We start from the raw sequence: 69943 nt of genomic DNA on the forward strand, positions 1-69943 counted from the left end.
AATAGAGTAAATAAATAGTGCTATAGATATATCAGAAAACCTTTCTCTTACGTAGTGGGGGATCGGGCATTTCTGGAGAGCAACAAATGGGTTATATTATTTTTGTCTATAAAATCACTTAAAACCACTTTAAAGTGATTATATGGAGAAGCACATGGAAGGTGTTTTTCCCCCCAAACGAGCCCTTAATCAAGGTTGCAATTGCATAAGCACTCACATTTTCCTTCCCCAAATATAACATGAAAACATAAGACCCAAAATCAAAAAATAAAACATTGAAGTCAGCATTAAAAAAAACTAAAGAATGACGACTATCATTGGCTTATATCAATAAATCAATACAACAATGGAAAAGACGTGCTGAAGTTTCGAGCTTGTCTTCTACCTTTCATGATCTAAAAGGGAGAGACTCGACTAACCCTAAAGCAGCTAAAAATCTTTCCCTTTAATTTGTTCTTTTAAACAACTATAAACACAGATGCTAGCTAAACAAAGATATAAACTGAAGCCTCGCTTACTTTACACAAAAATTGCGAGGAATTGCGAGGAATTCGCTTACTTTAATTTGTGTCAGAATAATCAGACACAATTCTTGCCCAAGCCTATACAGCAGCATCACGAATCTGTGTGCACATCAGTGTCAATGACTGGAGACAACAAGTATGTTCAAAGCAGCCTATCACACTGCTTGCTAATCAGTAGTCTATCCGTAACCGTCGCATTTCAGCACGGAAAGTGGGGCTTGAATTCAAAGTTCGATGAGCAAGACTCCTTATGTCCTCTCGTGAACAGTCCCGAGAAATACGAACTAGTTCCCACAGGGCACCTCCACTAATCATGTCTTTTGCATTCACTTCTGCGATTTGAATACCAACAAATAAGCAGCAAGTCTCAGATGATTACGATTTTAACTAGGATGAAAAAATGCACCTACCATGCTGAGCTAGGTGACAGAGTGCAAGCTCGATGTGGCGCCGGATTGGTGCAGCCTCGTCATTAGCATTTTGTACAATCCATGGAAGTGCACCATCTTGTATCAAGAGAGATCTTCCACTCTTTATCCCTATAGTAGGCCAGCATATAAATATTACACCACAAAACATAAAATCTTAAATCTGACATCAAAATGGAAGTTCATATCACCAAAATAATCTAAATCTAGCTGCTGAAACCAAGAATCAGCTCCAAACCTAACTACGAGAATATTATATTGCATCGCAATGAAGCCCAGCAAAATAGCCATCATGATTAATTAAGTCACTAAGGAGAACTCAGAAAAACATACCAGAGCATTTATAAATTTGAAATTCAATTATTCACTTTGACAACAGATTAATTTTATGCAATTTCATGGTTACTGCTGAAGAGGAGTGGGGACCCTTAAAGCGGTCAGTTTGTTGATTTGGCTAGAAAAAGAATGAAATCCAATAAATGAAAACTTTTGAACACTGAGGGAACTGTTGATGGCATATATCTGACACAGATTATTACCTTGAGTACATGCTCGGGACTCGCATTTTGCAAAGTTTGCAATTCCACGTGCAACTTGGGAAAGAACATCTGGATGGCCACACCTCACAATTCCTAACAAAGCCTTAATACCACCTTCGGATCTTAGCTTCGTTTGTAGCTTATCTGAGGGATATCAAAAAACATGTCAACAAAGCAGGATTTTTTTATTTTTCTTTTGGAGGGGTAGAAAAAGTATCATAATATGAAGTGCAAACTGCAAAGCAGCGAAGACAATTGTAAGACCTAAGAAAAGAAACAAACTCTTCATCTGAAGCATAGAATTGGAAAATGGGCATGATCAGAGACAATAAAGTAAAAAAGCTTAAATAATTTATAGACCTTGATAACTAAAAGGAACAGTCTTCTTGGCAGATTATGAAGGAATTTCATTATGCACTAATAAGCTAATAATGTCATAATGCGCCCTAACAAAACAAATAAACAAAAGAGAATGCATTATACCATTTCCGCATAAATTAGCAATAGCTCCAGCAACCATGCGAAGGGTTTGAGCATCATCAGCATCAGCTGCTGTCGTTGCTAACAAACTAATTCCACCTTGAGCCATTATAAGTTCTTGATTGGCTTCTGCTACACCAGAAAGGAAGCAACATAGAAAACCAATGAAAGTCCAAATAAGCGTATCTCAACCCAAAAGTAATAACATCCAAACTAAAGAGGAATCCCTTTTAATTCTCAGAGAGAAGAAAAAATCACTGAGCAATCACCATTCATTGCAAGATTCGCAATGGCACCGGCTGCCACTCTTCTAACGGTTTCATCCTCAAAGCTTCTAAGAAGCATCAGCAAGGAAGTAAGACCACCAGCTTCAACAATCCTTTTCTGATTTGCTTCTGCTTTTCACGTGCAAGTACACATCAGTTCTCATAAAACAAAAATAACAAAGTATATATAACTGTAACTTGTATTCCTAAGTGTCGTATAATAGTACTGCATAAATCAAATCATGCTCTTTGTCAGATTTTAATCACATTGTCTATCTAATGTTTCAGAAAAAAATTGGATTTAAGATCTAAGATATCCAAATTACTTTTGTATAAAAATTAAACCAAGGCCCAAAGGTATCTTTAGCATCATTATCTACAAAACAAACACAGAGCTCCAGATAAGAACTGTAACTTAAGTAGCCAATAGTGTTTTTAAAATGGTTAGCGCAAGGATTAGAAACTGACAGAACCTCTACACACAGATGACCCTTATCTTCAACAGGTTGTGGTTATAAAGATTCCTGAAAAAAGAATGATAAATTGATCTACTCTGGTGTTCTGCCTTTGCCTAATAGTACAACTACTTCCACAATAACTAACTGGAGTACAATTCACTTCTCTTAAATCAAGTTACTTTTCTGCAATTGCTATTTCATGACTAAAAAACCAACACCACAAAAGCAACTTTTCATTACAGCTAAATTACTAGGTTCATGATTCGATGCACCCTATATAGAGTTAAACAAGATGATGTAAAGATCACGGGATAGAAAAAGTACAATAGAACCAGAAGATTAAGCACTTATATGGTAAATTTCTAACTTCTCTTGATAAAACATGATATTGGAAGTATGTGAGAGAATTGGCCAAAAAAGAAATGTGCATCAGGGATAAATCTACCCACCTTCAGCTGCTAGGTTGGCCACCACTTTTACAGCATGAATACGAACATTAGCATCTTCTGACTCAAGTAATGACAAAATCTTTTGCAATCCAACTGTTGTATTGATTCACAAAAAAAAACAATGTTTGAGATGCCTGTGGATTAAAAAGGTTTGAAGGATATTGCATTATGAAAAAATTTATTATTACCTTGTTCAAAGAGCGTGGAAACTGGTGCCTTCGGTCCATTCCCGATGTCTTTGGGGTACGAATTCCTAACTGGAGGCATAGAAGAATCTAGACCAGTAAACCCATTTCCAGACCCATCTCTATCAAGACACCTTCTCATCTATGAATACAATTTAAAGTGAAGATGATTAAATTCTTATAAATTTAAATTTCAATAGTCTAAAGGCTAAGGTGGGACAAAAATTCTTAAACTAGTAATAATTATATGATTTGCAACCTGAATCGTACGTTCATCTTCAGCATATGATTTTTTCACATAGGCACTCAAAGAAAGCAAATTATCTTTTAAGAAAATACCAAGCTCTTTCACTATTTTCCAACCCTTTAATCTTGGTTGTCATAGAAAAGCACTGACAACTACCCAGTAGGAATCACTAAACAATCAACATCTATATTTGTGAAGGTAAAAAGGCTCAAATACTTTTGTCATTAAGTAGAAAGTAAAAGAAGAGATTATATAATCTATTTATGGATTCACACACCAAATATAAGTTAACCATGAAGGAAAAGCTTTTATTTAACTTCTTTGAATACCTGTTCAGCTTCAAAATTTGATTGCAACAACTGGCTACGTAGTATTATTATTTCTTCTTCAAGTTTTTTCTTCTGTTGAGCCTCCTCCTCCAGAAGTTTATAAAGCTTAAAAATCTCCGCATCTCCCCCTGCCTAGTACACCAAAAATAATCCCGAATATGACATCAATCCCATGCATAAGAATTGTCACCAGATTCTGCCAGCACTACATAATTTAGGAAAGAAAGTCATACTTCTGATTGTGCATATAGCCCTAGTTGGCCTTTAAGATTTTTCAGCTCCTCTTCAGCCATCTTTCTCAGGTCAATTTCATTTTGGAGCAACTCTTGTAACTCAGTTGCTTCCTTAGAGACAGAAAGCCCAGGCCCCTAAATCAAAGAAGAAAAAAAATATTCAAATATAGTAGGCATTTGGTGGCCAGAAAGTAAGGGTGTGCTTGGTTTGAAATTTTCAAATTTTCCAATTTCATTTTATAAAATGATTTTCATATTTATCGTTAGAAGTCTTGAGCTTTATAATCATCCTACTGACAAGTTACAAAGATTTTGTTGCAAGTGTGGTGTATCATGTTATATGTTTATAGATATATTGTCTCAATAGTTCTTTTGAGTTGGATGATAGACAAAAGCTGGTGAATTTGACTTCAATGAAGCATTGACACTAGGGCAAAAACATTCTAGAAAATTCACTCGATTGAAAGATAATTTGAGATTACTGGGGAAATTATGAAGCTGATGTGCAAAAGAAGACAAAAAGATACATAAGCCTGAATTAATATTGATGTCAAATGATAAAGGGTCTCTTATAAACCAACAATGAACGTGAGATTTTTCTTTCAAAAAACAAATTATAACATGCGATGATTCTTCAAGGGACTACCTCTCCATTCCATTTACCATCAACCAGGCAATGGTTTGGCTTCTGATTTGACACCAGCTTCTCCTCAAGCTCCTTAACAGCTTCCATATAATCCATCTGGCATTTTAGCCTCTCCTTCTACAGAGAAGGTTAAAACACTTAAATTGTTGCACCAAAACCAGATTACTAAATCTCTGTTGGAAGCACGGAAGTTAAGAGGAAATACATATAAAATGCTCAAATATTGCTTCCTTTCTCTAGTTATTTCTTAAATATGCACAAAGGCTACATCTATTGTGGCTTGTTTAAAGAGAATTGATTAGAGAAAAAATGCAATGAAATAGTTTCATAATCCACCAAGAGCAAGTTTGACGCATAAATTTAGTAAAAATAATTCTTTAGTTGTTAAAAAGATTTTAAAAAAACAAACCAACCTCTAATGCATCAGCAAAGTTTCTTTCAACCTCAGATATACGTTTTTGTGCTTCTAGATTTATTCTTTCAACTTCATCCTCAAAAGCTTTATGCTGCCTTTCATTTTCTGCAATAAGCTTGTCCACTTGTATTTCAAGCTTTCTCGACAAACTTTTGTAATCAAATTCTTCCTTGATTTTCAACATATTTTCCACCTTCATAGCCTGTCAATAATAAAATGGCGCATCCATTCATATCTCAAGTATTCAAGAATATTAACTGGTACCAAAATTCATCAGTGAAAAAAAGAGCCTGTTTATACAGATAAAATAAATATTCAATGGAATAGACAGAACGGATGTTTACAGTCTGTGAGATCAAAGCATATGAAAAGAGATGCTGCCTATCTAATTTAACTTCTTTTGAGGACACTATCCAATCAGTACACTTCAACAAAACACATGATAGATGCTTTCTAATCCAAATTTAAGGACTTCCCAAATATGATAACTCACCCTTTGTCCAAATAGTATGGTACTTGCAGTCTCTCCTCGATGGCGTGGAGAGGGTCCAATAGTAACAATTAGTGAAGTCCTCGCTGATCCTGTAAAAAGATAATAAATGTGAAGCCAAGAAACAAATAAAACTGTAATTTCCTTTATCACAATACATTTAAGAAAGAGGGGAAACTAAGATCAGTTTATGAGTCTTCACAAAAAATGATAGGAGGAACTTAAGAAAAACAAAGTGAACCAAGCAACAAAATTTATGAGTTTTCACATTTTGATGACAGTCATGGCTTGAATTTCATCTAAGTATTCCACTCAGGTGAAGTTTGCATAGACATAAAAGACATCTTACCTCCAAATGAATCTTTAAGCAATCTTGTAAGTTTTGAATCACGAAATGGAACATGAGCACTATTCTCTGCTAGAGAATTTATGCACTTCCCTAATGCACTAAGCGACAGATTGATACACTTGGCTTCCTCTAACATATGTCCCTCACTTCCTGCCAAAAAGGAAAGAAAAGTTTTACCACATAACTACTGGGACTAGCTTACAAACACCAATGATCAGATTCATAATAATAATCTATAATCTATAAATATAAAGCAAAAGGCAGAGAATGGTGAAACATTCAAAATTATTAAGAATTCAAATTATTAATGCAAACATTAAGAATTCAAATTATTAATTAAATGAGGATAATACGGTAACTTCACACTTTTTCATATTTAAAAAAATAAAAATAAAAATAAAAAGCAGATAATGGATCCTATTTTTAGGGAACACAACTACCCATTATCTTTTTTAATTCTAAAATAAATTTAAATTTTTTTAAAAAAAAGCCTCTCGCAGGCGCGGAAGCGTGTGTGGAGAGGCTAGTAATAATAATAAATACAATCAGGCAATCCACACCAGAACCATATGCGATTGCAGGGCATAGCAGAAAATCTATACAACTTGATATGGGTATTTCAGTCATGTAACATATTAACTCAGAGTTGAGGTGACTGAAAGCAACCAAGCAGCTTACATTTGCACCCTTCACCCCATTCAGCAGGTGGCAAGCAAAAGAACACAAACCAAACTTCACATGGAGAAGGAGCTCATACACACAGACATAGAGAAACATTTATACACATATGCATAAAGACAGACACAACAGACCAACAGGCACACACACAATGTAGTATAACAGTTACCAAACCGACTAAAGGTCACAAGTTGGCATATACACCTGATTTTTGGATACGTTCTGAACCTGCTAAATCTACCACAACGAGTTTGCTTTTCCGGACAAGTGGTTTAAAAGGCTTGGTCAAGTGAGAAGGGTCACCATTTTCGCTGGAAACATCATCTTCTCTTCCCAAGACAGACCTCTTAACTTGTACCTGCACTAAGGAACTAACAAACATCAAGACCCCAGTTATGCTATACCAAAAAGGCAATCGGTTACCAACAAGAATTCTGACATTTTTTTCATGCATCATGATTTAGATGAATAAATATATTAACAGATAATGGACAGTAAATTATTTTACCATCAGAATCGCATGACTACGAGAAGATTCAGTGTTCAACTTGGTGTTAGCAGCTATACGATGAGCTTCCCCACATCTTAACAGCTCCAGAAAACTATGCTGGTCTTTGATCTCCACAATAGTTGCCCCAGGTACTGAAACATCTCCAGTTCTTGGATCTTCCACAATGGGAATATTATCATTTGTCGGATCAAGTAGGTCCTGGAGGGTCTCCATATAAAGCTACACATTTTTTGGGGTAGAAAATAAGAATGTTAAATTTCTGAACAATTAAGATTCGGTAGAAACAGAGAGCATTTAGAAGATCAAATGAAAAAGGAATCTGAATGTTAAAAATCATAAGTGAAATTTATATATCCAATGATAACCAATAAATAATTAGAATTTTGAACATAACATGACAATTCTGCAGCAATGCCATAAGGGCCTAACAACCTGCAGATACGAGACAGAGATAGAATCAGTCTCAGGAGATATATCTGCCAGAATGTCCTCCATCGAACGAACCATGATTCCTCGATCAGATGTATCTTCTTCTCCTAGACGTCCAAGAGTAAATGTTTTCCCGGTACCTGTCTGACCATAAGCCATAACCGTCCCATTGTAACCATCTAAAACACTCTACAAGAGCAAAAGGGGAAGTTATTCAGTCACTATGCAAAGCCACATCAAATAGTCCACATCAAATAGTGTAGGAAAATACGAAGTGGTCTATAGTAGATAACAAACCTCCACAACAGGCTTAGCAACAACTTCATAGACACGCTTCTGTGATGCATACTCAGTAAGCACGTCATCAAATTCATACGTGTCCAAATCCCAATTGTTTTTTCGAAGTTTCAGCCTTTTAAGCTGTGGTAGAACAAATGTCAACCATTATTAGATACACACAAACACCAAAAAAAAACCTAAAAGAACAGCTGTGAAAGAAAAAAGTTAAGAAGATATTAACCACCGGCATTACCAAACTAAGTTCAAATTAGCAATGGAAACAAAATGAACAAGTACCTCTGGCTGCAACTCCACACAGTCAGCAAAATCCGCATCTGCCACCATCTCTTCCGCATTTCTGGGACGCAATCGTACAGCTACTCGAACTCTTCCAGGCACTATCCAAATAAAAAACGCATAAGCAACAGACATACAAGCACATGTTCATCACTTGCTCATCTGGGTTTGCGTATCTTATTTTATCACTTTTTTCACTAATTTTTGCAATTTTCAAACATTTTAATTTAAAACAAACCGGTAGAGTATAGGGGAGCTACAGAACCAGAATGCATTGTCCCAAATCAGCTTAACATTTACTTAAATTATTAGGAACAGTCAATTTGCAGGCTTGAATTGGAAGTTTCCATTTCTTCACATTTTCAATTGAATCGCATTTGCTCAAACAAAAACTGACCTGCATGATCGTCTTTGGAACCTGCAGAGCCAAACAAAGCCGGACTGCTCCTGCGAACAGCGGATCCGTTGCCGGGAGATTGAGAAGGAGGGAGCCGGGACTTGAACGACGACGTTCTGAAACTCACGGGGCGATCCAACTTCACAGCCCCCCTCTGAGCGACGCCGTTTCGGGAAGCCATCGTTCAATTCAAGTGCGGAGAGATTTCACAAACGCATTGGCTGAGAAATTTGAAAAGCCTCAGTGACTCCACTGTGTGTCTGACGTTGAGGGTCAGGGGTTTCTTTTGTGTTGCTTGGTTTGATGGTTTCAAAGTGAAGAAAGTGCTTGAAGACATGGAGAGAGAGAGAGAGAGAGAGAGAGAGAGAGTGGGGGATGGGAGGTGGGGCCCAAAGGGGCCATAGTGTGCGGGAAGAGACAGAGTGAGTCGCAGATTGGGCGTGGGTCCCACATTAAAGTTTATTTGGGTTTGAAGAGGAGGCGCAAAATTACGAAAATGTCTGTTGTCCTTGTCGCTGGTATCACATCTTGCTTGTTTTGGTATCTGGATGTGGGGGATTTTTATTTTTTATTTTCCAATGGAAGGGAAAAACCAACACACAAAGATATTATGGGTTTGAATCCAGAGTCATTTGGTAGCACACCAAACGTCTGTCTTAATCCAACTAACACTTCATTAGTATCTGGATATGGAGAAGTGAATATCTAAATCATGATCTTTGGATGAATATTTGAATCATGATCTTTGGATGAATATTTGAATCATGATCTTTCAATTTTTTTAGGCAATCATTTTTTCTTCTTGTTTATTCAAATTTGCTTGTTATTCATCATTCACAAACACGCTATTTGTCTTCTTCAAAAATTATCTCTTTATCTTCTTCAACCACTCTCTCAAATTCGTCAACCTTTCTCCCCTCCACAAATCAAGAAACAATTCTCTTATCACTTGTATCCATCAAATATTTCCAATTCGTCGTATCTTTAATCCTCTGCAAATCAAAAGTTCTTTTCTTTGACACCATGTCCAAGATAATCCGAAAGAAAATGCGTTTTCTCAACTGTATCCCAATGGAGAAAGAGGGACAAGAACAACATACAGTCTAAGAAGAAAAGAGCAATGGCTTTTCACTAAATGGTGTATGTCTATCCCGAGAATCCCAAGTGTGTGCCTTTCATTTTGAAGGTAAAAGAGATGGGAGCCATTTGGAGGACAACAAAGCCTCTCCCAACTACCCTGATGACCCCTTCAATATCATAGATCAGTCAAGAGGATTGATGTGTTTTGAAAACACATCAAGAAATGAGCTTTATATTTGGAATGTTACCCAAGAGAAACTTGAACAAATGATAGAAAACTCTAGTCTTCTTGAAGGTTTTGGCTCATATGTGTTTGGCCATTCAAAGGATGGAAACCAACTGAGGATCCTCAAACTCTTACCACCCTTGATTGTAGTAAGGGTAGAAGGCAGGGGAATCGAAGTGCAACAAAATATTGAAGTTGTCTCTTATGAAGGTGGATCTTAAACAAGATCTAACCATTGTAATACTTCGTTTTTTCCTACTGGTCTTAACATCTTTTATTAAGGATGGCTGGATGTATTGGAAGATTCATTTGTTACCAAAGACAAGATAATTGCTCAAGACATGGAAGCATCCAGCTTTTATTGGCTACCACCTCTACATAGTTAACTGAATCTTGGAAGCATAAAAGTTAGCCTTGGTATCCGAAAGCACCTAGTCATTCGTGGCTTTCTTAAAATAGTGACAGACGATTTAAATGTGCTACTTCTTGTGCAAAGAGAACACATGAGGTGAGATTAAACCCTTTATACAGTCTTGAAGGTTGTTGTTATTATTCCCAAAGAACATGAGTGAAATACACTCAACTTTTGCAACCTTAAGATTGTATATGGGGTCTATTCCCACCTCAGGTGTTCTTTTTTCACAAAAAGCAACACATCCAAATTGTATGTAGCAGTTTTCCAATAGCCACAAATGGCTAACTGCTTCAGGAAACCAAGTTCAACTCTTATGTTTTCAAGATTCAGTTTACTAGGTAGAGGTGGTAGCCAATTAAATTAGATGCTTCCATGTTTTAGGCAATTATCTTGCCTTTGGTAAGAGAGAATGTCTTTCAATACATCCGGCCATCGTTAATAAAGATGCTAAGACCGGAGGGAATGAATCAAATATCACAATGCTTTGATCTTGTCCAAAGAGACAACTTCAATTTTATATTGCTCTTCGATTTCCATGCCCTTGGCCCTTGCTAGAATCAATGGTGATAAGAGCTTGAGGATCCTCAACTGCTTCCCATCCCTTGAATGGCCAAAGCCAGAGGAGCCTAAACCTATAAGAAGACCAAAGATGTTTATCCTTTGTCCAAGCCTTTCTTAGGAAACATTCCAAATATAAAGCTCATTTCTTGATGTGTTTTGCATATCAATCCTCTTGACTGCCCTATGATATTGAGACAGTCATATGGTAGTTGGGAGCGGTTGTGATGTCCTCTGGATGGATCTCATCCTCTTTCATCTTCAAAATGAAAGAGGCACACTTTGGATTCTCAGGATAGATATATAACATATGGTGAAAAGTCATTGCCCTTTTCTTCTGAGAATAAACGATGGGTTGTTGTGGTTCCTTTTCCTTTTCAAAAATACAGTCAAGAGAACGCATTTTTCTTGGGATTATCTTGGACATGGTGTCAAAGAAAAGAACTTTTGATTTTCATTGGATTAAAGATATGACGAATCGGAAAGATTTGATGCATACAAGTGAGAAGAGAACTGCTTCTTGATCTAGGGAGGGGAGAAAGATTGACGAATTGGAAAGATTCAGATTGAGACAAAGAGAGAGTGGTTGAAGAAGACAAAAAGATAATTTTTGAAAAAGGCAAATAGAGAATAGAGCGTGTTGGTGAATGATGAGTAACAAGCAAGTTTGAATAAACAAGAAAAAAAAAGATAGTTGTTATTGAATTTGTGAAATAGACTAGAGAGAAGATTTGAAGAAAACAAAGGAGAACATAGCGTGTTCTTGAATTTGTGAAAAATAAAATAAAATGGTCATTAATGTATAAGAACACCACACATGCTCAAAACTCTCGCACATGCAAGTTTATTTCGTCCTTTGTTACGCACCGCTTTCAATCAAAATCAAAATAAAGAGTTGAATTCCTATTACAGATACTCATGTGTTTACTTCACATGGTGAAATGAAAATGAGAAGGGGACATACACAAAATCAAGAATTCAACTCCTCCTTTTGGAGGAATTAGACTCTTAAGTGGGAGGTGGTACTATAATTCTTGGAGACTAACCTATTAGGAATCCATTTTTTTTACGCATTATATCCTCACATAATTTTTAAAAGGGAGTTTATTTTTCCACTCCTATTTTGTTCACTTACACTCCCTTTGTTGAAAATTGTATGTTCATCCTCCTCTTTTTGTCCACTTACACTCCCTTCTTTTTTATTTTATTATAAAAGGCGATTGAATTTTATTAGATCAATAGAATAAAGAGTACAAAAGACACAGTAAAGGGAGATATCCCAATAACAATATGGCAAACATGGGTAAAACTTCCCCAGTGACCTGAGCCAGCCGAAAAAATGAAACAATCTGGAGAGAATCAAACTTGAAAATAACTTTTCTAAACCCCTTTCAACAGCCATAATTTCCCCGAATATAGTCCAATGACTTCAAAAACAAAAATTAGCCACTAACCGGCATGACTCTCTTAAAGAGAATAAGATTACCCAATAAACTCAACTAAGTTTCTAGAATCATGAGAGAAAAAACATAGAAAACTCATTGAGTTTATGGACTTTTTTGAACAAACTAAACCAAAATAAAAAAAACTAAAATAATGTCGGCAAAAGGAAAACCAACTGCCGCTAATCTTCCTTCGAGATATGACATAAAGAGCGTCAACTAGTTACTCCAAGGCCTTAACGCACCAATAAGCAATGGATCTACCATGAAAGCCGCAACATCTCAAAGTAGCCTCGCAAGATGAGGCGCAACCAAAGCCAGTCCAGAACTGAGACAATAGATCAACCAAAAGAAGAGAAGATCGACATAGCTAGGTCCACCAGAAGTTGAAAAGCAGTGAAGATCTGATGAGATCCGAGGGAAAATTCCCGGATCTAAAGTGTTCTCTATCTTTTTTTAATTAAGAGTTTAAATCTTATTGACTCTTAATAATTATGTGGGATTGCTTATTCTATACTTACACTCCCTTTTTTGTTATAGTAAAAAGTGTTTAAAAAAAATAAAATAGAGCGTAAGTGGACAAAAGGAGAGTGGAGAAATCAACACTCTGTTTAAAATTCGAAATTTGTCATATACTTTAACTCAGCAATGAGGGCATTTTAGTAATCAATTTGGTTTCAATTCCAATTCATGGGAATTTAGTAAACTCCTACCCCAAATTTCATATGGTTTAATAAATAACTTCAATAAGAATCTGGATTTTAACTCTCCTCAATCCAACTCCTCCCCAATTCAATTCCTCATAATTCGATTATAGATTAGTAAACATGTCATTAAGTCATTGGCTCCACTTGTGGTCTCCGCAATCAGTTGACTTTGGTTGTCGGTTGTTTAGTGGCAAATCAGTATTTTCATTTTTTTAATCCTAAATAAATAAATTTAGTGGGTGTTTGGTATCCTATTAGAGTATGGAACTCAAAATTTTGGATTTTTCTTAAAAATAAGGTGTTCTAAAATTCATTTCTTAAGATTCAAAAACTTGTTAGGTATCTAACTTGAAAACTATTTCTAAATCTTAAAAGTTTGAAGACTCGTTTGGTTGAATTCTTGAAAACGATTTTTTTTTTCAATTCATGAAACTGTTCCTACTCTTCTTATATAGATTTTGCTTTCTTGATCATTAAGCACACAAAACAAATAAAAAAAATTGAATCATTGTGTTGGGGTTGCATGAAATTGGTCATATATCAAAGTAGCATTTTTTAAACATAAATCATTATAATTTCGTTCACATTTTATTTTTTGCTAATCTCATATTATATTTACATCCAAGAAATACTATGGTTATTGATAAACACCAACTAAATTAACTTTATTTCTATAAACAACAAGCGAAGTCGAGATATTACATGAAGAAATCAACAAAATGCAAAATTGAAACTAGTTGAGTCAAGGCAACTAGTGTACAATTTGGCTTATGTGAAGAGAACGAAGCGCAAAGCAAAGAAGGGGAGAAGGAGATGAAAATTATTGCGATGATTAATACTATTACTTGCATGTCGTTTTATTTATTTATTGATCGATCAGGACATATCTTATTGACTTTTAAGAAGTAGAGTAGTCAATTACGTGACTTAATGTACAAGGAAAAAAGATAAGAAATGAAAGATGTGATCATATTAACCTCTCACCTCACCCCATTTCATAAGGTGGGCTGACTTATTAACTAATCTGTAATGCTTAAAAGATGAGAAAGTCATAAGAAAAATCTAAAATACTTAGGGAGAGAGGGTCGAAGAGAGAGAACGAAGAGAGAGAGAGAGGGACAAAGTGAGAGATGGAGAGAGAGGGATGGAGCAAATTGTTTTTGTAAAAACAGACTTTTTTTTAATCAAATTTTGTGGTGTTTTTTTGTAGTGATTTTTGGATTTTGGTACTTAAAATGCCTCCCAATCAAAATATTTGGCAGAAATATTTTCTTTTCATTTCCTGATAAGAAATTATGGCAACTAGGCCGCGGTGAAAGGGGGCGCGCGCTTTCATTGCTTTTAATGCAAAAAAGCTTGCATGCGAATGAACGATAGTGGCTCGAGTTCAAGGAATTCCCACACAAAAATACAAATGCTTGAAAGGTGAGTGGGTGCCTTTAAACCAAAAAAATGGCTCATCTTTGGGGGATGCTCCAGAAAAAATACAAATAACTATAAAAAAAAATCTAAAGTAAACTACCTAAAAAGAGCCTAATCATATGATTAGCAGCAAGTGCCAAAGTGACCCACATGCCACGCCACGTTTGATTTTGCAATTGCAATGCCCATGTAAGCAAAGTAGGAGACAAAAGGGCCAGCAAATCACATGGAATGACTTGACATTGCAGGGTCATCCTTTGACCAATAATTTCACTCTTATTAAATGTGTTCAAGTTTTTCTTTTATCACTGCCTTTTCCCATAACATGTTTCTATTATGCATGATATGACCGGATTCTCTGGCCCAAAACAACAAAATAAAAAGAAAAGGAAAAATAATTGAATAAAAGTTTGGCTTCCTATCATGCTTTTTTAGGGTACTTCATTCTGGTATAATTATGTAAATAGTTGTTTTTCTAAAGTGGAATATGTAGATGGCTATTTTGTGAAGAAACAAAACTCAAATAATTTATTTTATCAAAACATTTAAGTTTTTTAAAACCTTTTTTTTTTTTAATTAAGAAGGGCGATAGTATATTAAACTCACACACATTATACAAATGTATACTCAAAACATTAATGGTGTGTTTACTAATCAGGAATTGAATACAAAATTAGGAATTGAATTCCTGATTTTGGAGGAATTCAATTCTTGAGTGGGAGGTGATATTCTAATTATTGAAGAACTAACCCATTAGGAATTCATCTTTTTTTATCCATTATATCTTCACACAATTTTTAAAATTTCAAATTTGCAATATACTTTAACCCAATAATGAAAACATTTTAGTAATTAGAACCACTCACACCCTAATTCCATATAGTTTACTAAACAACTTCAATATGAATTTGGAATCTAACTGTCCTCAATCAATATGGTTTAGTAAACACCTTCAATAAAAATCCGGAATCTAATTAGCATGTTTACTAATCCGTAATTGGATTAGGATGAATTGAATTGAAGATGAATTGAATTGAGGAGTTAGATTGAGGAGAATTAGATTCCAGATTTCTAATAAAGTTGTTTACTAAACCATATGGATTGAGAAGAGTTAGATTCCAAATTCATATTGAAGTTGTTTACTAAACGATATGGAATTTGAGTATGAGTGGTTTTAATTACTAAAATGTCCTCGTTATTTGGTTAAAATATATGACAAATTGAAATTTTAAAAATTGTTTGAGGATATAATGGGTAAAAAAGATGAATTCCTTATGGGTTAATTCTTCAGGAATTAGAATTTTACCTCTCACTCAAGAATTGAATTTCTCCAAAATCAGGAATTCAATAGGAATTTTGTATGGGCCCCACTTATTTTTCAATTCTTTAATTTGAAATAAATACAGAAATCCTCCATAGGTGGAATTCAATTCATGATTAGTAAACACACAATTCCTCCTAATTCAATTGCAAATTAGTAAACATATCATTATGGCACAAATATCTGAACTAAATTTAGATCCCAACCACTGAACTTTTATCCAATGGTAGTTAGCCATCAACATCTTTGGTCCATAGTAGCCAAGACATCTATCACACATACTTTATTTCATAATTGACCAAAAAAAACTTTATTTCATTTAAAAAAAAGTTATTTTCTTAACCAAAAACAATATTTCCAACCTGTAAATTGACTAATAATAGTACAAAGAGACATCAAAGTGGACCAAATCTAGCTTACTCCAAAAGAAAAACTAAAATGTCATAAAAAGAATCTCCAAAATAATAAAAACTCAGGAAAAACAAATCCACACGTGTCAGCATCCGAGTCAGCCATAGACACTCGCCGCCACTGTACAAAACCCTAATAAACAACGCACACACAGAACAGATATACACTCTCGCTCGCAGCCTCCGTCGTCCGCTTATTGACCCGTACCCGGATTACATGGCCCGCCAATCCAATCGGAGCTCCGACAATCTCTGCATTTCTCTTCCCCGAACTCCTTCCACCATGATTCTCATGACTATTTCCATTTCCACTAACGCCACCAGCATTCACTGAAATTTCAACTCTGCCACTGCTTCCATTTCTCCTTCAAGCTTCAGGCTTTCGAATTCACTCTCTATTTCGGGTCGGGTCCCTGTAAGAATCGCAATCGGGTTCGCGCTGTGTCTTGGTAATGGCTACGCTCCAGAGCTGTAGTGTGTGCTTGAGAGAGTCTGCTCTCCAGCTTCCGCGTCACCATCTTACCGATAACTACAGGAGGTTTATCTCATTCTCTTATATTATATTATATTATTTTGTATTTAATTAATTAAAATTTAAATTCACTCATATTTGTCTTTTAATTTTGTTCTCCATTAGAGATTTGTATTTTAATTATTAAATTAGACTACACTTTAATTAATTAAATCTGTATGCTAAAGAAAAACAGAATACAAAATTCATCAACTGATTAATTAGTTTATCAATTTCATTGTTTTGTTGTTTTATTTATTTATTTAATTTTTGTATTGATTCGAAGCAGTAGGACTGCAAAATGGAAGTGTCCGCGAGCAGCTGTAATCCCCAATTTTCATCTTCCAATGCGTAGTTTTGAAGTGAAAAACAGGTAATTTGTATGTATAATTATGTGGGGTGATGAATTTCATATTGAATTTGGTTCTAAGATGTTTGGTGGCTTCATTTTTTCTTAGCTTGTTTAGGATTAGAAGATCAAAATGCGTGCACAGTTGAACATATATAGATTACGTGAGAATAGATCATTGCTTCTCTGTATTTTTGGTTTTCCAGTAAAATCTCATGTTTCGGTTCTTTAGTAGTGGGATATGCCTTTAGACTCCGGAACAACATGAACATCATTCATATTGCTAGGTCCCTGCAATCCAGATGACTACCTGAATCTAGGCGAAATATCTTGAACAACTATTTTAATGTTGTGTCAAGCTATATATGTTTATCCACTATTAGAGATGGTTATTTAGTGTTGTTATGTTGCTTCTGTACTGTGGCTGATAAGAAAGCATGTGCTTTGGAAAACTACTGTGTATGCATGAAGTGCTACATGTGTATGTGAAAGCTTGTTAGAAGTGTAAATGCTCCATTTGAGCAAATTGTTCTTTATGCTAAGCATGCTCTATGTTTTCAGGACATCAGTGGACGATATAAAGTCACTTAGATTGATAACAGCAATCAAAACCCCATATCTACCAGACGGCAGATTTGACCTTGAAGCATATGATGCTTTGGTTAATATGCAGATTGAAAATGGAGCCGAAGGTGTGATTGTTGGTGGCACAACTGGTGAAGGCCAATTGATGAGCTGGGATGAACACATAATGCTCATTGGCCACACAATCAACTGTTATGGAGGATCAATTAAGGTAATAGGGAACACTGGAAGCAATTCTACTAGAGAAGCAATTCATGCTACTGAACAGGGTTTTGCTGTTGGAATGCATGCTGCCCTTCACATCAATCCTTATTATGGAAAAACCTCCTTGGAGGGATTGGTTTCGCACCTTGATAGTGTCATGTCAATGGGACCCACTATTGTATACAATGTGCCATCACGAACTGGCCAAGATATCCCCCCACGTGTGATTCACAGATTGGCTCAGAGCTCTAACTTCGCAGGTATCAAGGAGTGTGTTGGAAATGATCGTGTTGATCAGTATACCGACAAGGGAATTGTGGTTTGGAGTGGGAATGATGATGAGTGCCATGATTCTAGGTGGAACCATGGAGCTACTGGAGTTATATCTGTTACTAGTAATCTGGTTCCAGGTTTAATGCGAGAATTGATGTTTGGGGGGAAGAACCCTTCTCATAATGCAAAGATAATGCCTCTGGTTGAGTGGCTTTTCCAAGAGCCAAACCCCATTGGCTTAAACACAGCACTTGCCCAACTTGGTGTTGTGAGGCCGGTCTTCAGGCTGCCATATGTACCTCTTCCTCTTGCAAAGAGGGTAGAATTTGTGAATTTGGTTAAGCAAATTGGGCGGGAGAATTTTGTCGGAGAAAAGGATGTGAAAGTTCTCGATGACGATGATTTCGTCTTAGTGAGTCGGTATTAGATAGTTTTCATGTTTAGGACTTCTGTCTTTTGGTTGTCTGAGTTACTTCCTTTAGAATTCATAAATGCTGTTTTAATTTACATATATTGATGTTTTCGGGATGCTATTTTCTGTAGTGGTTGTGTGTCTCAATAACTTCAGCATGTTTGAATGTGATTATCAAAAAGTGTTGTTTCTTGTTTATCACATCTACCCTTGGCTGGAGCAGTTGCATTGCTTGCTGAACCTGTGATTATATGAAGTTAAAGCTGTTACTTTGTCCTTCACATGCCAGTAACCCTATTTTGAGGCTCTCAGATTCACATGATTGTTGTTTTTAACTTTTGTTGACCTGAAAGTGTGAAGCTTCGAGAAATCTCTCATCTTTCAATCCTCTAATAATGCTTGTAGATGAAATTTGAAATGTCTATCTTACCCTCTGCTTCATGAAAGGAAGTCTCAGTGAAGATAATCAAAGGTGAGGACCAACAACAGCAGCAGCTATTTAATAAACTATATCATTTAGCAAAATAGGTAAACCATAAGCAAACAAAGCCCATCAGACCTTGGGCTTCGTTGGGCTCCTACTATCATCATAGACTCAGGTGACGTGGCAGCCCAGCCCACTTGAGCCGAAATGGCGGGAACGAAAGGTTAGCCATCTCATATGAGAGTTCAGTTCGTTAACAGATTTCATGATCATCCAAATTTGACGAAGTGAAAACCTGAATTTAGAAAATTAAACTAGTGAATATCTGCAAACCCTTTTTCTTTGTTAAATTGTCCGTTTTTAACTTGTTATTTTGTATTTTTAATCAGTTCAATGCCTCAGCCCCTCACATGGCTTTAGATTCATTGTTCATCAAAACATCTTCCTTCCTTGGCTTAACCGACTTACCCGTTTATGATCAGATTCGCAAGGTTTCATCCTGATCTGAGTTCTGACGAATATGAACTAGTTTTCTGTTTTCTGCTCCCTTCGATTTATTTCAGGAGAAGAGGCCTCCCCTGCCTACACATAATTCTGACTTAGCTTTGAATACAAATAATGGGTTTCCTCAATTTTCTTCCAGTGGTTGGTTGTAGCATTTTGCATCACTAAGAAGTAAGATTAGAAGCATGATCATGTGAGGGGTGTTAAGAACATTCCAAAGTCTGCGCATAGCTTGATAGAGGTACATGATAAATCACACACCCTTCAAATATCAGAAGAGATTTATATAAAGTATTAAATGAAATATACTTGTCCCCAAAATTGGACGGCTATCTGCCAAGCATTGTTTAAGATATATGTACATTTATGCACATGAGGATGATTTTCTTTATCTATTTATTTATTAAAATTTTTTGTTTTTTGGGGGACCTGAGACTCTTAACAAATTTGGGGGGGTCACCTGGGTTTTGAGGAGACAGACAGAGACATGCATCACAGAATCTCAATCTGAAAGACTTCTTAACCTTTACATTACATGTACACACCCTCACAGTAAACACTGTCCCTGAGAGGACACATTTGGGTAATATCTTCTTTTGCCACACACACACATGACTAAAACTTGAGTAAAACTTGCATGTAACATGTTTTACACATTTTTTTCTATATTTATCTCGTCACGTGACGAGAGTGACAAAGAGAAAGATGTATGAAACTTGGGATATGCAAGTTTTTTGCTCTCTCACACAGGCAACAAAAAAAAAAAAAAAAAGAAAAAAAAAAAGGAAAGTGAAGTTACAGAAGAATATGTAAAAGGATTGCACCTACTAATCTACATGACACACATAAAAGGTAAATCATCCATAATTAACCAAAATTAGCCCACAAACTAAGTGAGGTGGGGGGGGGAAGATGAGACATTAGAATTTAGAACTTCCCCAACAAGGAGATGAAAAAACAAATCAAGGCTAAGAGGGGCCCCTAGTAGAACTACTCCTTGTTAACTTTTTTTTTCTAATAATAATTTTATGAAAATTGCAAAGCATTAAATTAAATATATGTTTACATTAGGGTAACGAGGTTTCGGTTTCATGGTGCTGCTGCATGCATATATTGGTACTGTTTCATTTGTTGGGAGAGAGCTGCTTCTGTTGGAGCTGTGAAAACAAGGCTTGGTTCTCTTGGACAAGAAGAAGTGCTTTTCTCCTCAGCTTCTTGTTCTCTTCTATAATGCTCTGATTCTCCATGTATAGCTTCAGGTTCTTGATTTCCATCTCTACCTTTGCCCCTCCTATCTCTGCCCCTTTTGGTTCTTTTGCTGTTTTCCTCTTCCTGTTAGCTTACATATAACAAATCTCTTAGATAAAAAGTAAAAAACCGAAGAAGACAAACAGAGAGATAGATAGATAGATAGATAGATTGATTGATTGATTGATAGATATATAGATAAATGGAGGGAGAGAGATATATAGACTGTGAAGGAACAAGACCTGTTGATTAAGCGGTGAACTCGAAAGTTATGTTGGTTTGATGGCCTTCGAAGGCGAAAAGCAGAGTATTGAGGACTGCATGGAGTCATTTCTGAGGAGTTCATACACATTGTTTTCCTCTACAATTCAGTTGCTGCTTTTCTCTGAGAGAGAGAGAGAGAGACAGAGAGAGAGAGAGAGAGAGACTTAAATGTGTGTAAATCTGGAGAAGAGAAAGCTAACAAAAATGTGGGTTGTGAAAAATGTTCTTGGACTTTAAATAGCAGAGGTCACTTGGCAGAACCCAGGAGAAAAAGGTGAGCCACATAACAATTGTTTTGTGTTTGTATCTGTCTCCCTTGGTGAGAGAGAGAGAGAGAGAGAGAGAGAGAGAGAGAGAGAGAGGGCTTTTCATAGCAATGATGGCGCAAAGGGTCATCATTACAAAGGCCAGTAGGGGATGAAATTAATTGCAGAGGAGAAGACGCTAGAAAAATAAATAAATATTAGAGGGTTCCCTTATTCCTTTTGGCATCTTTTCCACATATAACTTAACGAACGCGTCAAAAACACAGAAGGAAAATTGTTCCCATAAATGTCAAACTGTTATTTGTACACACAAGGAAAATTGTTCCCATATGTCTCAAACTGTTATTTGTCGGTAACAAGAAAATGCTATGATTAATTTCCTATAACATACAGTACCCCCTAACTCCTAAGGAGGATTGAGTGTTGAGAGGGGGCAGTCGCACTTGGGTTTTGCTGCGGCACATGGAAAGTGACTGAATATCCCAACCTGGTAGAGCCACTTTGTTGAATTTTAGAACTTCCCCCCTTTGAGTTTCATTTCAATTAATAGGGTTGGGTTTCTTTTCTGCAGAGCCCTCAATGTGGAAAATGACTTATTTCCATGATCATGTGCTGCAATCAATCAACCAAATCATTACTGTAGAAATCAAGTTTGAATACTCAGAAAACATTTGGATGCATATTTCCTAAAGCTAAACAGATTTTGTTTTAAATATATTAATTAATTAGTTAATAAACAATTACTTTAATTAAGTCAATGACTAATGGGGTGTGAGGATTATATGAATGGGGTTGATTCTGAAATTCCACGTGAAATTATGGCAGATAATTAGCTGGAGAAGATATATGGAGGCAAAATGGGGCATATTGTCAAAAAGTGGGTGTTTGTTTTTGAACTTTTAGTTAGTTCTTATCTTAAGCAATCTGTTTTTATAAGGCTCGTGTTTGAAAAGTAGACGCAAACCCTTTGGAACCCTCTTTTGCTTTTACATGAGAAAACGTTACGTGTAAACTCAGAACTTATAGATGTAATCATTTCCTCTAAGCACAATTTAAAAATGCTTACCAACCAAGAACATTCTTTATACTTGTTAGCGTTGGCTGAGGTACCATATTAATTTACTAGATGTACGGTTCTTTTTCTTGAAGGATAAGTACGAATAGTTGAAATTAACAATTCAATAGTGTAAATATTTCGTTAGATAGTTGTAACAAGACTCCCAATATGAATAGATATATGTTATGATTATTCAAGTTGGTTAGAGCGGATGTGCTCTCCACTTCTCATTTTGCACTTGAGTTCGAATCCTCCTCCTTATAATTTAGATTAATTATTATTTGTATAAAAAAATCATATGTGTTATGATTTATTTTGATTAGGTTAGTTTGTCTAAACTTGTGAAGGAAAAAGGTTCACGTGTAATGTCACGTGCAATTCACGTGGGCATTTTGGGGTAGGGCCTTGCGAGAAGCCAAGGGAAATGAGTAGTTTATTGGAAGGGATGCTAAGTATGGAGGATGAAGAGGGAGTAGTCAATGTTGTTAGGTCCTCTCCTTTTGTCTCTTTTCTTGGTGTAATTGAGTGCCAAAGCCATACTCATTTATTTGGAAAATGAACCCCATTTTGGCTTCATCTTCTTCTTCACCATCATCATCGCCACCATCTCTTTCTCTCTCTCACCCATTGCCATTGGATGGTAATATCATCATTATGATGGTAGTGGCAATCGTATTTTGTCCAAATTCAGCTCAGCCACTTCACATGGTCCCTTAACTCTAGCTGGTTGGACACTTAACTTGCCAGCCCCATAATACAATTGGGGACCAAATTTTCACATTTTTGTCACAAGCCTTATGATTTGCTACCTACAAGGAGCTAAATAGGTTCGGTGGATAAAATGAAATGCTTTTCTTTTCTTTTCGCAAAAATATTAAGGATAGATGATGTCATTACATATTCTTCATGTTACGCTAACTCACAACATAAGATATTGTTGACTTTTGCTTTTGTCAAAATGTGTGGTTCATATTCATAATATGTGTCAATATAAACATTTATTTGACAATATAAGTCTAGCAATAGAACATTATCGTAAAACACCTAAAATAAACCGCCGACCAGAAAAAAGATGGTGTACTATATGATGACATACTTAGTGTAGTAGGTGGTATACACTGTGATTATAGGCATGTATTAGAGTCCCTCATCATGCCCTTTTGGACATGGGATGGATGTTTGGCTGTTTGATAATTAGGGCTACGACCAGAGCAGGCTTCACTCATTTCTTGTGATACTATCTCCTCAGTACTTATATACTACCCATGAGGGAGATGAAGGAAGTCAACAAACAAATGAAGCTCCTACCATTTTCAAAAATGATCTCATTGCTTTCACTTTGGTTTTTTGCTTACAACTTTCGAATCTTTTCTTGTTTTCTATACAACTGTTTTTGGGAGAAGAACATGATATATACATGTAAAGTGTGTGTGATAAGCCGATGGCCTCATGACTTAATAATAAGAGTATTTGCCTATATATAATCTCAGATTCGAACCCTAATAGCACATCTCCCCTTTCATTTTCAAACTTTAACACACACAAAAATTGTGTGTGTGATAACAAATATAAATGCTCCCCTACAATTTTCGTATTTCAATTCATCACCTTCAATAAATATATACTTTTGCTACACATGGCTCCACTACTGAGAATAGTTTAGGGCACTTAGTAATTAACGAAGGTCACAATAGAAAAGGGGTACCTACTTCTTATGGAGGATACTACAAACCCAACTCTCTTCTCAAATTTATATTTCCCTTTTTTCTCAATTCTCTCATTCATAACAAGTGGATCCTCTATGGGCCTTCCAATAATCCTTTATGTGATCAAGAGTAGAGGAAAAACGAAGTTAGAACAAAAAGTTGGGTTTTAAAACATTTTTTCTTACTCCTTTAGATTCAAAGTCATGGGAATTCTAATCGAATTTGTGTTTTCTTTTGAACTTATTGTAATTTTAAGGATTAATCGTTTTATTAGTCGTTGAACTTAAACTCGATTTGCATTTGAGTCCTTCAATTTCCAAAATCATTCCCGTGGTCCTTCAACTTCAGTTTTGTTCGGACAAATGGTCATACTGTCAATTTTGTTAACTTTTCTGTTAAATGCAGGGGCAAAATGATATTTTTGTATTAAATTGATTAAAATATGAATAAAAAATTAAAATAAACTCTCTTTCTCCCCCTCTATCCCGATTTCTACTCCCCCCGAACTTTAAAAAAAAAAAAAGGTTGGTTTTTTATTTTATTGTTATTTTAAAGATATAATTTTTTATTCATTTTTTTGATTTTAATATAAAAATATTATTTTGCTCCTGCATTTAATAGAAAATTTTAACAAAATTGACGGTATGACCATTTGTCATGACGAAAGTGAAGTTAAAGAACCACGGGAACGATTTTGGAAATTGAAGAACTCAAATGCAAATCAAGTCTAAATTCAGAAATTAATAAAATAATTAAACTTAATTTTAATTCAGTGTAATGTAATTTCACATGAACCTTTTCCTTATCATGACTGCTCATGCACCTTTCACCATCAACCAATGGTGGTCCACATCACCATCACCAACACCAATTATCCATCCATCTGCCACTCAATTTGCCTACTGCCATCGATTGCCCTTAAGATTGGCACGCATCCTCATCCTAATAATTTTTGTTATTTTCTTTCCTTCTTTCTTTCTTTATTATTATTATTTATAAGTTACGTATTTGGAAGGGCTTCTAAACATGGACTTTCTCATTACAATTTACCTCAGTTCATAAGAAAGATGCCACGACACAGACACGATGCTTTCTTTTCTAAAGGCAAGAAGGAAGAGCGTTCGAGTGTTGGAACGAATTAAGTATATTGATTGCTGCCTTGACAATTTTGACTTCCTAAATTATCCACTTGGTTGACAAAACTCACTGCTTCTGACTTGTAAGCCAAAAGTGCTCATTACTTTGAGATCATAATCCAACAACTAAAATTTGACTTTCTAAATGACATGGTATGCCTTTGCTTTGGAGAAAAAAGGATTCTTAGACCATGAACTCTTCTCCTCCCGGAGAAAAACTTACACGTAATGGGTGTATCTTTCATGTGCTAAAGGGTTGACACATGTTACATGTTTCCCCAGTATGATCGAGTCTCCAATGCACATTTTCACCAGGGCAGACGCATTTGCAAAGATAGAATGTCACCAGTGCTCAAACTTTCGACCGTAGATGGGGGAAGGGGACTCTTAAGCCTCAATGAACATCAAGTCCCAATTATAAGAATGACAAGGAGAGAAGGGGGGGGTGGGCGGGTGTAGGGGTAGGATGGGAGAGTGGAGCAACATGTACTTAAAAAATTAATACTAAGACAAATCTACTCTTCAAAATTTTCAAAATACCATACCTTACTCAGATCCCATTTTTGAGGTGGCAAATTTAGGCATGCCAAGTTACTACCTAGGTTCAACATCCTAGATCATCACCCCATGGCATTTGATCATTGCCTGCCCTCGCCAGTCAAAAACAAAACAAAAAATTTAATTCCTTGGTGAAAAGGGTATAGAAAAAGCTAAATATATACACCATAACTGTCAACTGCAAGGAGACGCGAAATCCAGACATGTCTTGCGTATTTACAGGTCCATTCGTGTCCAAACCAGATAAGTATTAGAGTAGTTAGTGCATTCCTTACATGCCTATTATCCAAGAGAATCTTCTGTATCTTGTTCATCTTCATCCATTGCATCACCCAATTTTTTATCTTCGGCAACCTGATCACTACCCTCAGTCTCTGAATCCGAAATTGATCCACCTTCAGCATCAGTTCTGTTATCTTCTTCATTGTTCGAACAACTCTCAGTATCTGAGTCGGATGGAGTACCCTCTTTTTCTCTCCCGTGATCATCACTATCATCCACAGTTCCACCGAACTGCCCTTTTAAGTCTGGAGCAACAATACCAATCATTTCACTCAGTGCTTGACGTTCGCGATTCTGTCTTCTGGCAGCAGCATCAGAAGAGGGATTACTTTGGCTCTCAGCCACCTGATCAGTGGAGTCGTGTGGCCCGGCAGCACCTTCCTCATTGTTGTCTCTACTTCTTTGAGATTCATTATCTCCACGGAGAGAAGGGGCTGTGCTGCAAGCCCAGCTACCAATAACTTCAGAAGCTATAAGGTCTGCTGTCCTGATTGCGCCACAGCCTTCCGTATCTCCCATATCTTTTAGAGTTTCACGGGGGCTATTTGATTGAGAGTGACGCTCCTGACAAATCATTGGTACCTGCTCATCGTTCTCTTGTATGTTGGCTTCATCATCAAGTTGCATCGTATCCCCATCAAAAGTGACAATCTTATTCAGATCAATATTCTGCTCGCCGTTGATTCCAGGGCTTTCAGTTTCAGGAACTTGCTCAGTCTCAATGCCATCTCCCTCCATAATTGGTGCTGTGCCAACACCATCAATCTCAGAACCAAAGCCACCCTTGACCCCATGGTCTGCACTTGTAAATTCTACCTCTTCGGTATGTTGACCTTCTTGGCTTCTGATATCACAGTCATGCTTCTCTGTAACACTAACTTCATCACTAGAAGTTACAACTTGATTTCTGTCAGACCTCTGCAGTGTTGTAGCTGACCCTGCTTTACCAGTAATGTTATTATGATATCTGATTGCTTCATTTCCTCTGCCTTCAGTTCCACTTATATCACCAACAGTCACATTGAGGTCAATATCAACTGATGTGTTATCATAATTTTCCTCATCTTCCAGCGTCCTCTGCATTGATTTCAACTGTTCCTGCTGTTTAGCAAAAAGTACAGAAATCTCCTCGGTTGTGGAATAAAATGCTCTTAGCTGTGTCTCCCTGCATAGAAACCATATGTTCACCGTTTAAGTAAATGACTCCTTGAAATGGTTCAAATCCAGCGTTAAAAGAAGAAAAAAAGAAAAAAGAAAAGGCATAGTGGCAAATTACACCCCCCACACCATCCTCCCCACCCCCAACCCCCCCCCCCCCAAAAAAAAAAAAACTCGATTGTTAAGAGTACAAAAATTTGTACAATCCAAAAACTTGGGGGGTCTGATCATGAATAATACACAAAAACACTTCAACGGAAAGAGTTTCACAAACTCAGCAATGACATAACAGGGAAATGAGGGATCGGAGAAACATAAAATAAATAAAGAATATAGCCACAAAATTGCAGATATGAGAAAAACAGTTTACTCAAGCCCTATGCAGCGGTAATAAAATTACATTATATAATCCTTCAGGAATCTTTACCTAAGCATAATTCTTTCTCTGGCAGCTTTAAGTCTCCGTCTCTCAAAATCAAGATCTCGCATAGCAGCATTTATCTCTAGTTCAAGGGCAGAAACTTTGGCCCATGCTTCTTCTCGAGCCGCCTGCTACCAACAGCAAAAAATACATCAGCTAAAGAAGTAACTATAAATACATACAATAAATTTCTTTCTGCTTCTACCTACAAGACAACATGGTTAGCACATTATACCATTTACAACACCGTAGAAGGCAAAATAAAAACTTGCATTTCTACCTTTTCACTCTCAAGCTCTTTCCGCAGTCCTCTCATCTCATGTTCAAGTTCTTCTACTCTCTGCCCAAATATCCAAAATGTGGTAAGGAACTTAGCTACAACAGCTATTTGCAAATGAAGATAAACTATAATGATATCTAAGTAGGCACAAAGGGGCATATTACTATTTTTCGACTTTCGGAGGTTGACTGCTCTTCAGAAAGTTGGGTTTCAAGCTGGCGAACTTTATAGTCAGAGATAACCAACTTTTGCCTAGTGTCTTCCTGCAGCACACAGGGGAGTCAAGATAAAGACCTCCCATGGTTCAAACAAAGTATTTAATTACACAACATGAAATATTTTATATATATATATATATATATATAAAGGTACTGCCAACATTACCAATTTGGTTCTCAAGGTTTCTACTAGTAAACATGTTTCTCTCTCTGATTCCTGAGACCACAAATGTCCATATATCATTCCTCAATACCACCAAAATATTATAAGCATCCACCTATGAAATAATGAACTGTAAAAGCATCCAGACCTGAAGCTTCTTAATTACTTCTTGTTGCTCTCTCTGTCGTCTCGTGGCAGCATCCGAAAATCGTTTTATTTCCTCTTCAGCCTCTAGTTGAGCTTTCTGCACTGCTGCTTTTAGATCTGCTGCAGCCTTTTCTCGTTCTTCTCTTCTCTGATTGCGCTCTTCATCCAGTTGTGCCTTGAGTTCAGCTATAGATGCTTTCTGACTACAAACAAGAAATAAGACTATCACAATATTTTGCACCACAAATAAAACTTGCTCTAGCTTTCTGACTAAGGTGGGAAGAGACAGGCAAGGCACCACTGTTCTAGACAAAACAAGCCATGCTAGCATCAGCATGCTCAAATGAAGTAAGATAAACAAGTAGTTAATGTGTAAATCAATATTACCAAAAAATAGCATAAGTCATCCCAGCTATAGCCATTTGTTACACTGCTTTCCATCTCTTCTAAATGGAAAAAAAAAAAAAAAAAAAAAAAAAGGTAAAAAGAAATAAAAATTATTGTAAATTTTATTTGAATGTATTGTTAATGCCGGGTTCCTGCAATGCTTTTACCAAACACCACAACTCTCTGATTCAAAAAAGTTGGCCACCCAAACAAAATGGTGTCCATGTTCTTCCCAGGCCATGGATCAGAAAATTTGGAACTCTAGATTTGTGCACGACATAAAATCGGGTATAACGAGAAGCAACTTGAACTCCTAGCCAGAAAAAAATGGGGCCAGCTATTCAAACAATATTGTGTTAATTTCTTATTGGTAATACTATAAGTTGACTCTATTGAGAAGAATAATTATATTAGAAAACACATGACCAAATAATATGTGATTTACCTATTCACTATTTCATTTGCTTCAGAACATGACTGCATAGCAGCACTGAGCCTTTCATTGAGGTCTTCGATAGCATGTTTTGTTTCTGCAGATATTCTACTGGCCTCTACCAGATCCTTCTGTTTAATCTCCAGAGTGTGATGCAACTCACTGAGTTGATCAAGGTAAGGCCTTGCAACTGATTCTTTCAATTCTTTCTTTTCCTGCAAATTGAACAACACCTGTCATCTATAAGCAGACTGTTGTGAGCGAGAGAGATCACAAGTCAACAGCAGCATACATTTTCATGACGCTCAACAGCCAGACGATTCTCATTGCGCAATGTATCAATTGTAACAACTTGAGTTTCTAATTGCTTCCTCAATTCCTGAATACGGGAGTTTTCAAAGTTAATTATATAGACTGTCCATGATCAATTAACAACAGTCCTATACGTCAGCAACCACTACTGTAATATCATCAAAATGAGATACCGTGTTTGACCGTTGAAGACTTCGAAAATCATCAAGAGATATAGGACCCTCCGGAGCACCAATGCCAATGCCTTTTAGTCTCTTCGTATCAGAAACAAAATCCTCTGTATTAAAAAGAGAAAAGACGTCAAAAAATAATGAAAACTATGTCACATACAAGAACAAGTAATATTAACTACTCCGCCAGAGCTACATCCACAGTCATGCTCATGCAGACCATTTGATCTACCTAGAAACACAAGAAATAGAATGAGGCACAGTATCCCTACATTCTCTAGTTTTCATTTTTTTTCTTCATTCATCTTATTTCTCCAATTCTCTTTCTAATTTTTTTTTCTCGTTTTGGAAATTTCAAGAAATGAAACCTTAAACCCCACAAGACACCTTTAAATGTTAGGCCGACAACAGTGTTATTTCACTGCCAACTCCAAAAAAAATTTATAGTTTCAGGTTCTCCAGAAGTTGATCACCTCTAGGGCTTAGCCATCAAATTTTTATCCTCACTAGTAGCATTTGACATAGCTTAAGTACTACAAATTTCTAATCGACAACGGAACATTTGTTTTGATCAAATCTCTACGAATCTATTATGACCTGAGTAAAATAGTTATGTACAGTGGCACTTCCCAATCAGAAGTGTCCACCGAAAGACTTGAATGCTTTCATGGTTGCCACAACCACAAGAAAGATGTGGTTTAGCCCCATTTCTGATTTTTAACAATTGTAGGAACACCACATGTACTCAGCATCTAATGTTGACTCCAATATGAGAGCAGCATGAGCACACACGAAGAAAACTATATAAAGTGGATTAACAACTACCATACTAACATTGTCATGAATATACCTGCTTTTCTTTTTGCAAATGCACCATCTGTACTGGTATTGGACACTAAAACTTCTCTGTATACGAATGCAAATGCAACATCTGTAATTATATGACAGATAAAAAAGGTCAATAACTTTCTGTAAACGAGACTATGGCTTATCACAAACTATAAATAAATATAAAATAAAATAAAATAAAGGAATCTCAACACAAACCCTTAGAATTAACACCTCTCAAATTATACTTTAAGAAGCCTACTTAATCTCAGCATCTCGATTATTAATAATTACCATGTTGAGGAGGTGCAGAAGGAGATATAATATCTCCATGGCGTACTTCAGCTTCAGGGCCACCTTTTGTCAACTTCTTCCAGTTGAGATATGTCCCATTTGTGCTGCAAAAGTCCCAATTCAATCAAATACGTGATAATTGGAATACGAAGCTGAAAAATCTCTAAGAAGAACAGTACACAACCTCATATCTTTCAAGAATACCGATGGATGCTTCGTGTCTCCATTAGCAGCCATCTTCCTGTATATCTTGCAATGTCTTGCACTAACCGCAGTGGATTCGATCTGGAAACGCACATCAGCCACGGTTCGGCCAATGTAATGCTCATCAGCAGTCAAAAGGATATTTATACCCTGGTTCGCAAATTTTTATTAATGCTTTTAAAAATTAGTACAAACTCACAACGAATGCATCAAAACAACATAAAACAAAGTAAAAATATAGCCTCAAGAACGTCAATTATTTGATAAGCAATACATAAAACTTAGAAAATTTGTACAAAGGTCGGATTTTGAGCCCCAGTACAAAACAGTTTCAACAAAAACAACAAAACCCACGTTCGTTGCAGTCAGTAAATACAGCACATGAATTGAACAGAGAAAGAGAATAACGTAATTTACGAGGTGGTTACCTGGCTGCGTTTACGGGCCTGGTCGGAAATGGCGGTGAGGACGCCCCAGACTCCAGGATCGTAATTCTGGAGAGGCTGGGAGGCGATCTTGGACGCCACGGAGGTCATGAACTGCCTGGTGCATTGGTTGGCTTGTGGAGGTGTAGTGCTCACAGCGCCATTGGGTTTTGTTGGAGTGGGATTTGAGGGCACATCGCTTTCGCCTACGGCAGACATTGAAGGACGGAGAAGGAAAGCAATTAGCAGAGGTCTTTTTTGAAACCCTAATTATCAACAATTTGGGGAAGAAAGTGACACTGGTTGGACACTGACTGGGACAGTGAGTTGGCAGTTGGGATTTGGGTCTTCTTATGATTGGCAATACTCAATTTCTCACTGTGGTGGGGGGGTGGGGGGTGGGGGGTGAGGGACATTAGGTTTGGGAAAATTGTTGGAGAAGCCGCAGTATAATGCACCATGTCAGCAGCATACTTGTCAAAGTAATATTAAACGCCAAAAAGATCATGTGTTGGGTATTTTAGTCTTTTCGATAAGATCATGGTAACGAAGATACAAAAGTGATAAAGATCATACGATCTCGAGATCATAATAACGAAGGAACGAAAGTGATAGACAACCTTGATTGTGATTCTCATTGTAGAATCTATTATCTATTACGGTGCATTTGGATTAGGGATGGTAAAAATTTATGCGAGGGCGGGTCTTCGTCGGGTCTCCGATTCTAATGGGGGGTGATTTCAAGGACAAACGGGTATCGGATACGAAGATCCTTGAACTTGAAAAATTCTCGACGGATATGGAGAGGGGTATTGGCGTTCCCATCCCCGAACCCGACCCGAAAAAATATATGTTTGTATTTAAATAAATAAATATTTATATATAATATTTATGTTTAACCTTAAGTTAACATCCCTTTCCTAATTCTTCCTAATCTTCTTTGAAATTTCATATTTATGTGATTTTGAATAGTTGAGTTGAACTTTATAGTTAATTTGGATGTGTTAAATGATAATTTAATATGAAACTTAATGTTAAAATGTATCATAAATATTTTTTTTGAGAAAAAAATAGGGGATTCGGGGCCGGTATAGGGGATAGTCCCCGAAGGCAGAGGCGGATCCACTAAGGCGCAAGGAGGTGCAGCTGCACCTTCTTTCGTCGAAAAAACCATTGTAGGTGCTTCAAACTGCCCCTTTGCTGAACTGGTGTACAGATTACCTTATTTTCATTTTCAACATTTAAGTAAATGTCTTTGTCCTTTTACTTTAATTTATTTTTATATTACTCCATTTACTTAAGTTTACAATGTAAATAAGGAAGTACCCCCATTTGGATTCAAATAAAAATACTAGAAAATCAAATTCCTACCAAATCAAAATATGAAAAATCGGTTTTAGTGCAAAATACGATTTAGGCTAAAAATGATGGCTTATTAAGTCAATATATACTTCATACTAAAATCCCATAAAATCAAGTTTTCTTATTTGATGTGTAAGGAATAAAAGCCGCCAAAAATTATATTGAGAAAATGATTATTCTGAAAAACCATTTTTCATACTTAATCAATTTTGCACCTCCGCTAAAAAATTTCTGAGTCCGCCACTGCCCGAAGGGAACATGGACGGGGATTCCCCGAAACTTATTAAATGGGGATGGGTTCGGGGACAGGGGAGGGGATGGAGAGCGGGGACAGGGATGATATTGTCATACCCAGCCCCTACCCGACCCGTTGCCATCCCTTGTTTGGATGAGAGAAATAAACTTGGGATTATGAGAAAACTCATAATTTCTAAATTGACATGAATCAATTCCCTTGTTTTGATTAAAAAAACATAGATATTTAAAAATTCCACGTGGGAAAAAACATGGAATTTTGATATCATAAATCCCAAATTTAAATTCTATCTAAAAGTCGTCATTTCTAAAATCCCAAGAGTGATAGAGTTTTTAAAAAAGATAACTTTTCAAATAAATGTTAAATTCCGTGTTTTAAATCCGTCACCCAAACAAGAAACTTTACAAATACTAGAACATTAATTTCCGTCATTTTAAATTCCGTCATTTAAGAAATTCGTTGTACTTCTAAATTTCCTCAAGTTCCTCATCAAAACACAATGTTAGAGCATTTCCACCGCACCCCTCCAGAACAAAAGGGGACCTAGGCCCCTAAAACAGTTTCCAGCGATACAAAACAGTCCAGGCAAGGTGTGGGCTCCACCAAGCCCTAGCAGGCCCGAATGTAAGAACAGCCCGAGCTATTGCCTGAGGGCTATGACGTCAATGATGACATCAGCGACAAAATTTTTTAAAAAAAAAAACCAAAAATTTCAATATATATATATATATATATATATAAATGCCTAGCCATATTCTTCACTTCCCACACCAAAACTCTATACAAATTCCTCTTCTCATATCTCATGTGAATAATGTTTACCATTGGGTTGCCATGACAATTGGTGGGAAACCAACAAAAAAATTGCTAGGACAGACACTATTCATGTGAATAGTAACAACCATTGCCTCCCCTTGCCTTTTACCATGGCAAACAGGTGGAAATGCTCTTATGATACTAATTTCATTCCTTGTTGTCTTATCTTCTCTTCTTCTTTTCTTTTTTTTTCCTTTTTTTCCCGAAATTAGGTATGTTTCTTCAAGATAAACAAGATGTTTTTTTATGTAATTTTAAATACTAATACTTGTAATTGAAAATGAGTGAGAAAATAAGATCACTGAGTCGAAATATCAACACTTACGCAAATAATATTTTGAAACGATAAAACATGAACCAAAAACTTGTTCACGTATTTGCAACCCAGATAACAAATTATGCTCAGTATGAGCATGAAAGGTATAGAAACCCAAAAGCTCAGGCCAAAAAGAAACAAACACGCACTGAAAATACAAGTTTTGTTAATTTGAGTGATATTATCATGTCATCAAATAGCATTCCCTCCAGAACAATAAATCTAAAATTCCAGATCCAAAAGTCACATTACAAAGTGACCAGAATGGGCTATACATATTCTGCCGGTGATAACAGCACTCGCGAATCGCATACTACAACTCATTGCTAGCGTACAATCCTGAATACAAGACCTCCAAAAAAGGTCATGGCCACTAGTCAAACATTCCAGGTTACCCAGCCAGCGGGTTAGCATGAATGGTCACTCGATTGAGCCTGATCTCAGCAAGAGGTCGATCCCCAGGTCCAGTTGGAGTCTGCACAAAACCAGACACATTAGATAAAACCATTTTTAAACAAAGAACGCCAAAGAAAATGAACAACTTTAATCAAACATTGCCAAACCAACTCGATATTATCTCTGTGTAATAATATATAGTTCATCGATAGGGCTAAAGTCCTTTACCGGTCTGATCACGACCACTACTATTTCCATCAGACCAAATCATATTTCATTATATCTTTTCCATACATCAGGGAAAGACAATTGTAGTACAGAAAAATAGATTAACATCAGATGAAATGAATGAACCAATAGAGTATGCACATCCAGATATGTTGCAAATAAGCACAAATTATCATACATCATCAGGGAATAATTCACTTTATTGACATAAAGGGATACTTGGCTTAGTTAGCACAAAACCTTTTCCATGATATCAAGAACTTCAAACCCATGGATCACTTTGCCAAACACAGTGTACAATCCATTTAGATGAGGCTGCTTCGCATAATTAATGAAGAACTGACTTCCATTTGTATTTGGACCACTATTTGCCATTGATAGCATTCCCCTAGCATTGTGCTGCAAAAGAAAAAGGGGGGGAAATTGTAGCAATTTAGACATGAAAATAATACTCAATACAGAAAACTACCAAACCTTCTAGTATACATGATATAATAAGATCTATGCTTGGGAAATAACATAACAAAACCGAGCTAACCCAGCAAGCTCAAGCTTTAAAATATGTTACCGGCACAGAGCAAGATCATCATTACCTTTAGAGACTCTCTTATCTCATCATTGAACTTCTTGCCCCAAATACTAGTTCCACCCTTGCCTGTACCTGTTGGGTCTCCACCTTGTATCATAAACCCTTTGATATTTCTATGAAATATGGTTCCATCATAATAACCGCTGGCACATAGTGCCAAAAAATTCTGTAGTGAAATTAAACATGAGAATGAGTGACAAAACTATCGCCATGAACAAAACATCAGTACTAATAATCTCAGTTGACTCGACAATTTACTGCACTGAGAACAGAGAATCGGACAGGTCTTGCATGGAATGGTTGAAATAGCTTAACTGACTGAAAAAATAGTGAGGATTTTTGACAAAGGATAATGTTTGAATCAAACAAAATAGAATTCCCAACAAATTTAACAAAGAATTTCAGTCGTAAGTAATTTCTATGGTAGCTGTCCCAAGCGTCACCTAATAATTACAATCAAAGAAGGCGCAGAAAGAATTTTATCGGGAAACAAACAAACAGACAGACACAGAGAGAGAGAGAGAGAGAGAGAGAGAGAGAGAGAGAGAGAGAATCTTCTGGTAACTGAGTTTACTGACCTCGGCGGTTTTGGGGACCTCGTCGCAAAAAATCTCGCATTTGATGTCGCCCAGATTTGTGTGTAGAGTGACTGACTGAAACACCCACAAAATCAAATAACAGAAAGAAAAGGATCAAATCGAAGAAGGTGAGCTGCTTCAAAGTTGAAATTTTATGGAAGCAAAAGTGTTCGACGAAATTACAGAGAGAAGTACTAACCATTTGCGTAAGACGAGTTTGTGCTGCTCGGGCTTCACAATTTTAGTAGAGCTTTCGCGCTATGGGCAGGTCTGGTCTGTTACTCAGTCAGTGCGCTCGAGGGCTTTATTTATATCTGCCGAAGGGGTTGCCGTATCGGTTGTACCTTACTTTTAAGCATCAAGGGGTTGTACATATTGATTCTCATGAGACTTTTATCAGAAAAAAAAAAAAACAACAAAGTAAATAAAACTCATTTGTTTTTTCTTTTTAATTTTACCTCAACTTGTACACATAGAAATGATGGTCATTAAATTTTCATTCTACTTCCGCGCCCCCCCCCCCCCTTTTCAAAAAAAAGGAGATTCACTATTATACTCAATATAGAAGTTCAAATTATAAAAAAAAACTCATATGAAATGAACTTTAAAAACACACTTAAAGCTCATTTACAACATAACAAAAAAATACTTTTAACTTCTTTTAAATTAAAAAACTACCATTGATTTTTTAAAACAAACCCAACTCCAAAATTGACAGTTTCAAAAAAATTGTTAAAGAAAGCTTAAATTCACATTAAAACATTCGTATTTTTTTTTTAAATAAAATTTTCAGGAGCAGCTGCTAATTAATAAATTTTGGTTACAAATGAATGCAAAGAAGGTATCACAATGTCTTACTAAAAACAAACGACTATGCGGGTTAAACAAGTTGGTTAGGATAGTGTGTCCATTCTTTTTATATCTAAGTTTGATTATTCACTTTCGCAATTTAAAGCAGTTTAGACAACAGCTTGGAATGATACAACTTTCTATATCTAAACTAACCTGCGAGTTGATTAGCAATTTGAAAGTTGGACAAAAGGCTTGTGTGAATTCAAGCATCCCCATTTAACAAACAGAAATTCGAAATTTAAATAAAAGCAATATACAAACATAACGAACAATGTTAATATAAACTAATGCAACTAGAAGGTACTTCTCTTCTCTTTTTAAAAGTTTGAAGCGTGTGCGCTAGTTTTGGAGGGAATCGAATTCGGCCTAGCAAATGTTGCATATCTAGGGGTTTTGTTCATTGCGCTCAGGTGTCAATTTTGATCTTATGGAAATTCTGGGTTGGGTTTGAATTATCTGTTAAGAGTAGCCAATATACTCTGTGAATGGACCGTTTTGAGACTTTCTTTTCTTGGACACGAAACAAGGATTACAAGCCATGGATGCCCAATATCGTTGAGAAAGGAAGATTGTTATTTTGTCATAAAAAGTTCTTTAGATTAAAAGGAAAAACTACAAAATAGAATTCAATTAATTTTCTTTTTATAAGTTTTTTTGATACAAACAAAAATTTAAATTACTCTAAATTAATATAATCTACAAGAAGGGAGTTCGAACTTGGATGCAAGAGGACAGACTCACTACCTTGGTCAACTGACCTAACCCACATCTGTTTCTTTTTAAAAGTTAATTTTACAAAATCCAATATTTTCTAGGTAAGAAAAATGTAATTTGTAATTCACAAGATGTCAAATTTATTGACCTAAAATCCAGTCAGTAATTTTGATGTCAAGAAAAAATCATGCATGAAATGAAGAAATTCTTCAATATGGCCATTACACCGCTACATGGTATTACTAATTCACTTGTGTTACAACAAATGTAATTATTTATTAATACTATAACCACAACTATATTATAACACATGAATTAGTAACAGCATGTAACACATTAGGCCACCGTCAAGTTAATGAAGCAGCTAATCGCACTGCTGCTATATATTTCTTTTTTCTCTGCAAGTAAATCGTGTCCCACTGAAAAAATATCCCAAAAAGAAATTCATTCACACCAGCTGAAATCTTTCAAAAATAACCCTTGGTTGTTACAAAAGCAACTGTTAAGCTGTTTGCTTTTAAATCGTTGAAAGGCTTCAATTACTTCACTATTGTAGAATGACAGAACAAAGATGATACAGAAGAACCGAGCGGAATGCTTTGCAAATGTGATAACAAGAAGAAAGTAAAGACAGACAAGCAGTCTTTTAAGTTATCCATCTTCAAGAATCTCTCTGTGCACATGCATGCATGATGTGCTGCAGTATTTGTAATTATACCTATGAAAAGGGACTTTACCAGCCAGTGATACATTACAACAGGAGCAGTTAATTTCGCCAGCTACCCCACTTTTGGGTTGTGCGGTGCTCAGTGCAGTGGCAGTGCTGTTGCCTTGAGCACTAAGAGCTTCAGCTGCTGCTCTTCTCCTCTCGGCAGCAGCTGCCCTTTTCTCCCTCTCAGCTGCCTGTGCCCTTTTTAGTTCCTCCTGATTTGGAATCAAAAAGGGGGAAAGAATGCACACTTTAATCAAGATGAACGAAGAGTGGAAAGTAAAGTAAGAAGCTATTGCGAACATGAGCCAGCCTAGTTTCAAAGGCTTAATATAAGCAGACATCGAAAATCTAACTAACCTCTTTAGAGATCTGTGATCCAGAGCTAGATTGAGGCTTTCCCTTAAGAATAGAAGATGTAGAGGGTCCTTGGTTTCGTAAATCCGTCAAAGCATTTTGGGAGACAGCAGCCAGAGCCTGCATATTTACATCACGATGATGTAGAAAGATTGAACTAAGAAGATATAGATGGAGGAAAAATAGGAATTCTATACACGGCTGACACAATGATGTCAATTGTTCCTTTTGAATTACAATCAACAAGACCTTTCTCACAACTCCGCAAAGAAATCCTCACATAAATTATTTCAAAATTTTACTCTACTTTTCATTTTTTAGAAGACAACAGAAAAAGAGCCAAAATAGAAAATGAAATTAGCAATTCTCTCTTTCCAGTGCCACCAATCGACCAATGCTGGGGGAGGTGTGAATCAACGGATGCAACCTACAAATCAATTGCATTGAATCACTGCATGAAGGCTATGGACAACCAATGCAAGTGCATCAATCACACCGTTAAAAATGGCATTCTAAAAGATTCTTCAGAAAAACTAGAATCAAAACCAAGTCACCTAGAAAAAGAAGATAATTCCACCAATACATCTTGAGGAACAGAAAAAGGACCAAATATAAGCAAAATATGCACCTGAGCTTTCTTTTCTTTTTCTTTTCGTAATTTCTTCAATTCTTTTGCCCTTGCCTTCTTTTTGGCATCTTTTTCAGCCTGAACAACCAAAAATGAAAGCAGATCGTATTCATTCATTGTCAAGTATCAATGCATAACAAAACACAATTTGAAAGAGGCCTAAAAGATAAGGTTTTAAATGGTGAAATGTGCAGGCACTGCCCCAAGAAAGTATTGGTTGTGTTCCAATTACAATAAATGACAACCATAAATATCCAAACTCTTAAATCTCAGTATGAGCTGCAGGATTATAGTTAAAATGCCTGCAATTATGATCTTTCTCATTTTCTTCGCACTAAAATAGAGTATTCTCAAAACCAGACCAGGTCGACCAATTGAACAGGTTAATTGAGGAATGGCCAATATGATTGACCCATAAGATCCGCATTATTAAATTTTCCAAAATCAGTGGCAAAATCAGAAGGTTGGAGGATTTCTTTTATAATAATTTCATGTTTGATTTTTTAGGGGTAAAATTAGAGGAAAAAATATTGGGGTGGGGGGGTAGAGAGAGGCTAAGTGGGGGAATTTTTGGGTTTAAATAGTCACCCCAGATATTTAAACTCCTGAACACAAATGTGTTTTTTGTCCTATTTCACATGAGTTGGCCAATGCATCAAACCATCCACAGAAACCAGGTGAAGTTCTGCAAACACTTACCTGCTTAGCAGCTTGAGATTCCTCCATCTCTTTTGTCAATGCACTAGGTACCTTAGCAGCATGCCAATCCCACTTATCAGGGTTTGAGGCCATGAACCGTCTAAATGTATTTCTGACCTCCTTTTCACTTGCCAGCATGTATGGAGTCTGTCCCCTTTCATCTTTGATGCAAGGATCCAGACCCTGTTCCAATAGTTCCAACACTTTATGAGTATCTCCAGACTCTGCTGCTTCATGCAAAGGTGTTGATGAACATATTTCCTCACCATCACTGTCACTTGATATAGGAAGTTCGACGGACTTCCCATAATTTGGGAAAGCTTCATTTTTTTCCGTACAATCAAAACTGTCAACAATGTCGACTTTTTCCATTCTTGGTATGATGTTGCGGTCAATACCTGAACTATATGGTGGGTCCTCTTTGGAACTTGAAAGAGCTTCATTCACATCTAGTTCGTAACCAACTTGGGTCAATTGCTCATATATACGCCAAGCTTCCTTATAAGTAGGTCTCCGAACAGTCATTGGAATATTTCGAACAAGACAATGCTGATGACTAAAAATTGGTTTCTCTCCATTAAAAAGCAGTTGATGATTGCTAGAAGGAGCAGAAACAAAAACGCAAGATGAAGCATCAAAATACGGCTTCCAAGCAGCAAGTAGCTCTTGAATTTCCTAGAATGAAAGACTTATAAATCAGTCAACTTTTACAAGATTCACTAGAATATCCATCATAAAGGAGTGGCAATCTATTTTCACGTATGGTTGTCACCAAATCAATTAGAAATGTCACCGAATCAATTAGAGATGTCACCAAGTCAAATACCTTTTTCAAAGCAAGTTCATTATGACGTCGAAGAGAAGCACCGGCAGAATGTGCAGCCCTTCCACTTGCATCTTTCGATGACTGTTTTTTTCCAGCTTTGGCCCTTACAACATATCTGCACCACAAAATAAAGAATTCTGAATATCATAAATACAAAAAGAAAAATTATAAAGAAATGTAAATACAAATAATAAGCCAACCTGTGGAAGGTCTTGTGAGCCACAATCAAGTTACCATCAAAAACACAACCAGCAAAATGCCCACCACTTGCAAGCAACACAATTCTAAGATGGGTCTTATCTCTAGGCTCATGAACCAACGTTTTCAATCTCTCTATCACTTCCTCACATGACAAAGTACTTTCAGGTCCAGACTCATTTGTAATTAAACACTTCGAAACAGAAACTCGCTCACCCGTCTTAAGGTAGATAAATAACTTCTGTTGCCTAATACTTGCACTTGCCCTAGAAAACTTCAAAGAGCCAAATCCCTTTTCAGGCTCATCTTCCTCCGACCCCGATATACTCGAGACATCATAGTCTTTAAAAGAATCAGATGTTAATTCATCAAAGTCCTCCTCCTTCACAATACTCTTCCCAGCAACACTTAGCTTCACCTATCATCATATATAACGAAATAATTACTACATGCCCCAAAACACGCACGCATACACATTACAGCTGAGGAATTAGTTCACTTAGTGAGTAACAAAAAGATCGAAAAAAAAAGTTCAATAACTCTACTCATCCCACACATCAAACCGCTGATTAGCAATTTGAAAGTTGGACAGTAACGCTGTAAGTTCGAGCATTCCCATTTAACAAACAAAAATGTGATAAGAAATTCAAAATTTAAGCAAAAGAAATATAAGCATATCCAAAATGCTAACAAAACAATGTATCAAAGAACTTCGCTTTTTCCTCATTTACAAATGTTCATTGCATAAACCAAAGTGAGCCTCCAACAAAAATAATAACTAAATAAATAAACAATTCGAGAATAAGAAAGTAAAATTGAACGATTAATTTACGTTGAATCGGTGAATATCGGACTTGAAGTGCGCGCGCTGGTCTTCGAGGGAATCGAACTCGGCTTTGCAAGTGTTGCAGGTCCACCGCGGTGCTCCGACGGCGTTTTGGGAGCGGATTTCTTCATTCCGCTCAGGCTCGGAGTCGTCTAGGGTTTCGACGGCGGAGTTGTAGGTAGGGGTCTCGGAGGTTGAAACAGTAGAGAGGCTGGAAGATTGAAGGAGCTCGCAGGAGTCGAAGAAGTTGGCGGGGACGTCGAAAATGGAACGGGGTCGTTTCACTTGTGTTTTGGCCGTCGCGTGAGTTGCTGTGGTTGTGGCGGTGCGAGGAGGCTCGGCCGCCATCCCAGCAGATTGGGTTGCGCCTTTCTTGTTTACGGCTATCTATTGTTTGTATGTGAAGTGTGCGTATCATCCGAGACGGCACCGCTTTAACTTCAACCTTGGCGATTCTTTTCTGCAAGTGATGTTGTCACTAAAAGAGAAAATGTAACCGATCAATTAAGTTAGGCTTATTTACTGTTTCTCCCCTAAGCTTATTTACTGTTTTACTCCCGAAACACAGAAACTCGATCTCATCTTATCTTTTTAAACTGAAATTTTAAATTAACCCCCATAATTTCTAAAAATTGTTGAAATTTTCTCACTTTATCATTTCCATCCATAAAACCATTAAGGGCTCGTTTGGTACACAGGCTTGGCTTGGACTGGCTTGGACTCAATTTAGTACCATGTTTGTTTCATTTAATTCTAGTCTTAGATGGGATTGCTAATACCGGGCCCACCAAAAACACCTCATTAGGAGGGGACTACTAAGCCCATGTAGAAAGGGATGATTAACTAGTTTTATGTTCACCAATGTATAAGATGCATATATTATATTGTAATACTAATAGCATATATTATATTGTAATACTAATAACATATATTACTATTATTATTATTATTATTATTACATACACATATACTATAATGTACATATATACATGTATATACACATATACATGTATATATATATAAACACATATATACATATAATATATATATATATATAAATACATATAGATATATACACATATATTATTATTATAATATACTCATATACACATACATATTAATATTATAATAATAACATACATGTATACATGTATATATGTAATATATATTATATTATATATTAATGTACATATATACACGTATATACATATATATAAAAACACATATATACATATATAATATATAAATACATATAGATATATACATGTATATTGTTATTACAATATGCTCATATACACATATATATTAATATTATAATAATAGCATACATGTATATATATATATATATGTACATATATGTGTATATATATTATACCCATGTATGTATTATAATATACATATACACATGTATATACACGTATACATTATATATTTATACTATATGTATATATATATGATAATATACATATATACATGTATATACATGTATATTATTATTATAACATACCCATATATATTATCTATTATAATATACATATATATATATGTATATATGTATTATAGCCATGTATATATTATAATATATAGATACACCTATATACACATATATTATATACATGTATATACGTATATATATATATATGTATATTATAATATATAATATATATACATATATTATACATATATTATATATACATATGTATATATACATACATATATAATATACATATATACACGTATATACATGTATATTATTATTATTATTATTATTATTATAACATACTCATATATATTATATATTATAATATACATACATATATATAAATATATGTATATGTATTATACCCATGTATATTCTAATATACATATATACACCTATATACACTTATATATATACATGTATATAAGTATATTATAATAATATTATATATATATAAGGTTTATATGTAAGAACCCAAAACAAAATATCTAAAAAGAAAGAAAATATATAAAAAGTAAAGAAAATATCTTTTAGCGAAAAGACAATTTTGCCCTTGCATTATTTAATAGGGGAAAAGTTGACTTTTTGATCGGGAAAGAATTTGGTAATTTCGATTACGCCGTTGCGTAGAGCACGGCGAAAGAGTCCGTAGACACGGAGTAGACCCGAATCGGAGTTGTAACGAAGGAGTTATAGTCAAAAGAGTCTCAGTGGCAGAACCGTAAATATTTCGAAGTTCAGTTTTTATAAACCCAGCTGCACTCTCTCGAACCATCTCGACCAGCCGACTTTAGACAGCGATTTCTCCCAACTCAGGCCACCGTTTCAGGCGATACCGGTTCCAAACGAACCACCTCACTTCCCTCTATCAGCCCTGCCCCTCCTCAGCCTCCATCCGCCACTGTAGTATCCGGAAACTGCCACGAAACAGGCCGGGTCCGACAGTTTTTCCGAAAATTTGTGGGAGCTCGTTCTCCTTCGTTTCTCAACCAAATCGATCGAGTAAGGTATGGTTTCTCAGATATTTTTCGTGTTCTAGATGATGGGTATATGAGCTTCGATCGATTTTAGCGTTAAGGGGTTAAATTTTCGACTTGAAGTTTGGCCGAAACTTCGGCCCTTCGAAACTACCATTTCCGGTCACTTTTTGGGGGTAGTCCAAGAACAAAAGTGACTCCAAATGGGGTGTTTTACCTAGGGTAGGAGTTTGGAGTCTCGGTTCCACGATTTTTTCGGCACACCCGAATCGCTTTGGACACCCGATCTGCCCCGCGCGTGTGGCAGCGCGTGGGTCAGGGTGGTGGCATGGTTCTGGCCAGTTTTGAGGTCCTCGTGTCGTCACGAGTACGTGGGATTTCGCGGATCTCAATTCGGAGTCCGTTTGAGCCCCGAACGGATTTTCCATATCGCGCGATCCGTGGGTGCAGTGTCGTGTGATCGTTGGATTGCGCTGAATTTTGGATAGGTCGGTCTACGTGACTTCAGGATCGCGTAGGATTTGACGGATTGCGAATCGGAGTCCCGGATACTCCGGAATCGCGAACCCTGGGGCTAGGGTTAGGGTTTTAAGCGATAACGCGATTTTGGCCAATCCGACCGTCCGTTTCGGGCCAAATTCGCAGAACATGGTTCCCGTCCTATGAGAAATCTTCAGGGAAGTCCAGATTGGCCATCGGAGATCGTGGACCCCACGGGTCCCAGGTCGGCCGATCTGACAGTTATCGCTTAGCTGAGTATCGGACCTCCCAAAAACTAGTCCAACTGTCCGAAAAGGCTAATGTGGGCATAGAAATATTTTGAATTGAAAAGCACGTATTTCTAGGAGCCGGGGGCAGGGTGTTTAGTTGAAATTCGTTTTATTTCAGCAGTTTATTAATTTAATCTTTCGGGATAATCAGGCACCAGGAGCTCGGCAGAAGTGCAAAAGAGATCTTCGAGGGGTCGAAGTAGCTCGGACCATTTGTGAGTGGACCTTCTTTCATAAAACAGATTTCATGAATGATTGATGTGCTTTTATATAAATAAATTTTATAAATGAGTTTATATTGATTTTATATAAATAAGTTTTTAGAAATGAATTTATTTGAATAAGTTTCTTTATTTGATCTTGAGTAAGTTTTATTACGGTTCTGAACTTGATCAGTACAGTAACAGTTTTATAAATATGTGCTGCTTATTTAAAAGTCATAGAAACAGAGTTTGAGGTTGAAATCAGATGAGACAGCAGCACAATTTGAGATTTCAGTTTTAATCGGATTTTCTAAAGGAATCTATTTTAAAACCACCTTGTACCCATTTTCTTTATGGTGATTACCCAGAGTCGGACCGATGTCTACGGACATCCAGTCTGATTATAGTTCAGTCAGTGCACTTGACTTTGCCTCACGAGTTTCGGGGACGCTCGGACCGTGAGTGCCAGGATTTGCGGCTCGGCAGACTTGGTGTCCCGAGACCTGCAGGATTGCGGCTCGGCTGACTTTATGTCCCCGAGACCTGCCAGGATTGCGGATCAGGCTGACTACGGTCCCCTGCATCCTGCCAGAGCGACTCGAGTTGACTTGGTGTCATCGAGGAATCTGCCGGCGGGACAGGCTGATCATAGTCCCCTGATTTCGCCAGTTTGCGGCTCGGGTAAGTCTGTGTGACGCCCGAGACCTGCCAGGGAATTGACGGAAATGACAGGGGTACATACTGGTGGTATTTTCAAAGGATTCTGAGTTTCTTTATTAAATGTTGATTTTCAGCCATTATAAATCAGTTTTTCTGATTTTTTTTGGACATAGATCCCTTTATATTTATTCAGTTATGAAAGATCTGAGTACAGAGTTTTTATACGTGTGGGATTTCAGTATTTTTATGAAAGCTTTGAATTCAGTGGTTTGTATGAAACTTTCAAGTTTGAATATGACTGATATAGAATGCCTTGAATTGGCTACGCGTGATATAATAAGTAAGTATTCAGTTTTATTTAGCTAATTTCTTTTTTACAATGGGGGATATTATGTTTATGAGAATTGTTTTGAAGAACATTATTGTTGCTTTGGTCCACTCACATTTTCAACCTGTTTTTCGCCCCCAGGCCGTAGAAGGACGCGGGATCCACCACCGGGCCAATCATAGTTTCCGCGCCAAGGTAAAGTTTTGCAGAATCCTTGCAACCTTGAAAACCCTAGAAAATGCTCTGATATCATGTTGAACATAAGGAACTGAGGTTGGAATCTTTTGTTGACTTAGTCTGGCTGTTGGTAGGGTTTCTGAGATTGTTTGACAGGTGAAAAGTTTTGGGGTTGGTCAAAATACAGGGGAGACTCTGCCGAATTTTCGGCAAAAGTCTAAGGAAAATTTAAAGAAAAATTGAAGTAAGAAGGGTAAAAAGGTCATTTGTGCCCGACATTCGCCAGGTGTCGGACACGCACAGGACTTGGCTCGAATTCCAAAGTGGAAATTGGGTCGGGTCTATATATATTATATGTATGTATATATATTATATATATTATAAAATGCATATATACATATATATAGATATTTTTGAAAAAATAAAAAAAATTCTAGTCCTAGTCCAAGCATACACCAAACGCAGGATAAGTATTATCCAACTTAGACCAAGCCAAGCCAAGCCAAGCCAGTCCCTAAGCATAGTCCATGCTAAGACAGTCCTGTGTACCAAACGAGCCACATGTGGTATAGGCATTGTAGTAATTTTAGCTATCTTATCTCTTATATATGCCTCTCTCTCTCTCTCTCTCTCTCTCTCTCTCTCTCTCTGCCAAAATAGAATATGGGGAGTATCTATTGAGGATTTTAAAAAAAAATTTGAGTGGTGGTGGTGGTTTGGGTGTGTTGAGTAATTCCATGGAGGGTTAGGTCTGGAGTGGGGGTTGGGTTTGGTGAGGAGAGAGGAGAGAAGAGAGAGGCAGAGGGACAGAGGGAGAAATAGAAGAGATAAGATAATAAGGAGCTAAAATTACTAGAATGTCCATGTCACGTCATCACATTTAACAGTTTTGTTAATGAAAATGGACGAAAGTGGTAAAGTGAGAAAATTTCAGCAATTTTTATAGATTCATTGGGTTAAATGAGAAAATTTCAGTTTGAGGGGGTAAGGTGAGACCAAGTGTTTGTTCCAATGGTGAAACAGTAAATAAGCCATCAAATTATTTAGGGATTTTTGTAGAAATGTCACCTGAACTTATATCTCAGTTTCAATTTGTCACTTTAAAGAAAAATTTAAGAGAAATGTCACCTTAAATTTTCAAAATCCATGATTTGTCATCTCACTTTAACACCATCTAATTTTCCATCCATTTTAAAGGATATTTTAGTCTTTCCATTTTCAAGGGTATTTTAAAAATAAAAAAATTGTATTTAAAAAAAATCTCACCGGCCCTCAGCCTACCCAAACCGAATCCACCTTTTTCTTCTTCTTTTTTATTTTTGTTATTTTTCCATTTGCATACTGAAAATTTGTAGAGAGAGAGAGAGAGATAATTTTCCATCCATTTTAAAGGATATTTTAGTCTTTCCATTTTCAAGGGTATTTTAAAAATAAAAAAATTGTATTTAAAAAAAATCTCACCGGCCCTCAGCCTACCCAAACCGAATCCACCTTTTTCTTCTTCTTTTTTATTTTTGTTATTTTTCCATTTGCATACTGAAAATTTGTAGAGAGAGAGAGAGAGAGAGAGAGAGAGAGAGAGAGAGAGAGATGGGAAGGGAGGAGGTCTCATGTGCGATGTGTTTTGGGGGCAGGTTGGGTGGGGGTGAGGGAGAAAGGGAGAGAGATGTCTCTTTTTTCTCTCTTTTTCTCCTTGAAAATAGAAAGACTAAAATACTCTTAAAATGGATGGAAAATTGGATTGTGTTAAAGTCATATGGAAAATCATGGATTTTGAAATTTTAAGGTGATATTTCTCTTAAATTTTTCTTTAAATAACAAATTGAAACTAAGGTATAAGTTTATGTAACATTTCTACAAAAATTCCAATTATTTATGTACAGATGGGTGAAAAAGTTATCAATGTAGCTCAATTGGTAAGAGTATTTACTCATCCAGGTCTAGGTTTGATTTCTACCTCCTCCAATACGACTTGTCTAAAAAATAAATGTAGTTTGAATTGAATTGGATCATATCTTAACTTGTTCGGCATATTAGATTTTGATTTGGTTCAGTCTAATTGAAAATCGTCAAAATTGAATCAAACTGTCTAAGTAAATGTTCTTAACTTGATCATTCCTGCCAACGATGTATAACCTAGTAGAAAAGAGCATTGACTTGTAGACAAGAAGTTTCAAGTTCAAACCCCCATGATATCATTTGTGCGTGCGAGATAGAAATCTCCCTCCCCTCTAGTTTAAATTATCGGTTATACTTAAAAAAAATACTTGATCATTTCTTATTAATTATCACCATTTACTATTATATTTTTTATCCCTTACATTGAGATTTTCTCACTAGATTGTTAGTTTGTCGTTTTAAATGGAATACTGAATGTCATTGGAATGTTATAGCTGTTGGAATGTTATAGCTTTCGAAATTAGAATGGCGATTTCAATTATGGTTTGGTTCCTAGACCTACAGGAGAAAATATAAGGACTTCGTGGGATTCCCATGCCTATCTCTTGGTTTTGTGCGGAGAGCTTTACCTCTTGACCTTTGTGTGTTGGTTATCTTTTTTCTATTTATTTTCATTAGAGACTATAGAGGCTCTTTATATCAGAAATGAGGCGTTATGGTTGTTCGGGTAGGAAAATGTTAGGCTTACCATATTTTTTATACCATATTGTGTACCACCTCTCTAATAGAGGTGAGCCTCATTGTATTGGTGAGCTCCACCTCTATTAAAGAGATGATATACAATGTTGTATAAAAATGTAGTAAGCTTAGCATTACCCTTTAGGGTATAATGCAAGAATTTAGATATCAAGAAGGCCCTACCTCTTGGTGGGCCTCTCTTGGCCCATGATTGGTGATGATTATGTTGTTCTTGGTCTACTTGCTTTCTTTCTTCTTTTTTTTGGTCATACGGTCTACTTGGTTTCAAATTCAATGTTTGATTTTTGAATTTGCTGGAACCCACTGTTAGGCTGCTTTCAATTTCAAATACATACGTCAAAGTATAGAAAATGTAGTGTTTGGAGTAACAACAAAGAGCTCAGGGTGTTCTCGGAATTTCGTTTTCCCTTCAATTGATCCAGAGTATTTTACTCATCCAGGTGTAGTGTTGTGCATAACCGTTCTAACTACCCTAATAAACGGAAAAGAGAATCGAATTTCGGCGAGCTCGAAAGCTCAACTGATCTAATCCACATATTTATTCACCCTACTTTTCCATGGCATAGGTTTTAAAGAAAACAGCCTGACCTTCAGTTTTGGAAGGAACGAACAAATACTTGGCCGAAAAATTAAATAAGTGAACGAATTTTACTGTAAATAAAGCGGTCTCTACAAATTTCGAATAGTATATTAAATTAATACACAGTGCCACGAGCACTGTGGACGCATGTTGGCTCACCGTCAGATACACCAATCCATGCGCTTGGATTTTTACAATCGTGAACATATCATCAAATCACCATATTAATAATAATAGACGCAACACACACGATTACTTCTCCCAGCACAACTGCTAAAATGCGCAGATACCCATAAATTAAAAATATCAATAAATAAAAACAAAATTAACAAATAAAAAGCCTCTATGGTCTCTAACCGGTAACAACGGAGTAAAATAATAACAATAAAACCTCAAACCACTACAAAGTAACAAAATAATTAAAAAGTTAAAAATAAAATAAAAAAATAAAAAAAGATAAAACAAAATAAATTAACAGACACGTGAAAATACCGTTCAGGACAAGACAACGGAGGAAATAACAGTGGCACAGACAGTGACCAGTACAGTCATCATCAATGCAGGTGAGGCCACGTGACCAGCTCCGTTACCCGATGTACTGTTCTCCGACTCAGCAGACGGAGCTTCAGACGGCGCTCCCTCCGGCGTCTCCAATGGCGGTGCAGGCGGTGAAGCGGCCAAAGGCGATGGCGCTTCAACGGTTGAGGGAGTCGGAGCGAGTACTGGCGCCGGCGAAGGGGCGGCGGATGGCTCTAGCCCCGGAGCCGGCGAGGGAGATTTTCCGAACAGCTCGAGTGGAAGAAGCACATTGTCGATGGTGAAGATGGCGAGGGGAGTCGCGTCGAGAACCGTGTCGGCCACTCGGGACGAGTCGACTCCGGTGTGAAGCGTGACCTGGTCGCCGGCTGTCGTCGTGGTCAGATCGAACTTCCCGGCTCCGTTCGTCGCCAGAGTGCTAATCGGAGACTTGGAGGTCTTCAATGTGCCGATCGGAGTGTAACCAGCAACGGCATGAAACTGTAAGATGGAGACCACCTCCGCATTGGTGAGCTTGCTCAGATCCGGCACGCCCTTCGCCTTAAACGCCTCGTCGTTGGGAGCGAAGATCGTCAAGCCTTTCTCGGCCGCCGATTGGTACGTCTTGATGACGCCGCTCGATATGATCAGTGACGCAAACGTCTTGGCGCCGGCTTTCTCGAGCAGCGCCGTTATGTTGACGTCGGAGGCGGAAGGAGCCGGCGCCGTCAAGATCCCCGGAGCGATGATCGGAGCGTTGATTTCCAAAATTGAGATGTTGTACGGAATCTGCTTGACAGATTTGGTGTAGCTGGAGTCCAGCTTGGAGCCGGGAGCCGCGGAGCCGAAGCCAACCTTGCCGCCTTGGAGGTCGGTGATGTTGACGAAGCCGAGATTTCCCGGGGCGTGGCCGGTGGTCTGGTAGAGGGTGGTGCTGAGGGTGGAGCCCTTGGAGATTTGGTGGAGCTTCGTGGGGTCGTAGTAGTCCAGGAGGACGTGTAGGCTGAGGGCATTCTTGACGACGGAGAGGGGATGTTTGGCTGCGAGGGCGGAGATGGCGGCGTTGTTCAGGACAAGGATAGTGATTGTTTGGCGGGTGTTGATCTCGTCAGCTAGCTTTGTTTGGGTCAAGAAGCTGTTATATTGGCTGTAGTCTGGGAAGGCGGAGAGAATTTCAGTAATGTTGTGGGCTGATGAGATTGTGGCGGTGAGGGCCAAGAGAGAGAGGAGGAAGAGAGCTCTGCTCAGTGAGGCCATTTTTGGTTTTGAGTGAGTGGGTGAGAGGGAGAGAGAGAGAGAGAGAGAGAGTTTTATGAGTTAAAAGAGATGGGTTTTGGGGAGTTAACTACGGTTAAGGGGGTTTTGGTTGGGTTTAACGGTGGTTAGGTTTAGGACGGGCCATGTGGAGGGAGGCAAAGTGCTTTTCTTCACAGCTGGAAATGGAAAGCATGGGTTTTGTGTTATGTGGCAGAGATGGGTTGCTTGGTGCTTCTTATATTCTGTTTCTTTTGGATGAAATTACTTGAATGTCCTTATCCTCTTGGTGGGTTTCCGTTGGGATAAGGATGATTTGTGATTATGTTGTGGGCTTGTAGCAACAAAAGGTAAAAGTGGACGAAGTGGACGTGATTATTATGGGAAATGGAATGATGGATGGAAATTGTCAAAATGTGTTCTTGGGTAACGGCTCTAAACCCCAGGTGATAAGTTGAGAAACCTTGGGTTTGGTCTCCTAGGTTGGGAGGGTTGGGGTTCTTCAACCAAAGGTCAATGCATGCTTCAGTTCGTGTTACTTTCGAACCTTGTATTGGGGATTTTCTTATGATTTGTGTGAGTGATTGTAAATCGTTAATATAACCGAATTACTTGTGTCACAATGCATCAATCACTTAGATAATATGAATTTCGCTCTTATAAAAAAAAATATATATGAATTTTGCTCGCCACAATATGTCAATTACGCACGACTATCTTTAGCATTTTACTTTTCTTGCTAGTGTTGTACTTGTAAAAAAAGGATGGTCCATATGCATGTTAGTGTGTTTGGTACCAACACTGCATTGTCTTATCATCGTTTTCCATATAAGTAAATTGCGTAATGTCAGTCCTCCATGTATGTATATAATGATTGTTCAAAGGCAAAGCATATTGTTTTGGACCAAAGCTTTTAGGGGTGCCCTAAATTATTAGTAAAGATTTGAGTCAGTGGCTAACCATAAACCCCCACCCATTTTTGATCCCCTTTACGTTTTGGTTCTGACTTGTGAGGCTGTCCTCCAAAACACAGCTGTAACTGCTTTCCAAATGGAAATCTTCAAATAAATGCAAGGCATTATATACGACCAACTTTTTTTAAAATATTTTTAAATGTTATTTATTTATCAATATATAACCAACTTTAATGGCGTGCCAAAAAAAAAAAAGTCCCTTGAAGAAACCCTACAATTAAGAAGTGAATTTCTTTTTCCTTGAAACGTTCGAGTTCAAGACAAATATATTGTGTTAAAAAGGGAAAGAAGAAAGGTAAAAGTGGAATACATTGTACAAAGTTTTGCCAAGCATTAGGTCTCCTTCAATTGGAAGCAAGAGCATGACTTTCTTATAGCAAATGAGACATTAAGTTCCTTTTCGTTTTCTTTTTCATATATACCTTAACAAAGTCATAACACCACCACATGGCAAGATAATAACGTATAAAAATAAGAATCTTTAACCACGTCATGACCTTCATACACATCGTCATACAATCAGGGTATTCTCGCATTTGGTAATGCTTAATGCCAACAAGTTTTCTCCCAACATTTATAAAAGAAGGCTGAATCCAATTTGTTATAGAATATTCCTCATTTTATGTGATACTTAATATGTGCCCAACATCGTTGAATTAATATATATATATATATATATATTATTGAACCAAATGTGAAAATGTAATGATGCAATATCAAAGATTGTGAATGAGAGTTTGGACAAATAGCAAATTTCCAATCACTGATTATGACATTATAATATGAACAAGATGTAAAATTCATTATCAACATTGAGAGAGCAAATTGAGAAGAGAAAAACCACTAGAAAAACGTTAGGAAGAAAGCATTCGAATTTCTTTGTGTACAAGTTTCGATTTGACAAGTTGTCTCAATCACAAGCATAAACAATAATGCGACAAGATCATATATTTTCCTCTTCTTATTCTTCTTCTAGGTTTTGACTTCCATATAACAAAGTTATTTAGTATTCTGCAAAAAAAATCTTGGCATTGTTTTCATATGCTTTGGTAAATTAAATAATTTTCGAAACACAGAGAGCAAAAGGAAGACAACCCCATATGGGAATTTAGTGCTACAAAATTACAAATAAAATCTCTATATATTCAATTTTGGACTTTAGAGTTGGGGGCCTACTATAGTTGTTGGTATGCAGAGGATATTGTCGGCAACAATTGCAGCAACCACATGCAAAAAGCAACAAAAATAAACAAATTAAAATAAATAAATAAATGGTCTAAAATGTGTGGCATTGCTTCCCATTTGGCTGCCATGTGACTCTGTGCCCCTCCATTAACAAATGAAGCACATATATGGCCCCCTAGCTGTTGGCCTCTAGTAATTTGTGGTGAACAATCAATGGCCAAATACTGAAATGGAATTTTGGCAATTAGGTTTAAAACTTAGAACAATGATAAAGAAGGTGTGTCGCTTCCAAATGGAGGGCTACTACCTGATGTTGTGCTCTGCAACCATGTCAATTCGAATATCCTATAGATTTGTAAGTTATATATGGTCCATATGGAATTTGTATCTTACATTTTTATTTATCGGGTTCTAATCTGCAACCACTGATATAGGAATTAAGGCTATTTTCCACCATATTAGAAGATATCAAATTTTAAACATATAAAAGACTTTAGCTTGACTTTTGTTTATTTATTTAAATATTTAGTTTATTTTATATTTTTAGAATTTTAACCACCAGAAGGATCATAATGGATTTGAGTAACGAGGCCATAATTGCTTAATCACAGATTCATTTATTTGGTTTTTGGGCAGTAGTGTTTTTTTTTTTTGTTTTTTCGTTTCATCGTGATTGTTTCAAACGCGAATCTTTTTAAGACCCAACTCTTGTTTGTTCTTGGCTGTCAGTGTCACGTTGGGTTTTGAATGTTTTAATCCTCTCCAATATATAATCTTATAGTGTTTTAGTAAAGCATATATTCTAATAAATAAATAAAGGAATGGATTTGAGCAATGCTCGTGGAATCTTGAGGAGGTTCGAGAATAGGCTTTGAATGACATGACATCATAGAGTATTAAACGTGTGAAAGTACTAAATTCTTTATACGGGTAATAACTCTGGAAAAGTAAAAAATTAAACTGAGACAATAGAGACTTGGGTAAGTTGCCAAGAAATAGTTCCGAGAAGAAAGAAAGAAGGCTTCATCTGCTCCAAGCCGCGCTAGAGCATAAGGAACTTTGTATCAGAAGCGGAATCAGTAGCACAATAAAAAAGAAGGAACCCCAAGAAGCCATTTTGACTCGTGGATCACAAAGATGGGCACCAAGCAATCTCTTGATTAGGGTTGAATATGGTTAATAGGGTGTACTTATTAAAATTATATTTGTTTCACAATTCCATATATCCTTTTTGGTCATTTTATATTAGGGTAAATCAGTAATTCAATAAATACTTTTGTAGTAGGGTGTACTCAGTTAATTTTAGGCTACAGAAACACACATAAAAACTGTTTTACAAACCTACATTATTATAGGGTTTAAATGACAGTGGCATGTCTGTCAATAATTTGAGCTTTATAACTAAAAAGATCAGAGAACACACAGTCTCCTAGATGTACCAAAATGACTGGAACATAAGGGCGCCACAAACCACCAGGCATTCCGATCAGTTCAAGTCTCAGCTGATCCAGCAGGTCCCATGTGACAAAAATGCCACCCCCCAAATTCAAGCAGATCTTCAAACCTCTCAATGACTTGCAGAGGAAATAATGAATTTTCTTTTTTACATTCTCTCTGGAATAGCTCATCATAGATCAAACCCCAATATAGCAAGAAGTAGCCACTCAGTCACTAGTAAAAAAAAACCCATTGCGCGACGAAAAACTATTCGTCGCTTAAAGTCACTTTGCACGACGAAACTCGAAACTTCGTCGCTCAAAGTCTTGCGCGATCAAATTTTGCGCGACGAGAAATAATTCGTCGCACAAAGTCACTTCGGGCAACAAACTTTTGCGCGACGACAATACATCGTCGCTCAAAGTCTTGCGTGACCAAATTTTGAGAGACGAAACAGTAAACTTCGTCGCGCAAAGTCCTTATAAAAATAAATAAAATTAAAAAATTATTTTTTAAAATCTTTGCATGACGTAATCCAAACATTTCGTTGCCTAAACCAATTTATTTTTGTTTTTTATTTTGTATGCATAACACTTAAGAAATTAAAAGGTATATATATTTATTAAGTAGCTTTAAATTTATTATTTTAGATCGGATCGGATTTTTGTTAGAAAAATATATTATTGTTGTTCGTATTGGGTTTTTGTTAGAAAATATATATTTTAAATTGACGATTGAATTAGTTCATTGTATTCATATAGGGTCAAGGAGTGTAGCTGTAAAAAATCATCAAAATTGAAGTTAAAATAACAGTTAAATCGTGATTTTTCATTATAACCGTCGAAAAGTTTTGTCCCATTACTTGATCTCAGAATGTTTATTTTTTTCGATTTTTGGCATATATGATCTCGAAGTATAAACAAACAAGTTTGACGGTTGGATCGTTGAAACTAGTTTTGTTGAATGCATATGCCATCAAAACAATATATTCACTAACAATTAAGAGTTTATTTATACTTTCGTTAAATATAACATAAGATTTTGTGGTATCCACTAGTGTAAATATTTTAAATTGAAGATCAAATTTAGGCATTGTATTCATATAGGGTCAAGGAGTGTAGCTGTAAAAAATCATCAAAATCGAAGTTAAAATAACCATAAATCATGATTTTTCATTTATAACCGTCGAAAAGTTTTGTCCCGTTACTTGATCTCTGAATGTTTATTTTTTTCGATTTTTGGCGTATATGATCTCGAAGTATAAACAAACAAGTTTGACGGTTGGATCGTTGAAACTAGTTTCGTAGAATGTGTATGCCATCAAAACAATATATTCACTTTATACTTTTGTTAAATCTAACATAAGATTTTGTGGTATCCACTAGTGTAAAATATTTTAAATTGAAGATCAAATTTAGTCATTGTATTCATATAGGGTCAAAGAGTGTAGCTGTAAAAAATCATCAAAATCGGAGTTAAAATAACCGTTAAATCATAATTTTTCATTTATAACCGTCGAAAAGTTTTGTCCCGTTACTTGATCTCTGAATGTTTATTTTTTCCGATTTAAGGGCGCATATGATCCCGAAGTATAAATAAACAAGTTTGACGGTTGGATCGTTGAAACTAGTTTCGTAGAATGCGTATGCCACCAAAACAATATATTCACTAAAAATTAAGAATTTATTTATACTTTCGTTAAATATAACATAAGATTTTGTGGTATCCACTAGTGTAAATATTTTAAATTGAAGATCAAATTCTGTCATTGTATTCATATAGGGTCCAGGAGTGTAGCTATAAAAAATCATCAAAATCGGAGTTAAAATAACCGTTAAATCATGATTTTTCATTTATAACCATCAAAAAGTTTTGTCCCGTTACTTGATCTATGAATGTTTCTTTTTTCCGATTTTTGGCGTATATGATCTCGACGTATAAACAAACAAGTTTGACGGTTGGATCGTTGAAACTAGTTTTGTAGAATGCATATGCCATCAAAACAATATATTCACTAACAATTAAGAGTTTATTTATACTTTCGTTAAATATAACATAAGATTTTGTGGTATCCACTAGTGTAAATATTTTAAATTGTAGATCAAATTCAGTCATTGTATTCATATAGGGTCAAGGAGTGTAACTGTAAAAAAATCATCAAAATCGGAGTTAAAATAACCGTTAAATAGTGATCTTTCATTTATAACCATCGAAAAGTTTTGTCTCGTTACTAGATCTTTGAATATTTGTTTTTGCGATTTTTGGGGTATAGGATCTTGAAGTACATTCAAACAAGTCTTACGGTTGGATCGTTGAATGGTGTGTGTGTATATATATATATATATATTAAGTAGCTTTAAATTTATTTATTTTGTACATATAACACTTAAGAAATTGAATAGTATATATATTTATTAAGTAGCTTTCACCTTAATTATATTTTAAATCATAACATAAATTTTTTTAAATTTTTTATTATTCATAACAATTATTTTTATAAATATTGTGCTACGAACCAATTTTTCGTCTCTCAAAAGTTTGCTCGACCAACAGTTCATCGTGCAAAACTCAAAAAATTTGGGTGAGTACCGAAAATGGGAAGCGGGTTTTTAAAATTAAAAAATAACTTTAGACTTTGCGCGACCAATATTTTTTGTCGCTCAAAACTTTGCGCGACTATTTTTTGTCGCTCAAAACTTTGCGCGACCAATATTTTTCGTCACTCAAAAATTTGGGCAGGTATCAAAAATGGGACGCGGGAATTTTTTTATATAATTTTTTTAGACTTTGAGCGACCAATATGTATTTTTTGTCCCCCAAAAATTTAAAAATTTTGGCGGGTACCAAAAATGGGATGCTGGAATTTTATTTTATTTTATAAATTTTTTTTAGACTTTGCCCGACCAATATTCCTATATTTGTTGCGCAAAACTTTGCACGACCAATATGTTTCGTCTCGCAAAAGTTTGCGCGACCAATATTCCAATATTTTTTGTCACGCAAAACTTTGCGCGACCAACAATATTTTTCGTCGCGCAAAGTTATACGATTTTTAAAACCGAAATAACTCCTCCACCATTTTCTCAATGTCTTTCTCTACTCTTACCTCTCCTCTCTCTTTCCCTCTCCCCAAATCCCACCCTTTCTCTCTCACTCACTCCTCTCACTTAATCTCTCATCTCCCTCTTCACTATCTCTCACTCTCACTCACTCTCTCGTCTATCTTTTCACTATCTCTCACTCTCTCATCTCTCTATCACTATCTTATCTAATTCTCTCACACTCACTTCTCCCTCTCATTCTCACTCACTTTCAATCTTGCCAAAAGGTATATTCTCTCCAAATTTTAAATTTTTTTCATTAATATGTGGTTTTAGAGTTAGTTTTGAGTTTGTGTGGGGTTTGGTGTTGAGTAAAGGGGAGAGATTGGAGTTTGGGTTGGATTTGTGGTATAACAATTTTAGGGGAGATTATGCCTTCTTTTTTTTTTTTTTGGTTGTTATTTGATCATATTTATTTTTTTGTAGGTAATCATTGAGGCTTTGATGGCTAAAGTTGAGGATTAGGAAGCTATCAAAACATATCATCCGCCACTACCACCACAATATGCTTGTATTAGGATTTTATTATTGTACTTTGTTAATTTATGTGTACATTTTGAATATTATATACATATTTTTTGGATAATTTGATCACTATTTTTCATATGTAATTTTATTTTGAATATGTCAATTTAAATTAAAGTAATTAAAAAAATCTTACAATTAAATTAAATTTAAAAAGTAAAAATTCAAAAAAATTAAGAATTAAATTAATATAAATTTAAATTAAAGTGATTTAAAAAAAATCATACAATTAAATTAAATTTAAAAAGTAAAAATTCGAAAAAATTAACATTAAAGAAATAATAAAACAAAAAGTCAAAAATCTTGCACGACAAAATATTTCGTAGCGCAAACTATTAAATTAGTTTATTTTAATTAAAAAAATTTTAAACACAAAAAAATTTCATCGCACAAAACTCTAAAAATTTGGGCGGGTACCAAAAATGGGACGCGGGAATTTTTTATGTTTTATAAATTTTTTTAAGACTTTGCGCGACCAATGTTTTTTGTTGCGCAAAACTTTGCTCGACCAATGTGTTTCGTTGCGCAAAACTTTGCTCGACAAATATTTTTCGTCGCGCAAACCTTTGCGCAACCAATGTTTTTCGTCACGCAAATCTTTGCGCGACCAATATATTTTCGTCACGCAAAGTAACTTTGAGCGACCAATGAAAAAACTTGGTCGTGCAAAGTCTTTTTTCACGATCTTTGCGCGATGGATTCTGCGCGACGAAGCTTCTGTCGTGCTGAAATTTGTGCGACTACGATGTATTTTGTGCGACGAAGAGTGTAGTAGTGAGTCATTCCATAAACCACAGCCCATTGCCATATGAAACTTGGGTTCTTCGTTGTATCATTTGCCGGACTCCGATTTCTTGAACTTCCCTTAATTCCAAATCGTACGAAATTAACTGCCACCGCAGGAAAGAAAAAAAAACAAAAAAACAAAAAAAACATGCATGTAAAGGGCATCTATTAAGAAAATCACTTCAAGCTAAATTGGCCTAGAAAACAATCAGAAGGATTTGAAAATAATATATGGCATTTACCTTTCATTTCTTCAAGAATCTGTTTACTACTAGAAGCCACAATTATGTGTGAAATGAAATTCAGCCACTTTGCAGACTGAAGGAAACAAGTCATCAAAAGTTGCATACCCCTGCATCCAACTAACCATTACTCTCACAAAACTCTAGATGTACATTTATTTAGAGGATATCCCTGTAATCAGTTTCAACACACATTTGATGTAACAGTTAGAATGGATAATGTGTTTGCTTGTTTCTCTATAAGTGTAAAGGTTGCTATTAATGAATGTAGATACAGATTCAATCACTTCAATTGTTAACGTGCATTAACTATACCTGATATCACCATCCATGGGAGCATGCTTCACCTCTTAATCTGAGGACAACATAGAACTTATCACCAGTCGAAGCCCGAGGTCTGTGCTCAGTGGTAAACAAGTACATCCTAGTTTGTGAAAGTGCTCTCACAAATGCCATATTTGCCGTTACAGTTGGAGCACACCAGTAATCCACCAGTACCAAAAGCAACAGTATTCTTCAAAGCCAGTTTTCTAGTGGTTGGAAGGTTCATCATAGATATATAAGGGAGCAAAAATCATCAAACAGATCAAACAAAATGTCAATGAAACTCGAATTTTTTTGGACAGGCTTAATCCTGTTTAGACTTGATGCAGATTGCAGACTAGGGTTGGTTGGTTCTCACAAATGTCTACTGTGCTTGTTTCCCTATTTCTACAATTTTTTTTCGTTTCCTACGTATATAGAAGAAGAAAAAAAAAAACCCTATGCGACTATGGATATGCTTAATGTCCTACACTGAGGGCAACAGAATCTGCATAGTTTACCAACCTTGGAAGCAAATATCCCCTCATGTTGAAACCATTCCTTCTAATCCATACTTTGCATTACGAAAAATCAGCCTAGGCGGCATGGGCGGGTCTGGGAGGCGCTAGGCGGCTCTATGCGGATCTGGGTGCCAGGGTGGGTATGGTTCTTTTCTTTTGTTCTTTAAGCCCACTGCCTAGCGAATTTTCAAACTTATGCGCTGTAGGGCTGGTCTAGGCGGCGCTGGGAGGGTCTAGGCGGTGCTAGACGGATCTGGGTGCCAGGGTGGGTCTGGTTCTTTAGGGTTTAAGGTCTGCGTGCCAGGGTGGGTCTGATTCATATGGGGAGATGATACTGACCTGGAACTGGCAGAACCTCCACCTGATGTTGGTAATATCTTGGTTCTCTCGTATAGAGCAGCAACATGTACTATTTCCCTTGCAGTGGAGTGTCCGGTAGAAGACAGCCTATCCCTAAGCAACGGTTAGGTGAAGAAAACCTTTACCCACCTACCCCCGCTTTTGTACAGACTACAGCTACAGATTATTGTTGACTTGTAAAGAGGAGAGAGTCTAAAGACAATTGCTTTGCTCGCTCACTCCAGCCAACCTCATCGTCTCCCTCGTCTGGTTCTTCTTTGTTGATTGTTCGCTGTCTGTCCGTCTTGTCTTCGGAATATTAAGGAAAGACAAGCTTTGCGCAACAAATGCAAATACAGTGCCTTGCGTAAAACAAACCGATGTCATCACCTGTATGTTATTTCTACAATGCATGCTTGCTGCAATCTTCACATTCACAGTATGAATATGGAATTTGCTTCTAATTATAGTTTTAATCATGTATTATTTTGTTTTAAAAAAAAAATTGTAAAAGCTGCTGTGGCATGGGGAGCTGGAAAGCCTTTGGTGATAGAGGAAGTGAATGTGAATCCACCTCAGGCAATGGAGATGAGGATCAAAGTCGTCTGCACCTCTCTCTGTCGTAGTGACTATTAAAATGTAAACTGTCTAGCTAATTTCAGATTAGTTACTAAGTTTTATGTCAGTTTATATTCAATCTGTTTTTAATCCTTGTGTTAGCTGTGTGCCTTGTGCTTATATGCCAGGTGCATTGCTTGTGTCTGTTTTGATTTCCCAGCTGTTAGGACAGCTGTGTAATGCCATGTGTCATACTCACATTGGCCTACTATTGCAATCCGTTAGATTTGAATCTAAGGCTGTAAGAGAGATCATGTAATTGTCATGAGGGAATATAAGCTCTGCTGCAATGTTTATGCAGAGTAAGAATACAGTTAAAACATTCTAAGGCTCACTGCTCTCTCTCTCTCTCTCTCTCTGAGTACATTTCTTGCTCCCTTCGCAATCCAAATATTCAACATGGTATCAGGTGCGCAGGTTGGATCTGGATAGTGGGAGTTGAAGCTGTGTGAGCTGAGTCTGGAAATCCAACGAGAAATTCCTACTCTCAGCTCATTGATTCTGGTCTAAGATGGCTGGGTCAGGAGGTAGTGATCTTAGAGCTCCAATATTCAATGGGGAGAACTATGAGTTTTGGAAGATTCGAATGAGAACAATTTTCAAATCTCATGGAATCTGGAATTTGGTTGAGAAAGGCCTTCAAGTTCCAGATTCAAAAGCTGATGAAGAAGGGGCATCAGATTCAGAGATGGTGTCCTTGTTGATGAAGGATGCTAAGGCACTTGGTATTATCCAAGGTGCTGTTTCAGATGACATCTTCCCCAGAATCTCAAATGAAGAAACCTCAAAAGGTGCTTGGGATATCTTTCATCAGGAGTTTCATGGTGATAAGCAAGTCAGATCCATAATGCTGCAGGGTCTGCATCGAGATTTTGAGTACACCAGGATGAGGGATGATGAGATCTTGTCTGGATACATCACTCGGCTACTTGAGCTTGTGAATCAGATGAAGGGATATGGAGAAGATCTGACCAAAGGGAGGATAGTTCAAAAACTGCTAATAAGCCTAACCAAGGAGTTTGATCCAGTCTGTTATGTGATTGAGCAAACTAGGGACATTGAAACTATTGAAGTGCAGGAGGTAATTGCAGCATTAAGAGGATTTGCTCAGCGCCTTGACAGACATGCTGAAAGCACCACTGAGAAAGCTTTCAGCAGCATGAGCATAAACTCAAAAGGATCTCAATCAAGTTCTAGTTCTGGCTCTAATAAATCAAAGAAGAACTGGAAGTCCAAGGATAAGAAATGGGATTCTAAACCTCAAAACAATGTCAATCAAGGAGGAAAACCGAGTCAAGGAGGAAAACCGAGTCAAGGAGACAAATCTGGAAAATGCAAACATTGTGAGAAGCTACACTATGGTGAGTGTTGGTTTAAAGGAAAACCAAAGTGTCATGGCTGCAATCGATTTGGTCATTTTGTCAAGGACTGTGACCAAGCAAACAAGGCAGGGAAACTTGCTAACATTGCAAATCAGGTAACTGAACCTGCCATTATGTTCTATGCATGTCATGCTGCAACAATTGGAAAGAATGTGAATATGTGGTATGTTGATAGTGCATGTAGCAATCACATGACTTCCCATGAGTCATTACTTGTAAATGTTGATAAAAGTGTGAAGAGTAAAGTCAAAATGGGGACTGGTGATCTAGTGCAGTCAATAGGCAAAGGGACTTTGGCTATAGAAATGAAGGGTGTGACTAGATATATCAAAGAAGTCATGATTGTACCAGGTTTAGATGAAAATTTGCTAAGTGTAGGTCAAATGATAGAACATGGGCATTGGCTTGTATTTGGTGATAATGCAGTTGATATCTATGGAGATAGGCAGCTGGAAGATTGCATTGCAAGAGTGCCAATGAAGGGAAACAGATGTTTTCCTTTAAATCTTGACTATGTCAATCCTCCTATGGCAAACAGAGCAACAGTTGGAGAAACATCCTGGCTGTGGCACAGAAGATTTGGGCACCTAAACTATATTAGTTTGAAGTTGTTACAAGAGAGAGATATGGTTCAGGGACTGCCTAATTTACAAGAACATGAGAAGGTCTGCTCAGGTTGTGCTGTAAGCAAGAATCACAGAAGCTCTTTTGATAAGGAAGGAGCTTGGAGAGCCTCTCAACCACTAGAACTGATTCACTCAGACATATGTGGTCCAATGCAGACCATCACTCTTGGAGGGAACAGATATTTCCTCACCTTCATTGATGACCACACCAGAATGTGTTAGGTGTTCTTCTTGTAGCATAAGTCTCAAGCATTCAACATATTCAAAAGGTTCAAAAGCATGGTTGAGCTACAAAGTGGTTATCAAATTAAGAAGCTAAGAAGTGATAGAGGTGGAGAATACACATCTTTGGATTTCTCAAAGTTCTGTGAAGAGATGGGATTAGAAAGGCAACTGATAGTAGGCTACTCTCCACAACAGAATGGAGTTGCAGAGAGAAAGAATCGTACTGTGATGGAAATGGCAAGAGCCATGATGCATGAGAAGAAAATCCCTTTGAAGTTTTGGACAGAAGCTGTCAATACAGCTGTATATCTACAAAACAGAAGCCCTACAAGTGCAGTGGACAATTCCACTCCATTTGAGAAGTTTAGTGGAAGAAAACCAGGTGTCAAGCATTTGAGAATATTTGGTTCTCTATGCTATATTCACATCCCCACATAGAAAAGGCACAAGCTGGAAGACACAGGTGAGAAGGGAGTATTTGTAGGATATGGTGTATGTGAAAAGGGGTATAGAGTGCTCAACTTGAGAACTCAAAAGATTGAGCTGTCTAGGAGTGTTATTTTTGATGAAGAAGCAATGTGGAATTGGGAAACAAATGAGGCATTGCAAATTCCTATGTCTTGGGGTGATGGAGCAAGTTCAACTGTATCAGATTTGGATTCAGAACCAAATCTGTTACAGCAACAGATTGTGCAGTCTCCTATGGAAACACAAACAAGTAGTGATGTGCATGCTACTCAAGACTCTGCTCCATTAGAACTTATGATAACACCCCAAAGAAATGGAAGAGTTTGAGTGAAGTGTATGCTCAATGCAAGATGAGCATCATTGAACCTGAAAATTTTGAAGAAGCAGTCAAAGATGAAGCTTGGGGGAAGGCTATGACTGAGGAGATACTTATGATAGAGAAAAACTCCACTTGGGAATTGGTTGATAGGCCAAGTAGTAAACCAATTGTGGGAGTGAAGTGGATATTCAAAATTAAGCTTAATCTTGATGGCTCCATTCAAAAACATAAAGCAAGACTTGTTGCCAAGGGATACACACAAAAACCAGGGATTGATTTCAATGAAACCTTTGCTCCTGTGACAAGGTTAGACACCATTAGAACTCTCATTGCTCTTGCTGCTCAGAAAGGCTGGAAACTATGGCAATTGGATGTCAAGTCAGCCTTCTTAAATGGTGTCCTTGAAGAAGAAGTTTATGTTGATCAACCGGATGGTTTTGTGGTTAAAGGTGATGAGGATAAGGTGTATAGGTTAAGAAAAGCTCTCTATGGGTTGAAGCAGGCTCCAAGGGCCTGGTATAGTGAAATCGACACCTACTTGAATCAGTGTGGTTTTCACAAAAGTCCAAGTGAAGCCACTCTCTATGTGAGAACAAAGGAAGGTGTGGGAACACTAATAGTGTCAATCTATGTAGATGACATAGTGTACACAGGAAGTAGTGATGAAATGATGAAAGAATTCAAAGCTGAAATGATGTGCAAGTATGAGATGTCTGACTTGGGTTTACTCCACCATTTTCTTGGTATGGGAGTAACACAAACTGAAGGGAGCATCTTCATTCATCAAAAGAAGTATGCTCTCACTCTCTTGGATAAGTTTGGACTCAAAGACTGCAAGTCAGTAAGCACTCCATTAGTGGCTACTGATAAATTGAAAAGAGAGGATGGAAGTGATGCTGCAGATGAAAGTTTGTTCAGAAAAATTGTAGGCAGCCTGCTGTACCTTACTGCAACCAGGCCAGATATCATGTTCTCTGCCTGCCTGCTTGCAAGATTCATGCACAACCCTTCTAAGATGCACTATGGGGCAGCTAAAAGGGTTCTAAGGTACATACAAGGCACAATTGACTATGGAATTGAGTATGTGACTGGAAAATCTGCTCTCTTAGTTGGTTACTGTGACAGTGACTGGAGTGGATCTGAGGAAGATATGAAAAGCACTTCTGGATATGCATTTTCATTTGGAAGTGGTGCTTTTTCATGGGCATCAGTCAAACAACACAGTGTGGCTCTCTCTACTGCAGAGGCAGAATATGTGAGTGCAGCAGAAGCTACATCACAAGCCATTTGGCTCAGGTTTGTTCTTGAAGATTTTGGGGAAGAACAAACCACTGCAACAACTGTGTTTTGTGACAACACTTCAGCCATAGCAATGGCTAAAAATCCAGTTTTTCATCAACGAAGCAAGCATATTAAAAGGAAGTTCCACTTTATTAGAGATGCAATACAAGAAGAAGTGATTGAACTGCTCTACTACAAGGGAGAAGAGCAGATTGCTGATATCTTCACCAAAGCTCTTCCCAAAGACAGGTTTGACTATTTGAGGAGAATGCTTGGGGTGAAATCAGCTAGCACTTTAGAAGGGATTGTTAAAATGTAAACTGTCTAGCTAATTTCAGATTAGTTACTAAGTTTTATGTCAGTTTATATTCAATCTGTTTTTAATCCTTGTGTTAGATGTGTGCCTTGTGCTAGCTGTGTGCCTTGTGCTTATATGCCAGGTGCATTGCTTGTGTCTGTTTTGATTTCCCAGCTGTTAGGACAGCTGTGTAATGCCATGTGTCATACTCACATTGGCCTACTATTGCAATCCGTTAGATTTGATTCTAAGGCTGTAAGAGAGATCATGTAATTGTCATGAGGGAATATAAGCTCTGCTGCAATGTTTATGCAGAGTAAGAATACAGTTAAAACATTCTAAGGCTCACTGCTCTCTCTCTTTCTCTCTGAGTACATTTCTTGCTCCCTTCGCAATCCAAATATTCAACAGTGACATCACTGCCTGAGAGTCTCAGTTACTCTCCTCTTCTCTCCTCTTTTGCCCCTTTCTTTTCTTCTTCTTTTCAATACAAATAGAGATAAAACAATATTACTTTTCCTTCAATTCTTTTTTTCTTGTTTCCTACTTATTGAACATCTAAGAAAATAATCATTTTTTGGCTAGGAAAATTCGTTTAACTATTACTTATGGTTTCTTTCTGACCAAGAAAAATTAAAACTTTGTTTGTGCCACTGCCAGATATGCGTTCTTCTTTCCGGATGGATTAATTTTCTTGTAAAACAATGCAGTTATACTTCCCCCGATAACAACTTAAGAAAAAGGGTCTGAATTTATTCATGAGAATACTGGTATTTCATCCTGCTCCATTTCCCCGTTATTTTGCTGGCTATTTTTCCTCGAATATTTGGCCATGAAGCAACAGGGTAAGTTATTTCCCTATTTTTTCCATCTACTTATATTTATATTATAGCACTAGCTATCTTATGTAAGATTGAGAAACTATAGCATAATGCACAAGTGGTTTCCAATTATCAGGCCATAAAATTGTTTAGTCAATTTCTTAGTTAATTTTAATATGGTACTCCCCACCATTTTCAACAATTCATGCTTTTAAATTGGTGATTACCTTCATCCACACTGGTGAAGAGCCAAGCATTGTTCTAGGAGTGATACAATCAGACCATGCTATACTGAACTGTTGCTCTTCTAATATTAAGTGTCCTTTTCCCTCCCATTGTTGTAAAATTTGGTGTGTCCTCATGTAGCTGGAAAATCTACTGACAATGTTTAGTCCCGGTTACAAGAATGCGATAGGGCATGCCCGAGCAATTTATCATGTCTTAGTTTGATAAATGTCTAATGTACAAACTTATCAAATCATCTTGTTTGAAGTAGTAGGTTGAATTTATAAACCATCTAGAACAAGTTCCTCCTAATCCTTCTCACTGTTATTTCTTATGTGTTAAACTATTTCTTTCTTCAGCTTTAGAGGTGTGTATGCTAAGAAAGCATGCCAATTTGCAGTCGGTATGATGCTAAATTCTTTTGTTGTATTTCATGTTAACAGCTGATCTCTGTTTTAAACAGCTGAAATGTTCCCACTGACCGATCATGATTATTCTTCTAGTTTAAGAAAAAAAAATTTACTTGTTATATTTTTCAATCCACAAAATAAAATGCACAGCCTGTTTGAATTCCAAAAAATCTACCTGCAGGAAATCCAAGTCGACGAGTACATAACACATAACCTGCCATTTGAAGATGTCAACAAAGCTTTCAATCTCATGAGAGAAGGGAAGTGTTTGCGTTGTGTTATCCACATGGCAAAGTAATTTCTCTCAGGGACGGACCCATGAATTTTATGTCGTAGGGTCATAGTGTAAGGCTTGGTGGGGAAGAGGGTTAAAGGTTTGTGGGGGGTGGAGATTGGGGATTTAGGTTTGAGGGTTTAGAAAATAGGTGTTTTGGGGATGAAAATTCGGGAGGAAAGAAGTTGGGCAGAGGCAGATACAAGCTGTTCTGTTTTTTTTTAAAACAACTGGACCAAAACGACATCGTTTTGGCCAGGTGTTTTTAAAAAAAAATCGGTACTCCTGGTCCAAAACGACGGTGTTTTGGCCAGCGAGTTTTTTAAAAAAAATTCGCTGCTGGTCCAAAACGACGTCGTTTTGGCCAGCGTGTTTTTAAAAAAAAATACGTGGGCCTGGTCCAAAACGACGCCGTTTTGGCCAGCCTGTTTTTTAAAAAAAATTAGAAGCTGGGCCAAAACGACGCCGTTTTGGCCAGCTTTTTTCAAACAAAAAATAGATTTCCTGTTCAGCTTCTTCTTCCTCTGTCTGCAAGTCCTCTCCCTTCAGCCATTCTCATGGGGTCACACCCCAATTCAAAGGGACCTTCTACTTTGCTTTCATGTAGTCCATAGGGTCGTTTGACCCCATTAACCCCATTGTGGGTCCGTCCCTGATTTCTCTATTGAAGTTGCGTTGTGTTTTACAATATTGTTCTGATAAAATAAAGTAAGTTTCATCTGAATTCTGAAAGTGGGTATTTATGGAGTAAGATTATCTGTGGGCAATCTACTGGAAGCTTAAGCCTATCTCACATAACCCGCCGTATTACTTGTTTGTTACTATGTTAAAACTATTCTTAAAGTACTTATGGGCATGTACATTATTAGCATTCTATGGGATTTGAGAAGACAGTTTTAATTCAATCTTCTTGGTCCATACGTGCAGCGTGTTTGATGGGTGAACAAAACACATATGGTTTGAAGTATCAAATTAACACGAGAGAGAGATTCCTTTCCCCTTTTTTTGTTAGGTACAAGCGATATTCTAAAGTGGAAGAGAGAGAGATTTCTCACAAACACCCCCACATCGAGTCTGGCCGTGCGGCTATACTCTTTTATTTTAAAAAAGCACAGCTGCCGTGCAGCGTCTAGATGTCGTGTGTCAAAATCGGTATAGCCGCACGGCTATACTATTTTTTTTAAAAAAATTAGACACCGATTAAAGCCGTGCGGCTGTACTATCTGTTTAAAAAGTGCCACGTGTAAAAAATAATATAGCCGTGCGGCCATGTCTTTTTGAAGGAAAATCGTAGTATAGCCGTTCGGCTATACTATTTAAATACATTACATTTAAAGCGGTGACAGGTGTCACGTGTAAAAATAGTAGAGCCGTGCGGCTATACTATTTATATACATTATATTTATTGAGCCGTTAGATTAATATGGACGGTTTGAGATCAAATTTCTGAGTAAGTTACAATCGAGTAACTGTTTAGCCAAAACCGAAAGAAAGAACCCGGCACATGCTTGAAAATATCTGGAAAAGTTTGTGGTCTTTTTGAAAAATATAGAAAATGTGGGGTCAAAACAAAACTTTTGCAAAATTGATTTGTAAAGACCCAGCCTCTTCTTCCCGACAGAGGCGAGGTTTTTCCACCGCAGTGGTTTCGGCGGCACCATAAGGAAGAAGAAGAACAAAGAAGAGGCTTAAAGAAATTCTCAAATTCTGTTCTACATGCGCTCCCAGTTTGGTAACGAAAAACAACTTCTTCTCTTTTGGGTGGTAATTTTCTCACAAAATGAATTTTACTTTTTCAATTTTCATGGGGTTTCTAATTTACTTATTGGCCATCAAAAGATCATGAGATTTGAACTTTTTTTTGGTTCAGTGGTGTAGGATTTTGGGATGAGCATCAGTAAAACAGAGGTGAACTTGAGGAGGCTGCTTGCAGCTGCTCCTCAGCAACAAAACCAGTCAAAACTTGTACATGTATGTATGATCCTTGTCTTCTCTCTCACTTCTGATATGGATGTTGTTATTAGAATTACAGGTTACATGCTTTTATTCATTTTCATAAAATTGATATGTGTTCTAGCTTCTCTTTTTCTTTTGGGTGTTTTTGGGATATATAGCCTTTATGGATGATATAAGTACTGGAATTTTGCAGTATGTTGCTACTTTACGAGAACAGGTAGAACAACTAGCTGAGGAGAGAACTC

At 36.8% G+C, this 69943-nt stretch overlaps 8 protein-coding genes across 16 annotated transcripts in view; 2 read left to right on the forward strand and 6 right to left on the reverse strand.

Moving 5' to 3' along the window:
• Positions 1 to 287: 287 nt before the first annotated feature.
• On the reverse strand, positions 288 to 8961 carry LOC117618893 (kinesin-like protein KIN-UB). Of its 2 annotated transcripts, none has more exons than XM_034348655.1 (19): positions 8630 to 8961; positions 8233 to 8333; positions 7954 to 8076; positions 7660 to 7845; positions 7225 to 7446; positions 6921 to 7074; positions 6039 to 6188; positions 5693 to 5781; positions 5198 to 5401; positions 4785 to 4901; positions 4139 to 4273; positions 3906 to 4037; positions 3333 to 3471; positions 3145 to 3237; positions 2241 to 2366; positions 1975 to 2100; positions 1492 to 1635; positions 935 to 1063; positions 288 to 856 (listed from the first exon to the last, which is right to left on the reverse strand). In XM_034348655.1, exons 1-19 carry the CDS (start codon positions 8808 to 8810, stop codon positions 696 to 698), a joined length of 2712 nt encoding a protein of 903 aa, XP_034204546.1. In that variant the 5' UTR covers positions 8811 to 8961; the 3' UTR covers positions 288 to 695. The 2 variants fall into 2 exon arrangements, with proteins under 2 accessions (XP_034204546.1, XP_034204545.1); XM_034348654.1 differs by having other exon boundaries at positions 1975 to 2103.
• Positions 8962 to 16261: 7300 nt separating this feature from the next.
• LOC117619783 (4-hydroxy-tetrahydrodipicolinate synthase, chloroplastic) lies at positions 16262 to 18820 on the forward strand. The gene is made up of 3 exons (XM_034349819.1): positions 16262 to 16748; positions 17011 to 17094; positions 17632 to 18820. The coding sequence occupies exons 1-3, from the start codon at positions 16663 to 16665 to the stop codon at positions 18557 to 18559; spliced, it is 1098 nt and encodes a 365-aa protein (XP_034205710.1). The 5' UTR covers positions 16262 to 16662; the 3' UTR covers positions 18560 to 18820.
• Positions 18821 to 20318: 1498 nt separating this feature from the next.
• LOC117617544 (protein LITTLE ZIPPER 1-like) lies at positions 20319 to 21451 on the reverse strand. Its single transcript, XM_034346964.1, has 2 exons — positions 20963 to 21451; positions 20319 to 20804 (listed from the first exon to the last, which is right to left on the reverse strand). The coding sequence occupies exons 1-2, from the start codon at positions 21070 to 21072 to the stop codon at positions 20597 to 20599; spliced, it is 318 nt and encodes a 105-aa protein (XP_034202855.1). The 5' UTR covers positions 21073 to 21451; the 3' UTR covers positions 20319 to 20596.
• Positions 21452 to 25665: 4214 nt separating this feature from the next.
• LOC117617542 (rootletin) lies at positions 25666 to 31837 on the reverse strand. Of its 2 annotated transcripts, none has more exons than XM_034346962.1 (13): positions 31433 to 31837; positions 30985 to 31154; positions 30801 to 30904; positions 30529 to 30609; positions 29682 to 29785; positions 29489 to 29575; positions 29209 to 29411; positions 28378 to 28579; positions 28233 to 28283; positions 28013 to 28111; positions 27849 to 27908; positions 27575 to 27696; positions 25666 to 27154 (listed from the first exon to the last, which is right to left on the reverse strand). In XM_034346962.1, the coding sequence occupies exons 1-13, from the start codon at positions 31646 to 31648 to the stop codon at positions 25990 to 25992; spliced, it is 2664 nt and encodes an 887-aa protein (XP_034202853.1). In that variant the 5' UTR covers positions 31649 to 31837; the 3' UTR covers positions 25666 to 25989. The 2 variants fall into 2 exon arrangements, with proteins under 2 accessions (XP_034202853.1, XP_034202852.1); XM_034346961.1 differs by having other exon boundaries at positions 27575 to 27699.
• A 2379-nt stretch (positions 31838 to 34216) lies between these two features.
• Positions 34217 to 36297, reverse strand: LOC117617543 (peptidyl-prolyl cis-trans isomerase CYP18-1). The gene is made up of 5 exons (XM_034346963.1): positions 36170 to 36297; positions 35971 to 36045; positions 35397 to 35558; positions 35044 to 35202; positions 34217 to 34654 (listed from the first exon to the last, which is right to left on the reverse strand). The coding sequence occupies exons 1-5, from the start codon at positions 36170 to 36172 to the stop codon at positions 34571 to 34573; spliced, it is 483 nt and encodes a 160-aa protein (XP_034202854.1). The 5' UTR covers positions 36173 to 36297; the 3' UTR covers positions 34217 to 34570.
• A 1591-nt stretch (positions 36298 to 37888) lies between these two features.
• LOC117619613 (ankyrin repeat and zinc finger domain-containing protein 1) lies at positions 37889 to 42248 on the reverse strand. Of its 3 annotated transcripts, XM_034349605.1 has the most exons (7): positions 41786 to 42248; positions 40956 to 41371; positions 40756 to 40870; positions 39930 to 40604; positions 39231 to 39308; positions 38606 to 38722; positions 37889 to 38460 (listed from the first exon to the last, which is right to left on the reverse strand). In XM_034349605.1, exons 1-7 carry the CDS (start codon positions 42125 to 42127, stop codon positions 38188 to 38190), a joined length of 2016 nt encoding a protein of 671 aa, XP_034205496.1. In that variant the 5' UTR covers positions 42128 to 42248; the 3' UTR covers positions 37889 to 38187. The 3 variants fall into 3 exon arrangements, with proteins under 3 accessions (XP_034205496.1, XP_034205497.1, XP_034205498.1); XM_034349606.1 differs by lacking the exons at positions 37889 to 38460; positions 38606 to 38722 and adding an exon at positions 38755 to 39029; XM_034349607.1 differs by lacking the exons at positions 37889 to 38460; positions 38606 to 38722 and adding an exon at positions 38755 to 39064.
• A 7620-nt stretch (positions 42249 to 49868) lies between these two features.
• Positions 49869 to 51684, reverse strand: LOC117619663 (fasciclin-like arabinogalactan protein 8). The gene has a single exon (XM_034349661.1). The coding sequence runs from the start codon at positions 51383 to 51385 to the stop codon at positions 50108 to 50110; it is 1278 nt and encodes a 425-aa protein (XP_034205552.1). The 5' UTR covers positions 51386 to 51684; the 3' UTR covers positions 49869 to 50107.
• Positions 51685 to 69329: 17645 nt separating this feature from the next.
• Positions 69330 to 69943, forward strand: part of LOC117618701 — a 3227-nt gene continuing 2613 nt past the window's right edge. For 2 of the 5 annotated variants that reach the window (XM_034348395.1, XM_034348394.1), the window contains exons 1-3: positions 69330 to 69506; positions 69621 to 69713; positions 69892 to 69943. The exon at positions 69892 to 69943 is cut by the window's right edge and continues 16 nt beyond it. In XM_034348395.1, the coding sequence (XP_034204286.1) occupies positions 69459 to 69506; positions 69621 to 69713; positions 69892 to 69943 (193 nt within the window). In that variant the 5' untranslated portion in view covers positions 69330 to 69458. Of the gene's footprint in view, positions 69507 to 69612; positions 69714 to 69891 lie in introns of all 5 variants that reach the window. The other 3 variants (XM_034348397.1, XM_034348398.1, XM_034348396.1) reach the window with 3 other exon arrangements.

The sequence above is a fragment of the Prunus dulcis genome, chromosome 2, assembly GCF_902201215.1.
Source record: "Prunus dulcis chromosome 2, ALMONDv2, whole genome shotgun sequence".
Taxonomy (NCBI): domain Eukaryota; kingdom Viridiplantae; phylum Streptophyta; class Magnoliopsida; order Rosales; family Rosaceae; genus Prunus; species Prunus dulcis.

Coding starts and splice junctions, on each gene's coding strand:
- LOC117618893 (XM_034348654.1), bottom strand. CDS start 8,810: ATGGCTTCCCGAAACGGCGTCGCTCAGAGGGGGGCTGTGAAGTTGGAT. Junction 7,846..7,953: donor TTGCTAAGCCTGTTGTGGAG/GTTTGTTATCTA, acceptor TTGCTCTTGTAG/AGTGTTTTAGATGGTTACAA. Junction 7,075..7,224: donor GTAGTCATGCGATTCTGATG/GTAAAATAATTT, acceptor TCCTTAGTGCAG/GTACAAGTTAAGAGGTCTGT.
- LOC117619783 (XM_034349819.1), top strand. CDS start 16,663: ATGGCTACGCTCCAGAGCTGTAGTGTGTGCTTGAGAGAGTCTGCTCTC. Junction 16,749..17,010: donor CTTACCGATAACTACAGGAG/GTTTATCTCATT, acceptor GATTCGAAGCAG/TAGGACTGCAAAATGGAAGT. Junction 17,095..17,631: donor AGTTTTGAAGTGAAAAACAG/GTAATTTGTATG, acceptor CTATGTTTTCAG/GACATCAGTGGACGATATAA.
- LOC117617544 (XM_034346964.1), bottom strand. CDS start 21,072: ATGTGTATGAACTCCTCAGAAATGACTCCATGCAGTCCTCAATACTCT. Junction 20,805..20,962: donor GTTCACCGCTTAATCAACAG/GTCTTGTTCCTT, acceptor GTAAGCTAACAG/GAAGAGGAAAACAGCAAAAG.
- LOC117617542 (XM_034346961.1), bottom strand. CDS start 31,648: ATGTCTGCCGTAGGCGAAAGCGATGTGCCCTCAAATCCCACTCCAACA. Junction 29,786..30,528: donor ATTTGCAAAAAGAAAAGCAG/GTATATTCATGA, acceptor TTTTTAATACAG/AGGATTTTGTTTCTGATACG. Junction 28,112..28,232: donor AAACCTTGAGAACCAAATTG/GTAATGTTGGCA, acceptor TGTGTGCTGCAG/GAAGACACTAGGCAAAAGTT.
- LOC117617543 (XM_034346963.1), bottom strand. Junction 35,203..35,396: donor AGATAAGAGAGTCTCTAAAG/GTAATGATGATC, acceptor TTTCTTTTGCAG/CACAATGCTAGGGGAATGCT. Junction 34,655..35,043: donor TTCTTGATATCATGGAAAAG/GTTTTGTGCTAA, acceptor GGTTTTGTGCAG/ACTCCAACTGGACCTGGGGA.
- LOC117619613 (XM_034349605.1), bottom strand. CDS start 42,127: ATGGCGGCCGAGCCTCCTCGCACCGCCACAACCACAGCAACTCACGCG. Junction 41,372..41,785: donor CCGATATTCACCGATTCAAC/GTAAATTAATCG, acceptor ATATGATGATAG/GTGAAGCTAAGTGTTGCTGG. Junction 39,309..39,929: donor AATCTCAAGCTGCTAAGCAG/GTAAGTGTTTGC, acceptor TTGGTTGTTCAG/GCTGAAAAAGATGCCAAAAA.
- LOC117619663 (XM_034349661.1), bottom strand. CDS start 51,385: ATGGCCTCACTGAGCAGAGCTCTCTTCCTCCTCTCTCTCTTGGCCCTC.